This window comes from Musa acuminata, chromosome BXJ2-5, assembly GCF_036884655.1.
Source record: "Musa acuminata AAA Group cultivar baxijiao chromosome BXJ2-5, Cavendish_Baxijiao_AAA, whole genome shotgun sequence".
In the NCBI taxonomy this organism is placed as follows: Eukaryota; Viridiplantae; Streptophyta; class Magnoliopsida; order Zingiberales; family Musaceae; genus Musa; species Musa acuminata.
The window spans coordinates 13,525,166-13,597,254 of NC_088342.1; the positions used below are offsets into that span (position 1 = coordinate 13,525,166).

Sequence of the window (72,089 nt, forward strand, 5' to 3'; positions counted from 1 at the left end):
TGAATTGGAGACTATTCAATGATTCACTAACTTAAATGTCCTTCCTATTATTCAAATTAGTGAACTTATCTGAATATTTTACAATAATTTATATATAAATAAAAATGATAAATTATCTATTTATGTTTTAGGATATTATATACCTATCAGAGATAACATAATTTATGACATCTTAGGTATCACTTAAAAAGGATCAAGGTTTTTTTTTCCTAGGATAATGGGATATCTAGTCCACTAGTGTCACCTATCATGAGATTATTATCATTATTTTTTTAAATTTCAATATATCTATTATCCCTAAGAGTTATGAATATCTTTTACTATTTAATGTAAAATTACTTATATCATATTCCAAGTAGTATTTTACTTCATAAATAATTATCATCTTAATAAAGCTAATGCTTTAAAAATGAGATTATGACAATGTGTTTATTTCTTTAGTTATCTCATACGTAAAATATGATTGATATATCTTAGAAGGATATGATGATGCTATATAAGATTTGATTACTAAACTTTTACATATATATATATATATATATATATATATATATATATATATATATATATATATGACATAATTATCTTATAAGATAAAAAATTATAAAACTAGATAGATTTAATATCATTAATAAAAACTTATTAAGAAGATTGAGGTACACGGTGATTAATAAAATATAGATTAGATTACTTAGAAAAATTAACCCTTTACTCGAGCCTATTTTAGATACATATATATATATATATGTGTGTATATATATATATATGTGTATATATATATATGTATATGTATATATATATATGTATATATATATATATATGTATATGTATATATATATGTATATGTATATATATATATCTATGTATATATATATATCTATGTATATATATATATACATATATATACATATACATATATATATATATATATACATATATATATATGGGTCAACGGATCCAATATTTTATATCAGTTTAATTGAATTATCTTGAGTTTTATCGGGATCCGATTTTAATTAAATTATAATATATTCCTTAACGTCTTGGATACTTGTTGATATATTTTTACTAATGCTCATTGCATTGTCGTATTTAACACGTCATCGATACGTGGGACACAACACTATTCATTGCATCCATTGATGGTCGCAGGCAAAAAAGTTGCATGGCTACTTCGTTCGTCCTTGTAAGAAGAGTACAAACTAAAATTGGGTTTATCGGTCACCGGCTCATTCACAAGAGTGTCTCACCTGTACCTGCCTTTGGTGGACGTTGTGGCCTTATATTTGCCTCCTCTCATGGCCAAGTGTTACGACAAAGCGATCGAGTGGGTGAGAAAGAAACCCGGAGAGATGAGGTCGAACAGGGCGGGCTTATGGACGTGGGGACTTGTTTACCTTGTTTGGTTCGTCCAAAGATTGAATGACCGCTTCGCTTCGCTTCGCTTCGTTCGTCCTTGTAAGAAGAGTACAAACCAAAAGCAACGGGGTTTATTTGCCTCCACCCCTCACTCTCTCAGAGAGGCCGAAGGAAAGGACTAATCCCGATCAAACCCCAACTTTAACATTCAACCAGAGAATTAATTGGTAGCCAAATCTTATTTCAATTGAGCTTGTTGTTATGCTAATAATGAGCTTGTTGTTATGCCAAACCATCCACAGGCCAATTAAATAAGCCTTTTAAGATTCGACTCGACCCAATCAAACCAAAGTTAAAAATTAATTCAATAATCTTCTTTTTTTTTTAAGTCAAAAGCAGTTTGCAAACTATTATTAAGAAAAAAAATTAAAAGTAAAGACAACATCAACAAATACATGACATAGAATTACAACATCAACTTCCATAATGTATTTAAATGTACTTAGTATGATACAATCGTCAGTTTTTGGGAAAACTTCTTATACATTATTCATACAAAAGTTTGCATAATGTATCCAGATGCATTTGATATGAAATATGGCATAATTACCGGTCTCTTTTGGATCCATCACAACTCTCTCTCTCTCTCTCTCTCTCTCTCTCATCTTTGACCATAAGAAACCAGTTTTACATGCTTGGTTTAACACTGAGACGAGTTGCCAGCTTCTGACTAAGAGACTTGTCACACTGTACTCCACAGGGAATAACGAGGATGTTAGCATGAAGAAGAAGAAGAAGAAGAACAAAAAGTAGGTCTCGACAAGAAAAGAACACGAGTGGGAAGCTAATCTGACCTGAGACCAATAAGAGATCCAGATACTGCGTATCTCATGGGTGACCTTGGGGTCAGATAGAGCCTCCACCCATCTGCGGATGAAGCGCTCTTGCCTGCCATGAACATTGGAATTCCACTCACGTAAAAATCCAGTGCATACTATATGCATCCTGCAAAACTGTAGTCTGGGGTACAGACCTGTCAGGAGAGAAAGAGCGGTATCTCTCTCCAGGCTGCTTGAAGTTGTTCTCCTTGCTAATCATGCACTGAATTCACCAAGCACAAAGAACATTAGATCTTAAGCTCCATCGGAACCTAGATGATTAGGATCACACTACTGACTCACTACACAATGTGTTGATTCTCTAGAGAGAGATGCAACTCACAAATATAGTAGAATTCATAACGATGCTTACACCACAAAAACTAGTTGCTATTATTACAGAAGCACGAGGTCTAGATCAAAGAGACTCACTTTCTCACGTTTGCCGGTAAGAACACGGGTTGGAATTGGGAACCTCTCGGCATGTCGAACAGGATCGTACCTTGATGGGAAGTAATCCACCTGAAAGAAACAGATATATGTTAATGAATGTCCCAAAAGTCAGAGATGAAGGTTGGAGCAATATGACACTACCTCTTCGTCCCTGTGCATGAAGTTCATGAACCCATCATAGTGGTTGTTGTGATGAGCACACTTGGGAGCATTCACCGGAAGCATCAGATAGTTGGGTCCGAGACGGTGCCTCTGGGTATCAGAGTAGGAGAAGATTCTGGTCTGAAGAAGCTTATCATCCGAGTAATAGACTCCAGGAACCACAAGTGCGGGGCAGAAGGCAAGCTGCTCGTTTTCTCCGAAGAAGTTGTCGATGTTCTTATTCAGGACCATGCGCCCAACCGGCTGAAGAGGAAAGATGTCTTCCGGCCATGTCTTGGTGACATCAAGTGGGTCAAAATCGAACCTATCCTCGTGATCAGGGTCCATGGTCTGGATGAATAGCTTCCACTCTGGATAGTTCCCAGCAGCGATGGAGTCATAGAGATCCTGGGTGGCATGGCTGTGGTTATTGCCTCCTACAATCACAGCCTCTTCCTCCAGCAAACTCTTGACTCCACATGTAGGTCTCCAGTGGAACTTAACGTAGGTAGCTTTCCCTTCCCTGCTGATGAGCGTGAAAGTATGGACACCAGAGCCATCCATGTGACGGTAGTTCAAAGGAACACCAATGTCATCAAAGAGAAAAGTGAACATGTGCAAGCTCTCCGGGTGGTGCGAGAAGAAGTCAAGGATCCTCCAGTTCTCCTGAATGTGGGACTTGGGGTTGGGTTTGAGAGCATGGACCATGTCAGGGAACTTCATCCCATCACGGACAAAAAACACTGGGAAATTGTTTCCCACCATATCGAAGTTACCCTGGAGCAAAGTAAATTTACAATAGTAAGCATTAGCATGATTCTAACTTCTGCATAGATTCATCCTACGAGTCCGCAGTCTGATATGAATGCCTGGTTTGTTACTTCAATATTGTATGTTAATGCATTTTGCATAAATTACTGGTTAAAGAGCAATGAATAATACTGCTACTGCCAAACTAGAATCATCTTAAGTCAGCTGGCAATCGAAGAACAAAGAATGCCAATCAGTAATCATATTAAGAAAAAAAAGGGTCTGGATCTTTAAAGAGTCAATTCTCATACCACCTATGAATGCCTTGAAAAAATGGAGCAACAGATGATTATATAAAATTGAACTAACATGCCAAGGAAAATTGGTTTATTCACTGTAGAAAACTGATAACATAAAACGATTAGAGGCATACTGGTCGGGTTTACCTCTCTAGTGTAGAATTTCACTGCAAAACCTCGGGGATCTCTCAATGTTTCAGGACTCCCACGCTCATGAATGACAGTTGAAAAGCGAACAATGACTGGGGTCTGCACCCCTGGAGCACGAAGGAAATCAGCACATGTTAGGCGAGAGACATCGTGAGTGACCTCAAAGAAGCCTTTGGCGCTAGCTCCTCTGGCATGGACAACACGTTCCGGAATGCGCTCTCGGTCAAACTGAGCAATCTTTTCCACGAGATGATAGTCTTCGAGGAGAATAGGTCCTTTTCAACAAGAAGACGACACAGTTGAGTCAAATATTACCAGCAATCACTGTATTTTGAGACTGATTTATGACAATAAAAATCTTGCTACTACTATGTGTGCAGAAAGCAAACAATTGTAAACAGTACATATCTAGACATCAGCTAATCCGCTAAAAAATTTACTTTGGATTCCACAACCATTCCAAGCACCAGACTCCATTAGATTCGATTGGCACCACTACATACATAGTTGCTGCAGGCTACTTATTATTACAGAGCGACCTTGCCGTCATATTAAATTTATTGTGAAATAACTTACGTCAAGCTTAACATATTGCGAGCCTTAAGAATGTTCAGATAAGCATTGATCTTGTCGGTCAGTCATGAGCTGATGATGCATTCAAATCACATAATGTTGAAATAAACTACACTGTATACAGTGTCAGGATGTCCTACAGGTTAAGCGCATCAGCAAACCTTCTTAACAGTGGATATCTAAATATCCTAATTTTATTTAAAAAAGAGTTGGGTAATTTTCTCCCTCATTCCATTAGACATCAAAATTTTCTTCCTGTCCATGTGGAACAATGTATAATTTGCTCCTTTTTTTGGGGGATGTTACATAACCAAGATATCATCGAGCTATAGTCAATAACCTCATCGATAAAACTGATATACTTATTAAAACTAAACAAACAGATTCATATTTTATATGCAGTATGCCATATGAATTTTAATAAATATCAAGAATAAAAGAGAATTATAGAAATCCTTGCATGCAATAGATGCCATTTATCTAAACAGAAAATAATCAGTTAATATGTAAATTAATAAATAGAATAATATATTCACACAAATTCAATCCTTGGTTGCTATGAGTTTTGAATTAGTTTTATTATTGCTTGGATGCCACAAACAATGATAACATAATATTAGAGAAAAGCTTTTAGCAGATGATCATGTTTATTTGTGGAAATAAAAGTTCCTAATATTACTGATATAAAATAATTTTCCAAATTTCAAAACATGAAATATGACTGGCAACAGAAATATTTGTCAAAGGATTAGCTCTACAAAAAAAATTATAATATTACTCCAAGAAACATGAACAATCAGCTGATTGTTAGAATTGCAATTATGACATCCTATACTAAGGTCCCTTGCATTTCCAAGACTGGTGGACTGTTCAGAAACAAATAACATATTTTCCATTGGTGATAACCACAAATCCATCACTGCATGAAGTTTCTTCATCGACTAACAAATTTCGGAAACACCATGTCTTCGAACTTGACAAACAAGTGGAACAGAGACCAACCAGATATAGTGGAAGGCTAACGGAGGCAACAAATGCAATCAATCAGGCAAGCAAAAGAACTCTTCAATTACCTCGGGATCCAACGGTGATAGAGGCGTTGTTGTTCCAAACGGGTGCCCCAGAGTTGGTGGTCCAGAAGGGCGAGTTGTAGTTGCTCGAGGGGCGGAACTGCAGCATATGAAACGCCGATTACGAGTGGGGCACGACAGAACCATCCAAATGTCAATTGAATCAAACAGGACAAAAACACAAGCTTTCGAAGCCGCAAGATCAAACAACAGAGACGAGGGCAAAAGAAACAACTTGGCGACAAGAAAAAGGAACCAAAATTTTCTATGGCATGAAGCGCAAAATCCAATCTTGAACAAAAGGAATCACGAAACAAGAGTAGAAATCAGGTGAAGGGTCGAAACCTCAGCGTCATCAGCATCGAATAAAGGGCAGGATAACTCCGGAATCGCGCCCGCAAATCAAGAAAATTGAAGAGTATTATCAGAGGAATCGGCTTGAGAGGCAAAAGGAATGCAAGACCAAACAATCCATCAACAAGAAGCAAAACAAGAGGGCCATGAAAAGAAACCCGTTCAACATCCAATCTTTCATCATCGACGGACAGAAAGAAAAACGCACCTTGTAGGGATCCATGCGAGAACACTCGATCGCTCTCTCTCGCTCTGTATCAGATTAGACCAACGAGACGGGCGAAAGCGTAGGCCACACGACTACCTTCGCCGGTGCTGGGGAAAGGCATGTATATATAGGCCACCGGTTGGCGCGTTTCATGTGGCCCTACTTGTCGACACGCGTCCCCACTTGACGGGAAAAGATTGCGTGTACTGTGTTCGCTTCTTGGAACATGAGATACCACAAAGCAAGTTACGGGCCTTGATTTCTTCTTGGACTGTTCTTATATGTTGCGTGCAGGATTGATCACTTGTGAGCAAACATATCGCCCCGTTTCTTCTACTCTAATCGTTAGATCGAGAGCTAAACCATCAATGATATATGCCGTAATGTTGGCTGTAAGAGGGCCGGCAGCTCAAGAGCCACAAAAGGCTTGAAGGATGAGGTATCCACCTCAACATTTTCCCTACTAATCCGTGCGTATTTTTTATGAACAGGAGTCACCGGTGGAGTCTTATCTCTTTAGGGCATTTCTACGACCATCTCTGTGCCACCGGTGAGTGTCTGACGCGTTGCATTCCAAGTGTCTCGTTAACCCTTGGATTGATTGTGTGCTCTTCGTTAAAGGGCACGTCGGTTTGTGGAGCAGATTCGAGGGATTTGGAGCCAACGATGGAGGGATGGGGGCAGTGTGGACGGCGTGCGTAGAGGGAAGAAGACAACACTTTCCGAAATGGTAAACCACAACAAGGTTAGCTTGAAGAGTTGTGGACGCCATTAATACTTCAAGAAATCAGCGAAAAAGAAAGAAAGAAAAAAAAAATCTTCTCGCTTCTACTGAAACAATCTTAAGCGTTTGATATATTTAGTTTCACCATGTGAAATGTTCGTGGCATCAAAGACTATGTCTCCTATATTAAAGCTTCATAAACACTTAATAGCGACTGATAGCCACAGAATTAAGTGTTCCATGAATTCTTTGTTCTTTTATATCCATAAAATCGCATTCTCCTTTCTCACTCTGTTCATTTTGCATCTTGGGTATGAATGGATGAGTTAACCAGAGTTATGCTACCTTACCTTAATTTGATCACCGCTTCTGGATTGCTGCATGATTGATTATAGTGACTGGTTGTCATTTTCCCACGTTTTTTTTCTTTTTCATAACTAAATAAGAAAAAGAGATAGGATAAAAATAAAATCTTTTTTCATGAGGGTTGTATAGTCCTCGATATATTATATAAATTATATTCAGAATGAATCACTCTTTTTCAAAAAATCTTCCAAGAATCAGTTTGGTTTTTTTTTTTTTTTTGTGTTTCTCTTGTAATGAACTTCTTATGTTTTTCTTATGAATCTCTTTATAATACTTTAATAAGTTTAATTCTAACATTCTTTCCAAACTTATTTCATTTAACATATCATGTTTCTTTTGAAGTTATTAAAATATTTTAAATTTGAGAGATTTTATAAATATATCGACCACTTATTCATTTGTGAAGTAGTTCTACTTTTTTGTTTTTGACATGATCTCTTATAAAATAAAATCTTGTATCAATATGCTTCAATCTTTCATGATAGACTGGATTCTTGGTTAAGACAATAAAATTTGTTATCAACATAAATCTTGGTTAACCTCTCCTATAACATATAAAGTTCCTAAAGTAATCTTCAAAGCGTAATATGACAAACATAAAAAGATTCTACTATATATTTTACTTCACAATTTGATAGAGCAACGATATATTATTTTTTTGAAGACAATGTGAATATAGTTTCACAAAAATAAAATACAAATCTAGTTATACTCTTCCTGTTTCCGGTCCAATTATTATCACTATATCTAAGCTCCATGATGAATAGTATATTTTATACTCAATTATCTCTTTAGTATATCATAAAATTCTTTTAGCGATATTTAAATGAGATATCTTAGGAGCTTCCATGTATCTACTTATTAAACTAACTCCAAATAATATATTAGGAGCTTCCAACTAAGCTTTTATAATAAGTTATTTAAGCTTCCAACTAAGCTTATATAAGATATTTAAATGAGATATCTTAGGAGCTTCCAACTAAGCTTTTATAATAAGTTGAATTAATGTATTTATCTTTATCTTCCTTTGTTAACATGGTGCCATATTCCATGAAAAATTCTTTAAGGTGTATTTGTAAGGTGATAATCTTCCATGAAAAATTCTTTAGAATATCCTTTGCATAATTTTCTTATGAGATAAAAAATTTCTTCATTATCTTGTATAACTTGAATATAAAGAAATAAGTCATTAGGATCAAGTCGATCATCTCAAACTCCTTATTCATAGAGTAATTAAAATATTTAATCATAGAACTATTATTGCTTATAAAAGTTAAATCATCTATATGCAGGCATATAAACAAGATATCTCTATCAGAGTTAAATTTCCTACCGAGAGTATATTCATATGGACATTTAAAAAAACTTGTTTGGATACAATAAGCATCTATTCGAGAATTTCATGCTTACAGAGCTTGTTTAAGCCCATAAAGATCTCTCTTTAATTTGTATCTGTTAGGATCGAGAGCACTAAGAGGGGGGGGGAGGGGGTGAATTAGTGCAGCGGAAATCTTTCAGCGATTAAAAACGAAAGCTGCGTTCGTTCGATAAAAACTATTTTGATGCAAAAGCCGATTCTAAGATTACTTATGATTAAGTGCAGTTTATGTCTAAACACAGTTTGCGTCTAAGCGCAGTTTACGAAGTTTGCGTTTAAATGCAGTTTGCGTCTAAATATAAATTGCGTCTAAGCGCAGTTTGCATCTAAGCGCAGTTTGCGTCTAAGCTCAGATTGCGTCTAAGCGTAGTTTGCGTCTAAATGCAGTTTGCGTCTAAATGCAGATTGCGTCTAAGCGCAGTTTGCATCTAAGCGCAGTTTGCGTCTAAGCTCAGATTGCGTCTAAGCACAGTTTGCGTCTAAGCGCAGATTGCGTCTAAGCGTAGTTTGCGTCTAAACACAGATTCAGAAAGATCTGAACTTAGACACTCGTTCGTAAAAGCGCAGAAGGCAGTTTGCAGTTATAAATGGAATCAAAACGTAAACGTAAACTGCAAAGAAACTCGTTCGTAAAAGCGCAGAAGACAGTTTGCAGTTATAAATAGAATCAAAACGTAAATGTAAACTGCAATGTAAAGATCGTACGAAAACACCGATTTACGTCTGAATGCAGATTCGGAAAGATCAAAACTTAGATACTTGTTCGTAAAAGCGCAGAGAGCAGTAGCTATGTAGGAGGTTTGCAGTAATGATAAAGTGCTCAAAATAAAAGCAAACCAGAGATTTAGAGTGGTTCGGTCAGTCTTGACCTACTCCACTTTTGGCTTCCTCCACCGACGAGGTCACCGACGTCAACTAGAGGCCTTCCTTCAATAGGTGAAGGCCAACTGCCCTTTTACAGTTTCACTCCTTTTGACGGGCTCAGGAGACAACCCTTACAGAACCTTTCTCTCCTCTCTTTACAACTCAAGACTTGAAGAACAGAAAGAGGAGAACTTTTGAACTTTACACAAATTTGAGCTCTTAGAATCACAGAAAAGATCAAGAATTCGGTGTAGTTCTGTCTCTTTTCAGTGCTGAATGGGTGGGGTATTTATAGGCCCCAACCCAGTTCAAATTTGGAGCTCAAAACGATCAAATCCCGGAATTTCGGGATCAGGCGGTTGCACCTCCTGACTGGGGCAGTTGCACCGCCTGGGAGAGCTCGAAGACTGAGCCTCTGGGTGGTGCCACCTCTGTCAGGGGCAGTTGCACCTCTCTGCCAGAGCTCGAAGACTGAGCTCAGGCGGTTGCACCGCCTGACTGGGGAGGTTGCACCGCCTGGCAGAGCTCGAAACTTGAGCTCTGGCGGTGCTACCTCTTGACAGAGGAGGTTGCACCGCCCAGTCTCGCTCGAAGACTGAGCCTTGGGCGGTTGCACCTCTTGGCTGGGGCTGTTGCACCGCCCAGTCTCGCTGGGAGACATAGCTTGGGCGGTTGCACCTCCCACAGCAACTTGGGTCCGAATGGGTTGAACCATTCGACCCAATTTGGGTTCTTCAGGGGCCCAATTGCCCCAGGATTAAGCTAATGGGATCACCTCCAATTTCTAACTTAATTAAAGTGCTAACTATGATTATTTCCTAAGACATATTATGCAGCTTGCTTCGGTGCGTCACTCGCTTCTTCCGGCGAGTTTCCGGCGAACTTCCGTCGATCATCCGATGAACCCTCGGTGATGCTCCTGCGGACTTCCGGCAAACTCCTGGACTGCGACGATCCACTTGGCAAGTTCCGACGAGCTCCTTTGGCAAGCTTTTGGACTTCTCGGATTTGTTCCCGCAGAACCTCCGACGATTGTCCGAACTTCCGTCGAGCTCTCGAACTCCCAACGTGATCATTGTCATGACTCCGGCGCAACTCCTGCTGCATGTCTTTCTTCCATCGTAGTTAATCCTGCACACTGAAAACAAAAACTTCGATCGAGACAATTAATCCTAAGCAATTAACCAAGTTGTCCGGCATGTCATTGGTCCCTCGACGCTTCGTCCGATTCTTCGGTGCATCGTCCTTTCCTGCAGCCTATTGCCCAATCGGCCTATTGACTCCGCAACTCCGATATCCTTGGCACAATACCCGCTCTTCGTGGCCCGATGCCCGAGTCCACGACCCGAAGCCTTCTGTCGATACGTCGACCGATCTACCGGCCCGACGTCCAATCTTCTGACATGTTTTTCCGGCACAACATGATTTTCCTGCTTTAATTGTATCATCCAGATCGAAGCATCCTGCGTCACTCAAAACGCAGATTAAATCATAAACATATATCAAGTAGTTTCATCATCAAAATACAAGATTCAACAATCTCCCCCTTTTTGATGATGACAACTACTTGATGACGGAGTTAACCTTAACTCCCGGAGTTTAAACAAACTCCCCCTATCAATATGCCATATTGATAGAAACTCTTAGATTCAAAAATCTAAGCAACATGTCATCATAATCGGAGTTAACCTTAACTCCCAGAGTTTAAACAAAACTCCCCCTATCAATATGCCATATTGATAGAAACTCTTGGATTCAAAAATCCAAGCAACATGTCATCATAAACTTATGCATAACATGTCATGTCATCAACATACTTCTCCCCCTTTGTCATCAACAAAAAGGAGAAGTACCGCAATCAAGTGTTTGTAATATAAGTTTAACTCATTGCATGAAAACATAATATCTATTGTTATCATCATGCAAGTTTGCTATCATTAAATGGTAAGATATCAACATGTAAAATTGCGATTCAAGTTCTTGATATCTTAACATGATATGACATTCATAGTACCTATTCATATGAATGCTGCTTTTGATATCTCATCATAATATGACATTCATAACATCTATTCATATTCTTCAAATATGACACTCATAGTATCAATTTATATATTTCTCCCCCTTTGTTATCAACAACAAGGAGAACGATATAAGCAAATTTTAAATATAAGTGCGATGCCATAAGTTGGTTCATGTCATTTTTCAACAGTGAGTGATAGGATACCAATTATGCAAACATCTCGAGGAAAACATGACATGGAGATAGCTTTTATTGCTTCTTCCTTTTTATTTGTTATCTTTTTTCATGAAGGAGGAAAGCCATATGTGAAGTTCAAATCGATAAGATATTAAAGCACACTTCATTTTTGCAAGGATTAAGATATGTAAGTGAGTCAAATCCTTGTATGTAAAAATATCTTCTTTTATAAGAGGGAATCATCAAATATGTTTCTCGAAAAATATTTTTCACATGATAAGTGCATTTGCTAGATGATTCCATATGTCAAAAATCAATGATGTGAATTAAACTTGATATGACATATGTTTGTTAAGTTTGGAAGAGGATAATGTATCAAGAAAATCCAATTTTAGGATCAAGAAAATCCGAAAATGAAATTTGACACTTTCATACATTCGAACAGGGTTTTACTAGAGATATTCAATTACAATCATGAAGGTAAAACATGCTTATTATCATGGAAATTTTTGTATTCAAGCACATAATTTCCAACATGTAATCATGGCAAGTAATTGTGTAAAATCATTATGGCAATCAAGTGATTTGATCATTCAATCAAAAAAGTCCGAAAAATAATTTTAACACGTTTAATCATTCGGACATATTTTTGCCATAGTTTTTCAAATATAATCATGAAGATAAGGCATGCTCATCATCATGGTAGTATGATAGCAAGTTTACTATATACAAGCTAGTAAAAAATTTTAAGGCCCGCAAGCTAGCAATTTTGAGATGTTCAAGAAGGCAACTCTTGCTTCTTGAGATAGGCAAGATATCATTCCTTGGTGATGTTCAATATAGCTAAGTTCTACATCATGCAAGCTAGTGAATTTTATAACATTTTAGAACATGCATAATCACCAAAGCATCATAAATTTTAATGATATGCAAAATTACAAATTTTGCATGATTGCATTTGTGTGTCTTGAGATTTGCAAGATAGCACTTCTTGGTGATGTTCAAGATAGCAATTTCTTCTCTTTTGAGAAGTGCAATTTTTGCTTTCTTCTTGAATTGTGCAAGCTAGCTATCTCCCCTTTTGTCATTGTCAAAAAGAAGGGAAAAACCCTTTACATCAATTTTTAAATCATGACAAAGGTTAGTAATCATTCTTATTTGTGCATCATTATAGTTTCAATGCACAAATTCATTAACATTACATTTCATTTTTTTATGCATGATACCGAAAAATCAATCATTATCATGAGCATATAAAACATGATATTCAAGCATTCATGATATATCATTTTGGCAACATGATCATAGATATTCAAACGATGGTATCTAAATGTCAGAATTCATTAAATCCTATTATGCATGATCATTAACTCCTCATTTGTATTTCATGCATTATTTCATTTCATCTCATAAGGAATATCAAGAAGAGTTATTGGATGATGAGATAAATATTTTATGAATACACGGAATTGTATAAAAATTATATCATAAGTGTTTCATGTATTCATATTATCACAGGAAGCATATTATCATTTTTAAGATTCATAACATGAATAACGTTATTACTATTTCATCAAAATCAATTTCGAGATTCACACAATATCATGAAATCATTAATCTCGATAAGATGGGAAAAGCATTTTCTTTTTAAGTGATTCTTTTAACACATCATGAAAAACTCATTCATAATTCAAGTGACTTACAAGATATCATAAATGAATTTATCACTTGTATTTCATCAAAATCGAGAACTCTAGAGATAGAAAATGATTGAAGCATTTAACATGATTGAAGCATGATTCATATTTAAAGTGTATCTTATGTCGTAAATATGAATCAAGCATATGTCAAATCTGAAATCATCCTCAAAATTACACTCAATAAATTCATATATGACAAGCATAGATTTATTGAAAAATCAATAAGATAGAGGATTACATTTCAAGTGTTCATCAATTGTAGCATTTCATCACATGGTAAGATATCAATGTGTAAAATTACGATACAAGTTCTTGACATCTTAACGCATGATGCAAACATGGCATAATGCAAATTTGGCAATCATAGCATCAATTCATATAAGCATTCCAAATATGGTAATCATTTCAATTCATATATCTCTTGATGATGCAAGCATGGGATAATCATAGCATAGTATTTATAGCATGATTTCATAAGGTATTTTTAATCAAAATCATTTTGTTTATCATAAACGTGCAATTTTTATGATTATTTTCAAAATTACTAGAATGATAAGCATGATTCCTAATTGTTTGTATTTTCATTAAACATGCAATTTTCAAGAAAAATAAATAAAAAAGAAAAATACTTTATGAAAAGCATCATGTAATTTCAAAGTAAATTAAAGGCATTTTGATTACCTCATCGTCGAAAGGCGTAAAGGCGTAGTTTGCCACCTCGCCTTTGTTGATTTTCTCCTCGTCTTCGGAGGAGCTCGATTCATCCCAAATTTTGTTCTTCTTCTTGTGTTCAAAGCAAGTAGTTCCTTCTTTTTACTTTTTAATTTTTGTTTCATTTGTAGTTTAAGTTCACAATCACTTGAGCTTATGCTCGAGTGGTCTTCAAATGTTCTATGTCCCAAATCCTTCCTGTTCTTTGGAAGGTGGTTCTCAAGTTCTTCACGTGCATTGCACGTCATTTCATATGTGATCAATGAACCAATTAGTTCTTCAAGTGGAAAAATATTTAAATCTTTTGATTCTTGTAAAGCCGTTACTTTTGAATCCCACTTCTTAGAAAGAGAACGCAAAATCTTGTTTACGAGTTCAAAATCCGAAAAACATTTTCCAAGAGCTCTTAAACTATTGACGACATCCGTGAAACGGGTGTACATGTCGCCTATAGTCTCGCTTGGTTGCATTCGAAAAAGCTCAAAATCATGCAATAAAATGTGAACTTTCGAGTCTTTGACTCTACTAGTTCCCTCGTGCGTGATTTCAAGTGTTCGCCAAATGTCAAAAGCTGTTTCGCACGTAGAAATCCGATTGAACTCATTTTTGTCTAAAGCGCAAAATAAGGCATTTATAGCCTTTGCGTTTAAAGAAAAATAATTCTTCTCCAAATCCGACCATTCGTTAATCGGTTTAGAGGGAAGTTGAAAATCGTTTTCAACGATATTCCATAAATCCAAATTCATAGAAATCAAGAAAACTCTCATTCGAGTTTTCCAATAAGTGTATTCCAATCCGTTAAACAACGGTGGACGAAAGACCGATAAGCCCTCTTGAAAGCCATGAAGAGCCATTTCTCTTGGGTGTAAATCCGAAATGAGAAATACTGGGCTCTGATACCAATTGTTAGGATCGAGAGCACTAAGAGGGGGGGGGGGGTGAATTAGTGCAGCGGAAATCTTTCAGCGATTAAAAACGAAAGCTGCGTTCGTTCGATAAAAACTATTTTGATGCAAAAGCCAATTCTAAGATTACTTATGATTAAGTGCAGTTTATGTCTAAACACAGTTTGTGTCTAAGCGCAGTTTGCATCTAAGCGCAGTTTGCATCTAAGCTCAGATTGCGTCTAAGCGCAGTTTGCGTCTAAAAGCAGTTTGCGTCTAAATGCAGATTGCATCTAAGCGCAGTTTGCATCTAAGCGCAGTTTGCGTCTAAGCTCAGATTGCGTCTACACGCAAACAAGCGCAGTTTGCGTCTAAGCGCAGATTGCGTCTAAGCGCAGTTTGCGTCTAAACACAGATTCAGAAAGATATGAACTTAGACACTCATTGGTAAAAGCACAGAAGGCAGTTTGCAGTTATAAATGGAATCAAAACGTAAACGTAAACTGCAAAGAAACTCGTTCGTAAAAGCGCAGAAGACAGTTTGCAGTTATAAATAGAATCAAAACGTAAATGTAAACTGCAATGTAAAGATCGTACGAAAACACCGATTTACGTCTGAATGCAGATTCGGAAAGATAAGAACTTAGATACTTGTTCGTAAAAGCGCAGAGAGCAATAGCTATGTAGGAGGTTTGCAGTAATGATAAAATGCTCAAAATAAAAGCAAACTAGAGATTTAGAGTGGTTCGGTCAGTCTTGACCTACTCCACTTTTGGCTTCCTCCACCGATGAGGTCACCGACGTCAACTAGAGGCCTTCCTTCAATAGGCGAAGGCCAATTGCCCTTTTATAGTTTCACTCCTTTTGACGGGCTCAGGAGACAACCCTTACAGAACCTTTCTCTCCTCTCTTTACAACTCAAGACTTGAAGAACAGAAAGAGGAGAACTTTTGAACTTTACACAAATTTGAGCTCTTAGAATCACAGAAAAGATCAAGAATTCGGTGTAGGTCTGTCTCTTTTCAGTGCTGAATGGGTGGGGTATTTATAGGCCCCAACCCAGTTCAAATTTGGAGCTCAAAACGATCAAATCCCGGAATTCCGGGATCAGGCGGTTGCACCTCCTGACTGGGGCGGTTGCACCGCCTGGCAGAGCTCGAAGACTGAGCCTCTGGGCGGTGCCACCTCTGTCAGGGGCGGTTGCGCCTCTCTGCCAGAGCTCGAAGACTGAGCTCAGGCAGTTGCACCGCCTGACTGGGGAGGTTGCACCACTTGGCAAAGCTCGAAACTTGAGCTCTGGCGATGCTACCTCCTGACAGAGGAGGTTGCACCGCCCAGTCTCGCTCGAAGACTGAGCCCTGGGCGGTTGCACCTCTTGGTTGGGGCGGTTGCACCGCCCAGTCTCGCTGGGAGACATAGCCTGGGCGGTGCTACCTCCCTGCCTGGGCGGTTGCACCTCCCACAGCAACCTGGGTCCGAATGGGTTGAACCATTCGACCCAATTTGGGGTCTTCAGGGGCCCAATTGCCCCAGGATTAAGCTAATGGGATCACCTCCCATTTCTAACTTAATCAAAGTGCTAACTACGATTATTTCCTAAGACATATTCTGCAGCTTGCTTCGGTGCGTCACTCGCTTCTTCCGGCGAGTTTCCGGCGAACTTCCATCGATCATCCGATGAACCCTCGGTGATGCTCCTGCGGACTTCTGGCAAACTCCTGGACTGCGACGATCCACTTGGCAAGTTCCGACGAGCTCCTTTGGCAAGCTTCTGGACTTCTCGGATTTGTTCCCGCAGAACCTCCGACGATTGTCCGAACTTCCGTCGAGCTCTCGAACTCCCAACGTGATCATTGTCATGACTCCGGCGCAACTCCTGCTGCATGTCTTTCTTCCATCGTAGTTAATCCTGCACACTGAAAACAAAAACTTCGATCGAGACAATTAATCCTAAGCAATTAACCAAGTTGTCCGGCATGTCATTGGTCCCTCGACGCTTCGTCTGATTCTTCGGCGCATCGTCCTTTCCTGCAGCCTATTGCCCAATCGGCCTGTTGACTCCACAACTCCGATATCCTTGGCACAATACCCGCTCTTCTTGGCCCGATGCCCGAGTCCACGACCCGAAGCCTTCTGTCGATACGTCGACCGATCCACCGGCCTGACGTCCAATCTTCTGACATGTTCTTCCGGCACAATATGATTTTCCTGCTTTAATTGTCTCATCCAGATCGAAACATCCTGCGTCACTCAAAACGCGGATTAAATCATAAACATATATCAAGTAGTTTCATCATCAAAATACGAGATTCAACAGTATCCTTTGTCTTTTTATTCATGAAAATAAAACAAAGGGGTAGTTGAACATATACCTCTTTTTTAAGAACTCTATTAAGAAATACTGATTTGACATCCATTTGTAAAATTTTTCATTTCACATGAGCTGCTAAGAAAATAAGTAATCTTATTTTCTCTAATCAAACAACTAGTGTGAATACTTTTTTATAGTCGATCTTGTATTGCTATTTATATCCCTTTACAACTAATCATGTCTTATATTTCTCCACCTCCCTTTATGTATTTTTTTTTTGAAGATATGCTTAACACCGATCGCTTGGTGGTCTTCTAGAAGTGTAGTAAGCTCACATGTATGATTTTTGTTAATAGCATGAATCTCCTCGTTTATAGCTTGTCACCATTTTTTTTTCTCTAGAAGCTTCTTTGAAGATTAATAGATCATATCATGTAAAAAGATAAAAAAAAAAGATCCTTCGAGTCATATCATATAGCTCTTGAATCATTCTTGTCTTTATTACAATTGGACTCTTTGAATCATATGACTTAGCCGATCTAGGTGATGATTCAAGCAAAGACTTTTTAGTGCTTGCTCATATTATATCATCTTATTTTGAAGCCATAGCTTTCTTATGCTACTCATCACTTTTCCAATTTCAAATCTGTTGTTAATCAAACTCAACATCTCTTAACGACATAACTTTATTTATGATAGGATTATAGAGATTGTAACTACTAAAATTCTTAGCATAACCTAACAAGATACATTTTTTGACTTTTATCCTCAAGTTTTGTTCTCTTTTCTTCTGGTATCTTGGCAAATATAATACTTTTAAAGATTCTCAAATGATCGACTCTTGGTTTCTGTAAGCTCCATACTTCTTCTAGTATAACATTACTAATTCGTCTTGTTGGAAACCTGTTAAGAAAATAAACTGCATAAGTAACAATATCTCCTCAAAATTCTTTAGGAATTCTTCTTTCCTTTAACATGTATCAGACCATATTAAATATTGTCATATTTTTTCTTTCTAAGATACTATTTTGTTGAGGTATGTATGTCATAGTAAATTGATGTAAAATTTTATTATTTTTAGAAAAAAAATTAAATTCATTTGATATATATTCACCACTCCTATCTCCTATCTATTCTTAAATATTTAATCTTATAATCACTTTGTCTTCAACTAAATCCTTAAATTTTTTGAATTTGATTAAAACTTCTTTCTTCTTCTTTAACATATAAGCCTAATTTTTGGCACTATGATTATTAGTAAAGATAAGAAAATACTTGCTTTATACAAGTGATACTAGATTGATAGGGCCATAAACATATGAGTGCACTAGATAAGTCGCTCTTTTTGTTCTTCTTAATTTGAAATACTTTTTTTCTTGCTTGCTTATGACACATATTTCACATAACTTTGATGGATGATTAATTCCTGGCATTCCTATCACCATATTAAACTTCTCTAGAAGTTTTAAAACTTCAAAATTTAAGTAAGTATATAGAAACATCCTCAATATCAATCATAAAATAATTTAACTGATAAAAAAATATATAAATGCAAAGAAAATATTTTGTTCTTCACCATTTTCACATATGAGATTAATGTTTTCACCATTTTTACATATGAGATTAATATTTTATTCGAATTGAAAGAATTATATCTTTAATCTCAATATCATAACCTTTTTCAAGTAACTATCCTAAGCTCAGAATATTATTTTTCATATTATGAATATAATAAACATATGAAATGTATAATTCTTTGCTATTATTAAGTTCAAGAAAATTTTTTATCTTTGCCTCTTATTGGTATTTGAGACAGATCACCAAATGTAATGTTCTCGGAATAATTTATATCTAAGAAAATAGTTCTTTGATGCTACACATGTGATTTGAAGCTCCCGTATCTAGATATCATGTCATAAACAGATCTCTCTTTAAATTATCATAAGTCATTAGCAAAACTTGATTTTTTTTTCTTTCTCAACAAAATTTGCCTTATCATCTTGATTGTTAGGATTATAATTGTTAGGATCAAGAGCGCACTAAGAGGGTGGGGTGAATTAGTGCAGCGGAAAACTTTTGCTAGTTCAAAAACTTATTTCGATTAAAGTCAATTCAACAAGAATGGTTTCAACTTAATCCCTTTTTAGAATAACTTTAAACTTGAAACCTTTCATGAAATACCAAGAGAAGACTAAGGTGATTTGCAGCAACTGAAAAACATCAGCAACTGAAAAACCTTTCAGTTGTGTGATTTGCAGCAAATCACACAACTGAAAAATGTCAGTTTCGTAAAGCTTTCGTACAAGTAAAACAGATTTCAAAAAATGTTTACGTCAAAGTGTAAGTAGACGTAGTTAAGCATAGTAAAGAGGAGAGACAATTTGCTTATAAAGGAAAGATGATCAAAGTAAATGTAAACCGAGATTTTAGAGTGGTTCGATCAACGTGATCTACATCCACTATTGGCTTCCTCCTCCGACGAGATCACCGGCGTCCACTAGAGGCCTTCCTTCAATAGGCGAAGGCCAACCACCATTTTATAGTTTTTCTCCTTTTGACGGGCTTAGGAGACAACCCTTACTTTTTATTCCTCTCTTGAATGATCTCAACACTTAGAAGAAAGGAGGAGAACTCTAGCTTTTACAATACTTTAAGGCCTCAAAGACTCAAGATTAAAGCAAGTTTTTTGTTGCCCTTTCATGCAGGAAAGGGTGGGGTTTATATAGGCCTTAATGAGTTTGAAAATGAAGCCTAAAAGTGTTTATTCCCAGATTTTCGGGGTCATAACGGTACTATCGCTATTACTGGGCAGTACTACCGCCTGTCATTGGACACTGAGCGATACTACTACTTAGTCTGGGCGGTACTACCGCCTAACAACGCTCGAAGACTAAGCGCAGGCGGTACCACCGCTGACAGCAATAACTGCCGACGATACCACCACTTGACAAGGGCAGTACTACCGCCTATAATCCCTGGGAGATCGAGTCTCTTGGGCGGTGCCATCGCCGGCCATGAATTATGGATTTGAATGAGCTGTTTCATTCGGCCCAATTTGGGTCTATTAAAGGCCCAATTGGCCTCTAATTAAGTTTGTGGGATTACCTCCCAATCCTAACTTAATCTAAACTCTAACTACGATAATTAAGACATCATTACTGCAATTTATGTTCCGGTGCGTTAATCGCTCTTCCGGCGAGCTTCCGGTGAACTTCCGACAAACATCCGATGAACCTTCGGTGATGCTCCGGCAAACTCCCGGCAAGCTCTTGGACTTCGCGACGATCTTCTTGGCGAGTTCCGACGAGCTTCTTTGGCAAGCTCCTAGACTTCTCGGATGGTTCCCGTAGAACTTCCGACAAATGTCCAGACTTCCGACGAACTCTCGAACTCCCAACATGATCTTGGTCTTGACTCCGGCTCAACACCTGCTGTATGTCTTGCTGCCATCGTAGTTAATCCTGCACACTTTTCTCAATATATAGATTAGATAAACAAATGACAATTGACTTCATCATTAAAATCCGAGATTCAACAATAATGATATTTAAATGAGTAGTGTCTGTACCTTTTGCAAACATAGTATTATAAGTCAGACTTTTTAAAATTTTTATCTTGTGCACAGCCTTGTCCACATTATCAACTATAACCTCGATCTCTTTGGCTAGAGTTTTTCCATCACCTTTATTGTTTTGAGATTCTTGATTGGTTCTATCACTCTTCCTCTTTAAGATTTTCATTAACCTTTGAAAATTTTAAAAAGTAAGCTTAGTTTGTAGTGCCTCTATAGATTTTTGTTATCATCTTTTTATAAGCTTTTGTTCATGAACTTGAAGAAAACCCATTATTTATTCTAAAAATATTTGTTTCAAATATTTAGACTCTTTAGTTACTATAGTAGTAAAATCAAACTTTGGATCTAGAGATTTTAGTATATTTTTATATTACTCTTTGATCACTTATTTGTTCACGATTTTATCTCATTTGATGAATAATAGAAATAATTTTTAAGAAGTAATCAGAAATAGATTCAGAAGTATCTTGTTGTAATTTTTTAAACTCATCTCTTAAAACTTATAAACAAAGGTTTTTTACTTTATCCATACTACCAAATACTTTTTAAAGTATTTTCCAAGCCTTTTAAAGTATTTACTAGAGCGATAATCTTGAATATTGTATCATTAAGCCTTTAATAGATTATGGATATAGCTTTTTTCTCTTTTTTCTCCTTCTGTTGGACTTAGGTTCAACAAATCTATTTTCTACAAACTTCTATATATCTTAGGAGCCTAAGATAATATTTATTTGGATGCTTCGTGTAGCATAATTTCTTTTATTAATATAAGGATTTGGAGTTAGGATGGTACTAGGAGAAGAGGCGATAGTTTCTATCACATAAATGAAGAGTATGATATGGACAAAATGTTTTATGTTTCTCTCAAAACTTTCTTTTATGTTTATCTCAAAACTTTCTATAATTTCAAAAACTCTATATGTTTTATGATCAAACATATGGGGTTTATATAGTCCCCGTAAATACATTATATTAATTATATTTAAAATAAATTATTTATTTTTTTTAAATTCTTTCGAGAATCAATAGTCAATTTGGTTTGTCTCTACGTGTTTCTCCTTGATATAATGAATCTCTTTTTTGATACAATATAATTTTTAATGATATCTTAATAAGTTTAATTCCTACCGTTCAATCTTTGCATCAGCTAACTTATTATCAATGGTTTGTATTGCAAAAGTGGAACTTTCTTGTGGCACCTAAGTCCACCTTTAAGTTTTATGTCCGACTTGCCTTGCTTATATCAGAAACTAACTTGGAAAGATTAGGAGGCAACAATCTTTACCTCAGGTTACCAAGTGACAATAATGTAGTTTCCTGTACTCGATACTGACTTTTGAGACTTGCATGAAATAGAAAGCTCATTTGGGGGGCCACCAAAAAAGAGTAGCTCTTTTTTCTTTGCTTTATCCAACTAGACTGAGCCAGAATCCTGATAAATGTTCAACTTGTACGATGATTCTGCAATTATATAGCACCATGCTTTTATTGATTTCCTATATAGGTAGTTTTCTGAATATTTCGAGTGGATCCACATCCACCATGAGCCTTCGCCAGCAAAGGTTTGATTGTGAGTTAGGGAGAGTGCCCGTCATGGACAGATCAAACAGTAATGTGTGCTTTACATGTTTGGAGGACAGAAAAACAATAGTTGGTGTTTGTGCTTTGGTTCTTTTGTATACTTATGGTATACACTTTTTTCTGTTTAGGTGACATGAAATATAACCTACAGAATGTTTATTATTAGTATGATTAATATTCCCCAACTCACCTGACTTCCTGCTCGTCCACCATTACAGAAAGGCTTTTGTGGTATCTTGAATGGAAAACCAAGGTTGAAAAGTAGCTACGCTATCAAATATCTGTAGCATGGGCCTTCTGGAGAAACATATTACCAAATAGAACCTAATCTTGGCAATAAAAGGTGGGATAATTACACCAAAATACATCATCTAATCTCATTAGTCAAGTGTGTCGTATAGCATCTCAATAAAAGGTGGGTTCTCTTGCTCACTTGTGTTGAAAGTCACAGATCTCATAACTGTGTTGTCAATGATAAATTATTCTGTATAAATATTTTACAATGCATGTTATCTTCACCTGCTGTGATGCAGATTTAACTCTCTCTAGTTCGGTAAAAGGAACATAATTGATTGTGCAGTCATAGAAAAATTGTTCTCCATCGGTATTATAATTGAGTCTCGGCTTGCACCACAACAGATGTTGAATCTGGACGAATCAGATAGCTACTACTTGATCTTTGTTGTCAAGTCCATGCACACCGTTGGTGTTTTTCGTGTTCCAGCAGTTGTCTAGCAATTATCAAGCAGCAGAGTTTTAAATATGGAGCATGCTTTTCCTGTATTTTTATTTCTTTAGAGGAAGCATCTGTTCAAAATATCAGGAAACATGAAGCATCTTCGGCACCTTCATTTATCAGCATTTTGGTACTTGATCTGGTAAGCTTTCCAAAACATAGCACCACATATTCCATATGCAACGCCAAAGTTTTAGAAATGCACTAGTTTTGCTGATTTTTCTTCCTAATATTCTCTCAGGTCATCGTCATGAACAAGATCTTGCCAACCATCAGCTGTAGCTGCATCTTATTCACAGACACAACTTCATAATCCTAGATCTTGCAGAACAATGATGCCTTATCATTACTATGTTTGTTACTATACAATATTTATAAGTGTACTCTGTCCGTATATACATACTTATTTAGTGATGGTTAAGTCAAAATTTGTCCATTATATCTTATGGGCAGTAAATATAAAAGCAATTCTTTCGAGTGGATCCAATTAAATCTTTCATTCACCTGCATCTGTTTGTTGATAATGTTTTCTAGCAAGTTTACCGTTCAGATAAGAAAAGGCCAACTTTCCTGGGTTTTAAGAATCACTACAAATGATTGTTTCCCTCGATTCCTTGCCTCATGTCTAAGGTATGCTTGGACACACAGCTAGGCAGTCCGCATGAGAAACAATTTAATAGTCTTTCTTTATCATTTAGCATACAATTACAGTGGCTGTAAGATAGCTGCAGTTCTTAGACATCCTTAATTGTTGGAACTTGTAAGGCCCTTTCATATCCAAAAGAAAGCTAGTAATGCAATAGCCCACCACCCATCAATCATGTTTTAAGCATGAATAGGAGTTATTTCTTACCTTTGGGCGCACAAACTTCAATTTTTTTTTATGTATACAATTACCATAACTATTCGATGTTTTTTTAGAAAGATATCCAACAACAAAAATGTGCAAGATGGCTTGTGATTAGCATCATTCTGTATGATAGAAATAAATTCTAGGAACCAGTTAGGATTGTGCAGTTTATATGATCTCCGAAAGGTATTATTATCTCATACAAAGTAAACATACATTTCAGATGAACATCTAGGGGATGAGAATGTTAATAAGTTGATGATACCCTGTTTCGGATTAGTCTCCAAAACAAGCATTCTAAACCACCCTCAACATCTCCAAAACCGATCTCAATTGTCTTTTGTTGATTCTGCACCACCAATACCTTCTGAGCATCTGCATCTTTAAGAGTTGCATGTAAGGGAGACGTCCACCTCCCATATTTCTCATGAGTCCTACATGCATGCCACTCTCATGCCCTTCGAGGCAAAAGACCACCAGCTAGCTTTTGACTTTTGCAAGAACACCGAAAGATCAGAGTGTTCAGAGGTCAGAGATACCGGTTGACATTTGCCATTTATTCGCTTCAAATCTTTACGACTCTTCCTTGAGCTCTGTGTAGTCCTGCACTTTTTCTCCAGTAGAGATGTCACATCTTCTTGGAAGTGCAAACTGGAGATCTTGAACATGCTCTTTCAGTGTGGTGGCTGCATCCTTCGTGGTACCACAAGGGTCCAACAACCTCATTAATCCATCCGCATCCTCTTCCAACCATCTCGTCTGGTCGGAGCAGAATAGTAGGCCTTGTCAGATGCCTGGAAGGCGAAGAAGATCCTCAATGTCGTCATACATATTAGCAAGATGAGAGTCTCAATCCATTGCAAATCATCTCCCTTGTCATGGAGGGCATGTTGAAACTGATGAATGATTCTACACGAGCTTCGAGTTTTTGCAGCTCTTCTATAACCCAGAGTGTAGCTGGATAAGCTTGGGATGTCACGCTGACCGAACAAATATGAAAGGCATTCTCCGTTACCGCAGTAGAACTGGCAATTGTTGTCTTCTTTTCTGCTAAGCTCTTCACAAATTCTATGGCCTGGACAAGGAGGATCATGGATTTGTTCTGGCCCTGCTGTTCTACCTCCTTATATATGGATCACAACACATACAAGGAGGCACCTGGAATAATAATAAATTAAGCCATCCATTTGACGACAACTTGAGTTTTGGTTTGCAGTGGAAGATATGTAGGACTTTCAGCAGACAGACAGACATGTCTGTCATATATTCCACATCATAGTTTTGATGTCTGATGCAGATCATCGTCCAAGTGCATCATATGAATTAGGATCCTTTTGGCCATTAAACATTGACGATCGCAGGTGCCTTGTTTTGATGCTTGTCCCAAGTTGTCTGCTAAATTATTAATCAGCATGTAGATAGATCCAAAGATAGCTTTATAACTAGTCTGACAGAGGACTTGCATATGTACCAAAGGCATTGAAAGAAAGCACATAGCTTCCATCTCATGGACTACATTTATTGACAATTCAGATGCCTACTTGGTCTTTGTTGTCATGTCCATGCACACCCTTGGTGGTGTTGTTGTTCCAGCAGTTGTCTAACAATTTTTTAGCAGCAGAGCTTTAAATATATGTGAATTGATCTGGAACACACTTTCTGTGTCTGTTATCTTTTCAGAGTAAGCATCATCTGCTCAAAGATGAGGAAACATGGAGCATCTTGGACACCTTTATCCATCAAAACTTTCAGACGATATATGGTAAGCAATTCAAAAGTAGCAGAACTGCAATAGTTTTGCTGGTTTTCTTCCTAATATTGGATCAGGTCATGGGCATGAAGATAATTGTCACCTATCTGCCTGTAGCTGTCCTTGTTATGATATAATCTTTTGAAGTTTACTTTGTCAGTATATACTTCTTTTTGTGATAGTTAAGCCCATAGAGTTGTGTTATTTGTAAGTGCAAAGTTGTCCATTATATCTCACAGCAGTAAATATAAGAACAACTCTTTCTAGTGGATCCAATTAAATCTTTTACCTTCATCTGTTAGAAAAATCGTTCGGATAAGCAAATGCCAGCTTTGCTGGGTTTACGAATCATTAGGAATTATTGTTTCTCTTGATTCCTTCCCTCGTAGTGCTCGGTTTACGTTATGCGTGGACAGACAGCCAGAACATTTAACAGCTAGGCAGTCCACAAGAGAACAAAAAAATTTGATTGTCCTTTATCATCTAGCACACTATTAAGGTAACTGTAAGATAGCTGCTGTTCCTAGTGATCCTCAATGCCACCATTGTTGAACTTGTAAGTCACTTTCATGTCCAAAAGTAAGCTAGCAATGTAATAGTGCACCACAATTAACCATGTTTTAAGCGTGAACAGGAGTTATTTCTTACCTTTGAGCACACACTTCAAATTTTTCTGTGATCTTTATATTGACAATAGCTGTTTTATATAGTCATATAAACAAAGTAAATGATGAATATGGTAGGCCAGGAAGATGAGTCTTCATAGAATAAGACATCCAAGAGTAATGCACAATACCGCTTGTGGTTACCATCAGATATATACAATGGATATAAATTCTAGTAAACAATTAGGATTCTGCTGTTCATATGTTCTCCAAAAGTCTTATTATCTCATACAAGGACAAATACGAATACACCAAGGAACCATACATTTCATATTTTCTATTAGCCATGGGAACGATTAGGTTCCTTCACCAAAGAGTAAACTAAATGAGGAATGAATGACGAAAGAAGACATGCACACAATAGAACACTAGAATTACATGCTTTGATCTAGGCCTACATTTGTAGCTAAGATCAAAAAAATAGGAAGAGCAACTTTTTTTGTTGTCTTTGATACTGTGTGAGTTCAGTTCTATATACTAGATTTGACTTCTACAAATGGACAGATCTCGACTCGCTGGATAGCAAGCAACAAATTGAAAGATGATATCTCAGGCCAGAAAAAAGTCAACAATTGAAAGCCAAGTAAAACTTGGATGTTTGAGTATTCCATTTCAGTAAATTCTTTTGTACATTTTTACATCTCAGATAAAACAAGCAGAATTATAACTCATTGGCTTATCCTTTAAAATGTGGATGCCAATGAGGTGTATCAGGCGCAGCCGCAGAGTGATTGATGAACATTCAAGAACTCATTGGCTTATTCTAAACCATTCTATATTCTCAAATATATACTATCTTACCATATTATTTATAAGACCTATATCAGCCGCAGAGTGATTGATGAACATTCAAATATATACCATATTATTTATAAGACCTAGTAGTAACTATCTCATCTTATCATTTCACCTATGATTAAGTTACGTGTAGAAATTACCCTAATAACTTTTAGATCATGAACCACTTAAATATAATATGATTATAATTACTTAGAACATAATAACTACCTTGATAACTATCTATGAATCAATTCTAAATACTCCCTCTTGATTTATAGTTACATACATTGATTTGATACATGAAATAAATATGTTTCTGAATTGAAAGTGATTTGGTGAGAATATCTACAACTTATTCATTTATACTACAAAACTTCATTATTATGACTCCACTTGTTAAAAGATCCCAAATAAAATGACAGTGCATCTCTATATGCTTCATTTTTTTATGAACAATTGAATTCTTCACCATTGCAATTATGGATTTGTTATCATAAAATATTTCAGTTACTTTTTTTTATTCTTGATAAAGATCTTTAAGAAGTCTTCTAAGTAATATTGCTTGATAAGTTGCTAATATTGTAACTATATATTCTACTTTCGATGTCGATAACATAGTTGTTGTTTACTTCATTAAACTCCAAGATATATCTCTTGATTTGAGGATAAAAATATTGCTTGAAGTACTCTTTCTATCATCCAAAGTTCTTACCCAATCACTATCCGTAAAACCAAATAATGTATATTTAAAATTATGAGAATACAAAATGCCATAATTTGTAGTTCCAATAATATAACATAGAATTCTTTTAACAACTCTGAGATGATGTTTTGCTTGTGTTGTGGATAACCTGGATACTACAGCATTTTCCAAACATGTTCTTTCTTTAAGTTTTAATTTCTTATTTACATTCATAGGTATTGTTGTAGTTTTATAATTAATCATATTAGATTTTTTGAGTAGATTAATTATATATTTTTTTTGTGAAATAAAAATTTCATATGATCCTTACGTCACCTCTAACCCAAGAAAATAGTGCAGTAGACCCAGATTTAATATTTCAAACTTATTCATCATGTATTTTTTAAATTTTATCATAAAATTAGTTAGATGAACCCATGTATATAATATTATCAAAATAAAGATAAACTATAAGAATATTATATTTACCTTCATTCTTTAGATAAAGAGTAGGTTTGCTCCTCTTAAATCCATTTTGATGAAAATAATAATCAATTTTGTTATACTATACCCTTAAAGCTTGTTTAATCCCATAAAGAGTTTTATTTAGCTTATACACATTTTCTTCATATCATTTAACTAAAAATTTTTGGGTTGAGTAACAAAACTTATAAATTTTTATTTAAAAATATAGATTTCATATCAAATTGATAAACAAGCTAACTTAAGTGAGCAACTAAAGCCAAGAAAGTTCTCACGATTTTGAATGTAGCAAGTGGAGAAAAAGTATTATCAAAATTAATACATTGTTGTTGTGAATATCCTTTTGCTATAAGCCGAGCCTTGTGTTTTGGATACTTCCATTTGTATTATATTTTATTTTGAATACTCATTTCAATTCAATAGTTTTCTTTTCTTTTGATAGATCCATTAGCTCCAAGGTTTTATTTTTCTTAATTGACTTGATTTCATCCTTCATTACCTTTCGTCATTTCTCTTTTTGTTTCCTTAAAAGTTATAAGATCTAAAATAAACAAAGAAAATGTTGAATCATAAATTGCTATCAGTGATCTGAATTTTTTGAAAGGAGTTTAATCTAAGAAATCATTTGATGAATTGAACTGCTACTAGGTGAGGTTGATGATAAACTTGTTGGAGTAGGATTTATTACTTGATTATGGAGTGTCTAGTTTTATTGGAATCTGAATTTTTTTTTCACCTTCATTGGTCTCCCAATTCCAACTTGTGCTTTCATCAGACATAATATTTTTATTAATAATAACTTTACCATTAACATGATTATACAATCGATATATCTTGGATTATAAAGAATAACCAATTAAGATGTGTTTTTTAGATTTTTCATCAAGATTATAATAGCTTTATAAATTTACTAAAATATAAGTAGTACAACTAAAAAATTTTAGATGACTTATACTTGGCTTTGTACCATATTAAGCCTCAAAAGGAGTTCGATTCATAATAGTCTTTATTGGTAAAATATTCAACAAATAAACTGTTGTTGTAACTTCTTATGCCTAAAAATTATTTGGAAGATGCTCTCATTTAAGCAAACTTCTTATCATTTCAATGACAATTTGATTCTTACGTTCAACTATACCATTTTGCTCTGGTGTATGTTATGCTATTAATTCTCTATAAATACTATTTTTTTCATAAAAAATAAAATTATTAGATAAAAATTTATCACTTTTATCTATCCGAAATATCTTTATACTGTTGAGGATGGAGGAGCAAGGAAACAATAAAAACATAATACTATGATGCAAGTAAAAAGAATCCTTTCGATCAAGAAAATCGATGTAGTATTTAAAATAAGAAGATTGACATAGAACACTTACAAGATATTTCTAAGTATATTCTGCTTCTCTCTTGCTTTATGAACTACGATCTTATTTATAGGACCTAGTGGTAACTATCTCACTCTACCATATCACCCATGATTGAGATAGTTATAGGAACTACCTTATAACTTCTAAATCATGGGTCACTTCTTGAAACATACCTATAACTACCTAGAACATAGTAACTACTTAAATAACTACCATGAATCAATTCTCAACACTTCCTCTTAATTCATAGTTACATACACCGATTTGCGACATGAAATAAACATGCTTTTGAACTGAAAGCAACTTAGTGAGGATATCTGTAACTTATTCATCTGTTTCACAATGCTTCATCACTATGGCTTTACTTGCTACAAGATCTGGGATGAAATGATAACATATCTCTATATGCTTCGTTCTTCCATAAAATATTGGATTCTTCGTCATTGCAATAGTGGATTTGTTGTCACAAAATATTTTCGTTGCTTCTTTTTGTTCTTGATGAATATCTTCAAGAAGTCTTCTAAACCATATTGCTTGACAAGCTATTGATGTTACGGCTACATATTGCTTGCTTTTATGAACTCCAAAATATAGCTCTTGATCCGAGACTAAAAATATTACATGAAGTACTCTTTCTATTATCTAAAGCTCTTGTCTAATCACTATCAGTGAAACCAAATAATTTATATTTAAAATTATGAGAATACCAAATACCATAATCTGTAGTTCCAGCAATATAATATAAAATTCTTTTAACAACTCCGAGATGATGTTTGCTTGAGCTATTTATAAACTTAGATACTATACCAACAGAGAAGATAATATTTGGTCGAGTATGAGTTAGTTAAATCAAATCTCCAACCAAACTTCTATAGTATCTTGCATTTGTCAAACATATACCATCTTCAAGTTTCAATTTCTCATTTACATTCATGGGTGTTGCTATAGCTTTGCAATTAATCATATTACATTTTTTGAGTAGATCCATTGCATACTTTCTTTGTGAAATAAAAATTTCATCTGATCTTTGCTTGACTTCCAACCTAAGAAAATAATACAGTAAACCTAGATCTAACATTTCAAACTTATTCATCATATATTTTTTAAATTCTACCATAAAAAAGTTAGATGAACCTATTTATATAATATCATCAATATAGAGGCAAACCATTAGAATATTATGTTCACCTTCCTTCTTTAGTTAAAGAGTAGGTTCATTATTGTTCATCTTAAATCTATTTTAAAGAAAATAGTAATCAATTTTACTATATTATGCTCTTGGAGCTTGTTTAAGCTCATAAAGAACTTTCTTTAGCTTATACACCTTTTCTTCATGTCATTTAACCAAAAAAACCTTGAGTAACAAAAACCTCTTCATGTAAATCACTATTTAAAAATACAGATTTCACATCAAATTGATAAACATGCCAACTCAAGTGAGTAGCTAAAGCCAAGAAAATTCTCATAGTTTCGAATCTAGCAATTGGAGAAAATGTATCATCAAAATCAATATCTTATTGCTGTGAATATCCTTTTGCTACGAGCCGAGCCTTATGCTTTTGGATACTTCCATTTGCATTAAACTTTGTTTTGAACACCCATTTTAATTCAATAGTTTTATTTTCTTTCAGTAGATTCATTAGCTCCCAAGTTTCATTCTTCTCAATTGACTTGATTTTCTCCTTCATTGCTTTTCGCCATTCCTTTTTTTCAACTGCTTCCTCAAAAGTTATAGGATCTAAAATAAACAAAACAAATGTTGAGTTATAAATTTTTGTTAGTAATATGAAATTTCTTGGAGGGGTTTCATTTGAGGAATCAGAATTTGAACTGCTACTAGGTGAGGTTGACGATGAACTTGTTGGAGTAGGATCTATCATTTGATTTTGCGGAGTGTCTAGTTTTACTGGAATCTGAATTTGTTTTCTATTTTTATTGATCTTCCGATTCCAACTTACTCTTTCATTAAACATAATATTTCTGTTAATAATAACTATATCACTAACGGGATTATATAATCGATATACTTTGGATGATAAGGAATAACCAATTAAGTTATATTTTTTATATTTTTTATCAAGCTTATGATGATTTTGTGAATTCACCAAGTTTCATACTATAGCCTCAAAGCATAAGCAATTAACCATGTTTTAAGCATGAATAAGAGTTATTTTCTGACCTTTGGGCACACAAAGTTTACACTTACCATAACTGTTTGATATAGGCAAAAAGTAAATGGTGAATTTGGTAGGCCAGGAAGATGAGACTTTTCAGAATAAAACATCTAACAGTAATTTATAATATGGCTTGTGGTTAGCATCAAATATATACCGTAGAAGTAAATTCTAGTAACTAATTAGAATTGTGCAGTTTATATGATCTCCAAAAGTATTTTTATCTCATACAAGTACATTTATCAATACAGAAAGCAACCATACATTTCTTATTTACTAGGTCCTAATAAAATCCTCTGTTTTCTGGTAGTCATGGATTCCAAGTTCCTTCTCCAAAGAGAAAGGCAAATAAGGAAAGAAAGATGAAAGGAGAGCATCCACGCAATACAACACTATAATTACTTGTTTTGATCTACTCCTACCTTTTTAGGGTAAGGTATTCAAGAACACCTTTTCTTGATCTTTTCTATATACTCGGTCTAAGTTCTTTAAATAGACAGAAACCAACTTAGTGGATAATAAACAACAAATTGAAAGATGATATCTCAGGGCAGTAAAAGGTCCAACAAATGAAGGCCAAGTAAAACTTCGACGTTTGAGTATTCCATTTCCATTTAAACCTGTGTTTCTTTTGTACAATTTTACATCACACATACAACAAGCAAAATTGGAACTCATTAGCTTATCCTTTGAAATGCGGATGCCAATGAGGTGTCTGAGGTGCAGAGTGATTGATGAGCATCAAGGGGCTGAGAATGTTAAGAAGTGATACCCGGTTTTGGATTAGTCTCCGAAACAAGCATCCTAAACCATTCTCAACATCTCCAAAACTGATCTCAATTGTCTTTAGCTGATTCTGCACCATCATTATCTTCTCAGCATCTGCATCTTTAAGAGCTGCACGCAGTGAGACATCTACATCCCACATTTCACATAAATCCTCCTTGCAAGCCACTCTCATGGTCTTTGAGGCAAAAGACCACCTGCTAGTTTTTGCCTTTGGCAAGAACATCAAAGACAATATTGAGCAAAGAAGAGATATAGTAATCTCTCTTGCCTCATTCAACACATTTAAGACCACCGAGAGATTCAGGTCTTGCGATCAGAGAGGCTGGTTGACATCTGCCATCCATTTGCTTCAAATCTTTATAGCTTTTCTTAATGATCTTCTGTATCTCCTTCCTCGTGCGAACGTAATCCTGCACCCTTTGTCCAGTAGAGTAGTCACCTCTTCTTCCAAGTGCAAACCGAAGATCGTGAACATACTCTTTCAATGTGGTGGTTGCATCCTTCATGGTACCACAGAGGTCCAGTAACCTCATTAATTCCTCCACATCCTCCTTCAACCATTTCCTCTGGTCAGAGTAGAATAGGCCTTGTTGGATGCTTGGCAGGCGAAGAAGATCCTCAATGCCATCATGCATATTAGCAAGCTGCCTCAATCCATTGGAAATCATCTCCCTTGTCATGGAGGGCACTGTCGAAACTGATGATTCTACAAAAGTATTGAGTTTTTGCAGCTCTCCTACGATCCATAGCGTTGTTGGTTGAACTTGGGATGGCAGACTGACTGAACGAACATGAAAGGAAGTCTCTGCTGCTGTAGTAGAACTGGCCATTGTTGCCTTCTCTTCGCTATGCTCTTCTCAAATTCAATGGATTAGACGAGGATGCTGATAGAGTTGTTCTGGTCCTGCTGCACTACCTCCTTATATATGGATCACAACACATACAAGGAGACAACTGGATTCAAGGTTAACCAGGTCATCGATGTGATGACAACTTAAGTTAGTGGAAGGAAGACATGTAGCAGTTCGGCAGACAGGTCGCCCTTCTTAGTTCCACATGACTGGTTCGGAGTCTGATACAAATCTTCATCCAAGTGTATGCTATCGGTTGGTATTCTTCTGGTGATTAAACATTTATATATGTTAGTTCGATGCTTGTCTCTATGTTGTCTGCTTAATTATTAATTAATCTGCTGGTAGATCCGAAGCTAGCCTTCTACAAAGTTGTTGTTTAAGCACCCAAGGCATGAAAAAGAGAACACATACTTTCGATCTTTCTCATGGATTACAAAGACTTATGGGGCTATCTATTATTGCTGTTTTCTTAAAGTTCAAGATGATAGATTAACATGCTCATAAAAAAAGGCAAAAAAGAAGAAATAAAAAAAAAAACAAAATGTAGATGTTTGATTGGATAGGCATTTGAAATATCAGGTATTGCTGTACCTGAATAGGACATGCAACTCTCTGTCGAAATCCCACCTCAGCGCGGCCTGCCCGCCTGAGCGGTGTACCTCGGTCGCAGCCTGCCTGCACCGAGCACCTCGGCAACTCTCTGTCGAAATCCCACCTCAGCGCGGCCTACCCGCCTGAGCGGTGTCCCTCGGTCGCAGCCTGCCTGCACCGAGCACCTCGGCCAATCTCTGCCGAGAAACACCTTGGCGCGGCCCGACCGTCTGTCGTGCTCCTCGGCCGCGTGGTGCCCGAGGCCACGTCCTCGCGTCCTGCTCGCCTGATCGTGCTACTCGGCCGCATGGCCCTCGCGACCACGCCTGCGCGGTCTACTCGCCTGCATCGTGCTCCTCGGCAGCATGATGACCGAGATCACACCTGCGCGGCCTGCCCGCCTGCGTCGTGCTCCTCGCTTCCATCATCCCCGAGACACACCTGCCCGACCAGACCGCCTGCGTCGTGCTCCTTGGCTCCATGTTCCCGAGACAGACCAGCGCCGCCAGTACGCCCGCGTCGTGCCCCTCGGCTCCAAAAAACCCGAGACACGTCTGCACGGCCAGTCTGCCCGCGCCAAACTCCACGGCCCTATCCACCTGGTTCACGCCCCTCGGCCGCGGCTTGCCTGCACCAGCTCCATGCTTGCCAAGCCCACCACCTCGGTCACAGCCTGCCTGCACCGAGCACCTCGGCAACTCTCTGCCGAAATCCCGCCTCAGCACGGCCCGTCCGCCTAAGCGGTGTCCCTCGGTCGCAGCCTGCCTGCACCGAGCACCTCGGCCAATCGCTGCCGAGATCTACCTCGGCGCGGCCTGTCCGCCTCTATCGTGTACCTCGGCTGCATGGTGCCCGAGTCCACGTCCTCGCGTCCTGCCCGCCTGCGCCGAGCTACTCGGCCATATTCACTGCCGAATCTGTCTCAGGGCGACTTACCGACCAGGGTCTCGCCCCTCGGTTGCAGCTTGCCTGCGCCGAGCCTACCTCAGCGCGGCCTACCCCCTTGAGCGGTGTACCTCGGTCGCAGCCTGCCTGCACCGAGCACCTCGGCAACTCTCTGCCGAAATCCCACCTCAGCGCGGCTTGCCCGCCTGAGCGGTGTCCCTCGATCGCAGCCTGCCTGCACCGAGCACCTCGGCCAATCGCTGCCGAGATCTACCTCGGCGCGGCCTGTCCGCCTCTATCGTGTACCTCGGTCGCATGGTGCCCGAGTCCACGTCCTCGCGTCCTGCTCGCCTGATCGTGCTACTCGGCCGCATGGCCCTCGCGACCACGCCTGCGCGGTCTACTCGCCTGCGTCGTGCTCCTCGGCAGCATGATGACCGAGATCACACCTGCGCGGCCTGCCCGCCTGCGTCGTGCTCCTCGCTTCCATCATCCCCGAGACACACCTGCCCGACCAGACCGCCTGCGTCGTGCTCCTTGGCTCCATGTTCCCGAGACAGACCAGTGCCGCCAGTACGCCCGCGTCGTGCCCCTCGGCTCCATAAACCCCGAGACACGTCTGCACGGCCAGTCTGCCCGCGCCGAACTCCACGGCCCTATCCACCTGGTTCACGCCCCTCGGCCGCGGCTTGCCTGCACCAGCTCCATGCTTGCCAAGCCCACCACCTCGGTCACAGCCTGCCTGCACCGAGCACCTCGGCAACTCTCTGCCGAAATCCTACCTCAGCGCGGCCTGTCCGCCTAAGCGGTGTCCCTCGGTTGCAGCCTGCCTGCACCGAGCACCTCGGCCAATCGCTGCCGAGATCTACCTCGGCGCGGCCTGTCCGCCTCTATCATGTACCTCGGCTGCATGGTGCCCGAGTCCACGTCCTCGCGTCCTGCCCGCCTGCGTCGTGCTACTCGGTCGCATGGCCCTTGCGACCACGCCTGCGCGGTCTGCCCGCCTGCGTCGTGCTCCTCGGTCGCGCAATGCCCGAGACCACACCTGCGCCGCCAGCCGCCTGCGTCGTGCTCCTTGGCTCCATGTTCCCGAGACAGACCAGTGCCGCCAGCCGCCTGCGTCGTGCTCCTTGGCTCCTCGGCTCTTCGGCTTTACGCCACCCGAGACCACGCCTACGCGGCCAGCCCGCCCGCGTCGTGCTCCTCGGCTCTTCGGCTTTATGCCACCCGAGACCACGCCTGCGCGGCCAGCCAGCCCGCCCGCGTCGTGCTCCTCGGCTCTTCGGCTTTACGCCACCCGAGACCACGCCTGCGCGGCCAGTCCGCCCGCGTCGTGCTCCTCGGCTCTTCGGCTTTACGCCACCCGAGACCACGCCTGCGCGGCCAGTCCGCCCGCGTCGTGCTCCTCGGCTCTTCGGCTTTACGCCACCCGAGACCACGCTTGCGCGGCCAGCCCGCTTGCGTCGTGCTCCTCGGCTCTTCAGCTCTACGCCATCCCGAGACCACATCTGCGTGGTCACCCCGCCTACGCTGTGCTCCTCGGCTCTTCGGCTTTACGCCACCCGAGACCACGCCTGCGTGGCCAGCCCGCCCGCGTCGTGCTCCTCGGCTCTTCGGCTTTACGCCACCCGAGACCACGCCTGCGCGGCCAGCCAGCCCGCCCGCGTCGTGCTCCTCGGCTCTTCGGCTTTACGCCACCCGTGACACACCTGCGTGGCCTACCCGCCTGCGTTGTGCTCCTCGGCCCCTCGGCTCCATTCTCCCCAAAACTGCGTTTGTACGGCCAGCCCACCTGAAGACAGAAGCCATGCATCGGACTCCCCTTGCGTGACAACCGACGCATAGCTCCTTTCGGGGGGGGCATATGATAGGGATAAAAGTGGCCGGATGACGCGCCATGACGACATCCCCCCAGGAAAGCAATAACGCTGACAACTCCCACTGTCGTGCGACGACCTCCGACCTCGCACAGTTGACCACGGCAAAGCAGGACAACGACTTGCCCCCGCCCATGCCCTGCTGCAAGCTGCCCCGCCACGCGACCCCAGCGGCCGCGTCAGACGCCATCAGAGGCACCATCTCACTCCAGCAGGTGGCCACGTCAGGTAAACGCTAAACCTATCTATAAATACCCCCGAACTCTCAAGAGAACGGGGGGGGGGGAACTCTTCTTCATCCACAATCCCCTCCACATCTTTCTCTAACTTGATCGTCGGAGGGGTCGGGCCGAGCTCCCGGCCCGACCTGTGTGCAGGTGCGAGACGGTGTCGTCTCTTCCCGAAGCTACCGAACCGACCTCCCGACCCGAACCACCGAGCTCGGCCGCCGGGAGACCTCGAGGAGCGCCCCCACGGAGATCACCGCCTTCCGGACCCGAACCAAGCCGCGACGGCCCCGAGGCCACGGCTAAAAAGGTTACTTACCGTAACATAAATGATAGTGTCTTTGCTTGCAAAGATTTGTTTCACGTACATATCTCCTATGATTCATGTGCAGAAAAAGAATTTATAAATCATAATATAATGAGATTTCTTATGCAAAAATAAAGTGCTTTTGTGATTCTTTGCTAAAGAGAATAATTATTAAAATCATGATCTTGCAAAATTGAAATCACAAATAATATCTTTTGGTATTCATGAATTGATACTCACAATATGAAAGTATTGGTATTCATGACTTGATTTTGTAATATGGCCTGTATAATAATTAAAAAAATTTTGGCCATTGATTTCTCCCTTCTTTTCGACAAAAACAAAGGGGAGAAAGCTTTTGCTAGTTAGAACATGCAAAGAAAAGCAAGTGCAATCCTGCACATGAAGCAAGTGTTGAATTGCCATGATTGAACCTAAGAATCTTGCTATGCTTTTGTGCATATATGTTGTGATGAAAATATAGCTTCATGTTATAAAAACTTACATATCTTTTAAAATAGCTAAAGCTACTTCTCCTTTTGTTGATGATAAAGGGGGAGAAATATATGAATTTTCATCATGTTAAGATACTATAAGTGCCATATTTGAATTTTCATCATGTTAAGATATCAAGAACTTGCATCGTAATTCTACTTGATGATATCTTGCCATGTGATGAAATGCTACGATTTGTTGCTAAAATGATGCATGCAATACTTATGCTTTCTACGTAATGTATTGCATATGATATGAACCTTGATTAAAATTGCCTTGATTTGAATTCAAGGTTTATCTCAATTATGGAATTTTGAAATAAAAATGATTACTCACCTTTGTCATGATTTAGAAATTGACAGAAAGGGTTTGCCCTTCTTTTTGACAATGACTAAGGAGGAGATAACTTGCATGCACAATTCAAGAAGAAAGCAAATTTTCACTTCTCAAAAGAGAAGAAATTGCTATCTTGAACATCTTAAGAAACAAAAAGAACAAAGGTGCTATCTTGCCTATCTCAAGAAGCAAAACATGCTAACTTGCGCATCTAGCAAAGTGGACAAAATTTTCATACTTCAAGAAGCAAGAGTTGCCTTCTTGAACATATCTAATTTGCTAGCTTGCATAATGTAGAACTTGCTATCTTGAACATCTCTAATTTTCATACCAAGTGCTATCTTGTATGCTATAAAACTTGCATATCTAAAACTTGATAGCTTGAATATTCTAAGCATGATTCAACACTTGCTATATTTTCTAGCAAAATTGCATGATGATAAAACTTGATATTATGTTTTTCATGCAATGAGTTGAACCAATATCACAAACACTTGATTGTGATACTTCTCCTTTTTGTTGATGACAAAGGGGGAGAAGTATGTTGATGAAAGTATGTCGATGACATGACATGTGATGCATAAGTTTATGCATATGTTCATGTTGACGTGTTGCAAGTATTCATGATGAATATTGCAATAACTTGAATTCAGTTTGAATTCAAGGTTCTATCAATATGGCATATTGATAGGGGGAGTTTGTTTAAACTCTGGGAGTTAAGATTAGCTCCGTCATCAAGTAGTTGTCATCATCAAAAAGGGGGAGATTGTTGAATCTCGTATTTTAATGATGAAACTACTTGATATATGTTTATGATTTAATCTGCGTTTTGAGTGACGTAGGGTGCTTCGATCAGGATGAGACAATTAAAGCAGGAACATCATGTTGTGCCGAAGGAACATGTCAGAAGATTGGACGTTGGGCCGGTGGATCGGTCGACGTATCGACAGAAGGCTTCGGGCCGTGGACTCGGGCATCGGGCCAAGAAGAGCGGGTATTGTGCCAAGGATATCGGAGTTGCGGAGTCAACTGGCCGATTGGGCAATAGGCTGCAGGAAAGGACGATGCGCCGAAGAATCGGACGAAGCGTCGAGGGACCAATGACATGCCGGACAACTTAGTTAATTGCTTAGGATTAATTGTCTCAATCGAAGTTTTGCTTTAATTGTGCAGGATTAACAATGATAACGATGAAGACATAAAGCGAAACAAAGTGTCGGAGTCAAGCGCGAAGGATTTGTTACGAGTTCGAGAGTTCGACGGAAGTCCGAAGGTTCGTCGGGAATGCTACCGGAACTAGCCGAGAATGAGTTGGGAGCTTGCCGAAGGGTTTTTCGGAAGCTCGCCGGAAGGTTCGTTGGGAGTTCGCGGAGCTCGCCGAGAAAGATCGGAGCTTGCCGAAGAAGCTCGTTGGAACTCGCTAAGAACAAATCGTGAAGTTTAGGAGCTTGCCGGGAGTCCGCAGAATGGTTTTCGAGAGTTCATCGGAAGACCGCCGGAAGTTTGCTGAAAGCTCGCCAGAAGAAGTCTTGACTTGCAGACTTTGTAATAGCTTGTAAAATGTCTTTAAAATCATAGTTAGCACATTAATTAGGGTTAGGATTAGGTGTTAATCCTATAACCCAAGTAGGGGCCAATTAGGCCCAAGTTCGGACTGGTTTGGGCCAAGTTTGGAGCCAAACCAAGTGAGCTGAAATAGTGAAAGAGGTGGCACCGCCCCAGCCAGGAGGTAGCAACGCCCAGGCTATGTCTCCCAGCGAGACTGGGAGGTGCAATCGCCCCAGCCAGGAGGTGGCACCGCTTGGGGCTCAGTCTCCGAGCGAGACTGGGCGGTGCAACCTCCCTGATAGAGAGGTGGCACCGCCTGAGCTCGGTCTTCGAGCTCTGGTAGAGAGGTGCAACCGCCTCAGTCAAGAGGTGGCACCGCTTGGGGCTCAGTCTCCGAGCCAGACTCAGGAGGTGCAACCGCCCTGACAGAGAGGTGCAACCGCCTGGGCTCAGTCTTCGAGCTCTGCCAGGCGGTGCAACCTCTCCAGTCATGAGGTGCAACCGCCTGATCCCGAAATTCCGGGATTTGATCGTTTTGAGCTCCAAATTTGAATTGGGTTGGGGCCTATAAATACCCCACCCATTCAGCACTGAAAAGATACAGACCTACACCGAAATCTTGATCTTTTCTGTGATTCTAAGAGCTCAAAAGTGTTGTAAATCCTTTAAGTCTCCTCCTTTTGTTCTTCAAGTTTTGAGTTGTAAAGTGAGGAGAGAAAGGTCTGTAAAGGTTGTCTCCTGAGCCTGTCAAAAGGAGAGAAACTGTAAAAGGGCAGTTGGCCTTCGCCTATTGAAGGAAGGCCTCTAGTTGACGTCGGTGACCTCGTCGGTGGAGGAAGCCAAAAGTGGAGTAGGTCAAGACTGACCGAACCACTCTAAATCTCTGGTTTGCGTTTATTTTGAGCACTTTATCATTACTGCAAACCTCCTTCATAACTACTGCTCTCTGCGCTTTTACGAACAAGTTTCTAAGTGCTATTCCTTCCGAATCTGCATTCAGACGTAAATCGGTGTTTTCGTACATTACAGTTTACGTTTACGTTTTGATTCTGCAAAACTGTCTTCTGCGTCTTCACGAACAAGTTTCTAAGTGCTGATCTTTCCGAATCTGCTTTCAGACGTAAACCAGTGTTTTCGTACGATATTTACATTGCAGTTTACGTTTACGCCTTGATTCTGCAAAACTGTCTTCTGCGCTTTTACGAACGAGTTTCTAAGTTCAGATCCCTTTGAAACTGCGTCTAGACATAAAATTGCGTTTAGACGTAAAACTGTCCAAACTGTGTTTAGACGTTTTAGACGTAAACTAAGTTTAGACGTAAATCTGCGTTTAGACGTAAATCTGCGTTTAGACGTAAATCTGCGTTTAGACGTAAAACTACGTTTAGACGTAAACTACGTTTAAACGTAAAACTATGTTTTAGACGTAAACTGAGTTTAGACGTAAATCTGCGTTTAGACGTAAATCTGCGTTTAGACGTAAAACTACGTTTAGACGCAAACTGCATTTAGACATAAATTGTGTTTAGATGCAAACTGCGTTTAGATGTAAACTGCGCTTAGACGCAAACTGGGTTTAGACGTAAACTGCGTTTAGAAGTAAAACTGAGCTTAATCTTAAGTAATCTTAAAATCGGCTTTTACATCGAAATCGTTTTTATCGAACGAACGCAGCTTTCATTTTTAATCGCTGAAAGATTTCCGCTACACTAATTCACCCCCCCCTCTTAGTGCTCTCGATCCTAACACACTTTTGGCTTCCTTCACTGACGAGGTCACCGACGTCAACTAGAGGCCTTCCTTCAATAGGCGAAGGCCAATCACCCTTTTACAGTTTCACTCCTTTTGACGGGCTTAGGAGACAACCCTTACATAATTTTCTCTCCTCTCTTTACAACTCAGAACTTGGAAGAACAGAGGGAGAAAAACTTTTGGCTTTTACAACAGTTTTGAGCTCTAAGAATCACAGAAAAGGATCAAGATTTCAGTGTAAGTTCATTGCCTTTTGTTGAATCTCGGATTTTGATGATGAAACTAATTGATTGTGTTTAAATGTTTGACTACATTTTGAGTGATACAGGTCTACTCGATCAGGATTAGACAATTAACGCAGGAGGAATTGACGTTGCGTCGGAGGAGATCACGTCAGGATATTGGATGGCAGAAGGCTTCGGGCGTCGGGCATCGGGCCAAGGAGAGCGAAATTGCGCCAAGGATATCGGGGTTGCGGAGGTCAACCGCCGATTGGGCAACAAGCTGCAAGAGAGGACGATGCACCGAAGAATCGGATGAAGCGCCAACCAATGACGTGCCGGGCAACAGAATGTCAATTTGCGTTATAATAATTGTCTAGATCGGAGTAGAGTGTTTGCTTGTGTGTGCAGGATTAACTACGATAACCAAAAAACACAAAGCGAGAATACCGGAGTCAAGTTCGATGGACGTTTAAGAGTTCGAAGAATCGTCGGAGATGCTGCCAGAACCAACCGAGAAGAAATCGGGAACCTGTCGGAATTTTCGGAAGTTCGCCGAAGAGATCGTCGGAGGTTCACGGAGATCACCGAGAAGGCTCGGCTACTCATTAAAGTCATCACAAGTTCGGGAGCTTGCTAGAAGCCCGTCGGAAGAGTTCGTCGGAAAAGCTCGCCGGAACAAGACTCGACGTTCGCGGTTAAAAAACTTGCTTAGGATGTTTTTTTTATGTAGTTCACCTGTAATTAGGATTAGGATTAAGAGATAATCCTATATCCTGGTTAGGGGCCAACTGGGGCCAAAATCAGATTTGGTTTGGGCGAAAAATAAGCCAAACCAATGAATCGGAAAGTCAGGCGGTGGAACCGCCTGGCTGGGCGGTGGCACCGCCCAGCACCCGAGTGCTGGGCGGTGACACCTCCTTGGCTGGGCGGTGGCACCGCCCAGCACCCGAACGCTGGGCGGTGGCACCGCCCAGCACCCGAACGCTGGGCGGTGGCACCGCCTGGCTGGGCGGTGGAACCGCCAGCACCGGGAACCCTAAGAGAATTCAAATTTTGGAGCCCAAAATTTGAATCCTCTTGAGGCCTATAAATACCCCTCAAATCTCAGCTGAGGTTACAACTTTTGAGAAGCATTTTGATTGAGAGAAAAGTCTTAGAAAGTCTTAGCAAGTCTTGTTTTCAATTTGCTAGAGAGTTCTCCTCCTTCTTTCTTATTGAAAATTTGTAAGAGGTTGAGCTGCTTGTAAAAGGTTGTAAGAGGGGTGTTTACCCTTCCATTTCAAGAGACTTGCTAGTGGAAGGTGGGAGCCTCATCGAAGAGGGGCCTCGCAAGTGGAGTAGGTCATTTGACCGAACCACTCTAAAAATCGGCGTAATCTCTGGTTTGCTTTTTATTATTGTCATTTACATTATTGCAAATCTTCTTACTGCTTTAGTTCCTTATTACTCTTGCTGCGCAACTTTAAGAATACGCCTTCAAGTTAAATTTCTCAAGTTTCATTCTTAACGTACGAAAGATTTTGTTAAAATCGAAGTTTTAATCCGCTGCACTAATTCACCCCCCCCTCTTAGTGCCACTCCGATCCTAACAAGTGGTATCAGAGCCACGGTTTTCTACTTTGGTTTAACACCCAAATAGAAATGGCTCTTTATGGCTTTCAAGAGGGTCACTCTCTCATTCGTCCTCCCTTTTTCAATGGGACGGACTACACTTGTTGGAAAACTCGAATGAGAGTTTTCTTACTTTCTTTGGATTTGAATTTATGGGACATAGTCGAAAATGGATTTGAAATGTCTTCTCTCCCAATGAACCATTGGAATGATTTGGAGAAGAAGATGTTTTCTTTAAATGCAAAGGCTATGAATGCCTTATATTGTGCACTTGACAAAAGTGAATTTAATCGCGTTTCGATGTGTGACTCGGCTTTTGATATTTGGAGAACTCTAGAGGTCACTCATGAAGGCACTAGCCGAGTGAAAGAGTCCAAAATCAATATTCTTGTGCATTCTTATGAACTTTTCCGGATGAAACCAAGTGAGTCCATCGGAGACATGTACACCCGGTTCACGGATGTCATCAATGGACTCAAAGCTCTTGGTAAAAGTTTTTCTAATTTTGAACTAGTCACTAAAATCTTAAGATCCCTTCCAAAAAGTTGGGATCCAAAAGTTACGGCCATTCAAGAGGCCAAGGACCTTAAAACATTCCCTCTCGAAGAACTTATTGGGTCTCTAATGACCTACGAAATGAACAATGTGGAAAAAAAGAAACTCGAGAACAACCTTCCAAATGATAGGAAGGATTTGGGACATAGAACACATGAATACCACTCGAGCATAAGCTCAAGTGATGGTGAACTTAAACTACAAATGAAACAAAAATTAAAAAGCAAAAAGAATGGAACTACTTGCTTTGAACGCAAGAAGAACAAAAGTTGGGATGAATTGAGCTCTTCCGAAGACGAGGAGAAAATCAAGAAAGGCGAGGTGGCAAACTATGCCTCACCCTCTTTCAACAATGAGGTAATCAAAATCCCACTAATTCATTTCGAAATTACATAATACTTTCTTGAGTTATTTTTAATTTAGTTTAGGATTAATTTTCTTGAAAATTGCTTGTGTTATGTTAATGCAATAAAATGTTAGATATAAATATAATGCTTATACACCTAGTAAGATTAATCTTATATATGTGCTTGAGAAGCAAGAATTTGTACTTTGACGATTTCCATATTGATTTTCAATGTCGATGCATGACTTTTGAATGGAAGGTTTTATGATTTTTTTTATGAACCTTATCTTTGGTTTTCAAACATGATGTATAGTTTTGACATAAGAACAAAAATTTGAAGCATGCTAATATAAAGTCAATCATATAAAGTAAAACTAAAGAAATTTTAAATATCTATAAGAATCATTCAAAATTATGTTCAATAAAACCTTACTTGATGTTGTAATGAAACTATTGAAAGTTTTGATGCTATGATTTGATGATTTTATGCATGAGATTGTAAAGTTATACATGATGATTTTTTGGTCTTGATGGTTTTTATGACAAAATTCATTTTTCGATCCTAAATGTTGATGCACATTTTTATCTAGCATAAATGACATGAATTTAAATAACTAAAAAGAGAAAAGCATTGTTCTTGAAAATTATTTTTCTCTATCTTGTTGATTTATATGAATCCCTTGAAAATGATTTTGGTTTGATGATTTGAATTACAAATGAGTTATATCAAAATCATGATATTGATTTGACTTGAAGTAATGAGTTGAAATCATTTTTTTTTTTTTGGAATTATGTGTTGCACTTTTTTATCTTGATGATCTTTGATTTTTTTTGTTTTAAAACGATGATGCATGGATTTGAAAGAAAAGGAGATGCATGCATGGAATCAATCAATAAGTTGAAACAAAAGGAGGAAAGATTTTTTATTGAAAATTTTCTTTTTCTCTATCTTATTGATTTATACCTAAGAGACCAATAAAATTATTTATGTCATTTTGAATCTCTTGAAAGAAATGTTGAGATTTTGATGATTTAGACGATTTGAATTTGAATGAGTTTTATCTAAAATCATGATCTTGATTCCGTGATATTTACAAATGAAGATTTATTATGAATCAAGATTTTTCATTAATCGATCTCCTAAGATTTTCTTTTGATTATTAATGAGTAGGTTTTTCAAAAAGAAATCATGTCTTCTAGTATTCACATGTTCTAATCCTTCATGATAAAATTTTTATGTAATTCCTTAAATTCATGAAATGTTTATCGCATCACCAATTATTTTCTTCTTGATATTCCTTTTTTGGTGATATAAAATCATGCATGAAATACTCTTGAGATTATTTTGATGCATACAAATGAAAAGTTATGATCATGCATGGTAGGATGCAATTTGACAAATTAATACCATTATGATTTGAAATATTTATAATTTGGAATGATGCATGCAATACTTATGCCTTTTATTATGATAATATATGTGATGTATTGCATATGATGTGAATCATGAATGCTTTAAATGATAAATGTCTTGATATCATGATTGATGATTTTGTTCTATGCATAAGATTTTTAAAATTATGCATAATGAATCTTGTAATTTACAGATTATCGATTTTCTTTTTACCATAATGAAAGTGCCTTATTGATCCTTGTCATAATAAATCTAGCACTTTCGGTTTTAAACATGATACATGTTTTTATTTGACATAAAAAAAAAGGGAGGCATGCTTGAATGAAATAAATTACATGAATTGAAGCAACTAAAAGAGAAGAACATTTTTCTTCTTGAAAATTATTTTTTTCTATATTATTGATTTTGATGAATCTATTTGTATTATTTTTATGAATCTCATAGATTATGAAAATGATTTGAATTTAATGGATTTTATTGAAATCATGATCTTGATTTCTCACAATTTTCTATTGAATGAATCAAGTTTGTTTTCTATTTAAAAGGATATTTATCAAAATTTTCATGGTCTTTTAGTATTCATGATATTGATAATTATATTTTGAAACTCTATGTAAATCAAGATTCTTCATCATGATTCTCTCGTTTTATAAAAGAGGAGATGTTCTATGTGAATCATAAGATTTTATATGCATGAATTGAGATTCTTTTTGCTATTAACTAGCAAGAAACTTGTTTTTGTAAACCATGACATGCTACTTGACATCTTGATAATTTATAACTTGAGTTTTCTTTTTGAATCAAGATTGTTTCCTATCATGTTTTCTATCTACAAAAGAAGAAATTTGTCAAAAATGTTATATGTCTTTTGACATTCATTTTTCATCTTTATTATTTACCCTTATCATGATTTGAATATTATAGTAAAGAGAAATGAATTACATGATTGTATTGTTATTCCCTTCTATTTGACACTGACAAAGGGGGAGCAAAACTTGCTAGATAGCAAATTTGCTAGCTTGCACAATTTGAAAAGAGGCAAAATAGTCCATCTTGCACATCTCAAAAGATGTAAAATTTTGCTAACTTTTTATGTGCAAAAGTTGATAGCTTGTATACTATAAATTTGCATACCAAAAATACAATCTTGTTTATCTCAAGATGCAAAACATACTAACTTGCACTTTGCAACGGAAGCAAAATTGCTAGCTCAAACATTGCAAAGGAAGCAAAAATTTGCTAGCTTACAATTTGCATATTTCAAGAAGCAAGAGTTGCTTTCTTGAACATCTCAATATTGCTAGCTTGCATGATGTAGAACTTGCTATCTTGAACATTACCAAAAGTGCTATCTTATATGCTGTAAAACTTGTATATCTAAAACTTGATAGCTTGAATGTCCCAAGCATGATGCATTACTTGCTAAATTTTCTATCTTCAAAATTGCATGATGATAAAAATTTAATATTATGTTTTTCATGCAATGGTTTGAACCCATATAATAAACACATAAGAGTAGCTACTTCTCCTTTTTGTTGATGACATAGGGGGAGAAGTATATTGATGACTTCATGCATTGAATTAAATATTTTATATATTTGCATGATAGTTTAAATGTTTTTCATAACATGTGATGAATGTTACTTGGATTTGGGATAATCCAAGTGTTCTATCAATGGCATATTGATAGGGGGAGTTTAGTTAAACTCCGGGGAGTTAAGGTTAACTCCGTTAGTCATCAATTAGTTGTCATCATCAAAAAGGGGGAGATTGTTGAATCTCGGATTTTGATGATGAAACTAATTGATTGTGTTTAAATGTTTGACTACATTTTGAGTGATACAGGTCTACTCGATCAGGATTAGACAATTAACGCAGGAGGAATTGACGTTGCGTCGGAGGAGATCACGTCAGGATATTGGATGGCAGAAGGCTTCGGGCGTCGGGCATCGGGCCAAGGAGAGCGAAATTGCGCCAAGGATATCGGGGTTGCGGAGGTCAACCGCCGATTGGGCAACAAGCTGCAAGAGAGGACGATGCACCGAAGAATCGGATGAAGCGCCAACCAATGACGTGCCGGGCAACAGAATGTCAATTTGCGTTATAATAATTGTCTAGATCGGAGTAGAGTGTTTGCTTGTGTGTGCAGGATTAACTACGATAACCAAAAAACACAAAGCGAGAATACCGGAGTCAAGTTCGATGGACGTTTAAGAGTTCGAAGAATCGTCGGAGATGCTGCCAGAACCAACCGAGAAGAAATCGGGAACCTGTCGGAATTTTCGGAAGTTCGCCGAAGAGATCGTCGGAGGTTCACGGAGATCACCGAGAAGGCTCGGCTACTCATTAAAGTCATCACAAGTTCGGGAGCTTGCTAGAAGCCCGTCGGAAGAGTTCGTCGGAAAAGCTCGCCGGAACAAGACTCGACGTTCGCGGTTAAAAAACTTGCTTAGGATGTTTTTTTTATGTAGTTCACCTGTAATTAGGATTAGGATTAAGAGATAATCCTATATCCTGGTTAGGGGCCAACTGGGGCCAAAATCAGATTTGGTTTGGGCGAAAAATAAGCCAAACCAATGAATCGGAAAGTCAGGCGGTGGAACCGCCTGGCTGGGCGGTGGCACCGCCCAGCACCCGAGTGCTGGGCGGTGACACCTCCTTGGCTGGGCGGTGGCACCGCCCAGCACCCGAACGCTGGGCGGTGGCACCGCCTGGCTGGGCGGTGGAACCGCCAGCACCGGGAACCCTAAGAGAATTCAAATTTTGGAGCCCAAAATTTGAATCCTCTTGAGGCCTATAAATACCCCTCAAATCTCAGCTGAGGTTACAACTTTTGAGAAGCATTTTGATTGAGAGAAAAGTCTTAGAAAGTCTTAGCAAGTCTTGTTTTCAATTTGCTAGAGAGTTCTCCTCCTTCTTTCTTATTGAAAATTTGTAAGAGGTTGAGCTGCTTGTAAAAGGTTGTAAGAGGGGTGTTTACCCTTCCATTTCAAGAGACTTGCTAGTGGAAGGTGGGAGCCTCATCGAAGAGGGGCCTCGCAAGTGGAGTAGGTCATTTGACCGAACCACTCTAAAAATCGGCGTAATCTCTGGTTTGCTTTTTATTATTGTCATTTACATTATTGCAAATCTTCTTACTGCTTTAGTTCCTTATTACTCTTGCTGCGCAACTTTAAGAATACGCCTTCAAGTTAAATTTCTCAAGTTTCATTCTTAACGTACGAAAGATTTTGTTAAAATCGAAGTTTTAATCCGCTGCACTAATTCACCCCCCCCTCTTAGTGCCGCTCCGATCCTAACACCTTTCAGTGCTGAATGGGTGGGGTATTTATAGGCCCCAACCCAATTCAAATTTGGAGCTCAAACCTGTCAATTCCCGGAATTTCGGGATCAGGCGGTTGCACCTCCTGACTGGAGCGGTTGCACCGCCTGGCAGAGCTCGAAGACTAAGCCTCTGGGCGGTGCTACCTCTTGTCAGGGGCGGTTGCACCTCCTGACAGAGCTCGAAGACCGAGCTCAGGTGGTTGCACCTCCTGATTAAGGTGGTTGCACCGCCTGGCAGAGCTCGAAGACTGAGCTCAAGCGATGCCACCTCCTGTCAAGGGAGGTTGCACCGCCCAGTCTCGCTCGGAGACTGAGCCCCAGGCAGTGCCTCCGCCTAGCTGGAGCGGCTGCACCTCCCAGTCTCGCTCGGAGACTAAGCCCAAGCGGTGCAACCTCCTGCCTTGGGCGGTTCAACCGCGTGGCAGAAATCAGGGTCCGAATGGGTTGATCCATTCGGCCCAATTTGGGTTTTTCAGGGGCCTAATTGCCCCAAGATTAAGTTAATGAGATCACCTCCCATTTCCAACTTAATCAATGTGCTAACTACGAGTTTTCATAAGATATTTACTGCAGCTTGCTTCGGTGCGTCAATCGCTTCTTCCGGCGAGCTTCCAGCGAACTTCCGTCGATCATCCGATGAACCCTCGGTGATGCTCCTGCGGACTTCTGGCAAACTCCTGGACTTGCGACAATTCACTTGGCGAGTTCCGACAAGCTTCTTTGGCAAGCTTATGGACTTCTCGGATCTGTTCCCGCAGAACTTCCGACGACTGTCCGAGCTTCCGTCGAACTCTCGAACTCCCAACGTGATCATTGTCTTGACTCCGGCGCAACTCCTGCTGCATGTCTCACTTTCATCGTAGTTAATCCTGCACACTTATCTCAACATATAGATTAGATAACAAATGATAATTGACTTCATCATCAAAATCCGAGATTCAACAATCTCCCCCTTTTTAATGATGACAATCAATTGATAATGGAGTTAACCTTAACTCCCCCTGTCTATATGCCATACTTGAGATAAGTCATTCTTAAATTCAAAACCTAAGAATTCAAGAGACATATTGATAAGTTAAAATCATTTGAACTTATCAATACTCCCATCATGATTCCCATCATGATGTATCTCTCTGAAGATGATGTTAAGGCTTAACATTCATTTTCAAATATATCAAGTTTGAATGATGGTAATAGTAGTAATTCATCATATCAACATGTAAAGCTGTGAAGTAAGATTTTGATATCATTACATGATGTACACATTTCAAATATTTTAACAAGTATTGCATTTCTTCACATGGTAAGATATCAACTCAAGGCATAATGCATGGCATCTGTTCATTTATCTCTTGGTGATGCAAGCATGGCATAATCATAGCATAGTGTTTATAGCATCAATTCATATATTTCTCCCCCTTTGTTATCAACAAAAAGCATGGTTGTTGTGATACCAGCAAATTATCAAGCATATAAAGGAAGGCCTGATACATAGATTGCGTTGAATACTTCTTCCTCTTTTTGTTATAATCCTTTTTGCATGAAGGAGGAAAGCCATTTGTGATACCAGCTATTTGTGAGTTTACTTTGAGTCAAGATATATGTGTGAAACAACTTTTTGCAAGTGAAAGTACTGTCATCCATATTTCAAGATGGAATTCATAAGCAGGAATCATCTCATCAAATCCATTTCAAAAAATATTTTTCATAAGAGTGTATGAGAAAATTCGATTTTTAGCATTCCAATTGTTAAGCGAATCCGAAAAATGAAATGAACTTTTTCATGCATTCGGACAAAACTATGCTACAGATTTTCAAATACAATCATGAAGACAAAACATTTTGTATTCAACACATAATTTTCAACATGTTATTTGTGCATGTAATGGCAATCAAGTGATTTGAGCATTTGATAAAGTCCGAAAAGTAATTTTAACTAGTTTATATATTCGGACACATCAACATTCCTAATTCTCTTCTCATAAAATCAAATTGCTCTTCACTTAGAGGTTTTGTAAAAATATCAGCTAGTTGATGTTTAGTATCAATGAACTTTATGATTACGTCATGATTGGTAACATGATCTCGTATAAAGTGATGTCTAATATCAATATGTTTTGTTCTTGAGTGTTGTATATGATTCTTAGTTAAGCATATTGGACTTGTGTTATCACATTTAATGGGAATATTTTTAAGATGAACTTTGTAATCTTCTAAGGTGTTTTTCATCCATACAACTTGTGCACAGCATGCACTCGCTGCAATATATTCAGTTTCGGTTGTTGATAGTGCAACCGAGTTTTGTTTCTTAGATGACCAGGAAACAAGGACATGTCCTAAAAATTGACATGATCCTGATGTGCTTTTTCTATCTAGTCTACAGCCAGCAAAGTCCGCATCGGCATAAGCAATTAACTCAAAATTCTCTGATTTTGGGTACCATAATCCTAGATTTGTGGTACCATTAAGATATCTAAGTATTCTTTTAACTGCTTTGAGATGAGATATCTTAGGGTTTGATTAAAATCTAGCACAAAGTCCTACACTGAACATGATATCTGGTCTGGTTGCAGTGAGGTAAAGTAAACTTCCTATCATACCCCTATAAGTTTTTTGATCAAAGCTTTCTCCACTTTCATCAATTTCTAACTTAGTGGAGGTGCTCATAGGAGTGTTAATAGCCTTTGAGTTATTCATATTAAATTTTTTTAATAAATTCATAGCATATTTAGTTTGACTAATAAAGATGCCATTACTTAGGTGTTTGATTTGTAAGCCTAAGAAGAATGTTAATTCTCTCATTAAGCTCATTTCGAATTCAAGACTCATAGTTTTAGCAAAAGATTCACAAAGAGATTCATTCGTAGAACCAAAGATAATATCATCAACATAAATATGAAGAATGAGAAAATTATTTTCAAAATTCTTGATGAATAATGTAGTATCAACCTTGCCTTTTGTGAAATTATTTTCGATAAAAAAAGAACTAAGTCTCTCATACCAAGCCCTTGGGACTTGTTTTAAACCATAGAGAGCTTTAGTTAATCTAAACACATGATTAGGGAGGCTATTATTTTCAAATTCAGGAGGTTGTTCAACATAAACTTATTCGGAAATAAAGCCATTAAGAAAAGTGCTTTAACATCCATTTGGACTAATTTTCTTGAATGGACAATAATGCGTTTTGTGTCCAAATTTGCACCAAAAGTTGCATTTGTTTTGGTGTCGAACATGTAAGATGGGGCCTTTTATGAAGGTGGTTGGATTTTGGTGAGGACTTCTCACAAATCCAATTCCACTTCTTTTGGTAACGTGACCCTTGTTTGCAAGGATCATGTTCAAAGACTTGCTACCAACCTCGAATTTCGTCAAGGTGTCCTTAAGTAGCAAGTTTTCCTTTTGGAGAGTTTCTAGATCATGGCATTTTATGCATGAACTTAAACTATCATGATATTCAATTTTTAACTTATCAAAATTACAAGTAAGACTATCATGCTCCTTTTTTAGCAATTTATATTTTCTATTAATGATCTTGCATTCATCAAATAAGTCATGGAAGGCATTTAATAATTCATCAAATGATAAATCTGCATCTATTAAATTTGTTACCTCCTCTCCGATGGCCATTAAGGCGTAGTGAGCAACTTGCTTGGTGTTGGACTCCTCTTCTTCGGACGCGCTCGAGTCATCCCACGTTGCTTTAAGCGCCTTCTTCTTTGATGTTCTCTTTTTGGCTTGGGGACAATCACTCTTGTAGTGTCCCGGCTTTTTGCATTCATAGCAAATAACTTGGTCCTTCTTGGGTTCAAGTTTATTTTTTGCGTCATTCTTAAACTTATTTCTTTTAATGAATTTTTTAAAGTTTCTTGTTAGAAGTGCCAAGTCATCATCACAGTCCTCATCACTTGAGTTTTCTCTCAAGTGGCATTCTGAAGTTTTAAGTGCCATATCCTTCCTGTTCTTTGGAAGGATGTCTTCTTGCTCTTCATGAGTTTTGCAAGTCATCTCGTAGGTCATTAATGACCCGATTAGTTCTTCAAGAGGGAAGTTACTCAGATCTTTCGCCTCTTGAATAGCAGTGACTTTAGGATCCCAACTCTTAGGAAGGGATCTTAGAATCTTATTTACAAGCTCAAAATCCGAAAAACTTTTTCCGAATCCTTTTAGACCGTTGACGACATCCGTGAAACGGGTAAACATGTCGCCAATGGTTTCACTCGGTTTCATCCGGAAAAGTTCGAAAGAATGTAACAGAAAATTGATTTTTGACTCTTTCACTCTACTTGTGCCTTCGTGAGTCACTTCGAGTGTGTGCCAAATATCAAATGCAGTTTCACAAGTCGAAACACGGTTAAACTCGTTTTTATCAAGTGCACAAAATAGGGCATTCATAGCATTTGCATTAAGAGCGAAAGCCTTTTTCTCCAGTTCATTCCAATCAATCACTGGAAGAGAAGGCTTTGAAAATCCAGTTTCAACAAGATTCCAAAGTTCAAAATCCATAGAAATAAGAAAGATCCTCATTCGGGTCTTCCAATAGGTGTAGTTCGTCCCATTGAACATGGGTGGACGTGTAATAGAATGGCCCTCTTGGTTTCCGGCGTATGCCATCTCTCTTGGGTTTTAATCTGTTAGAGAGTTAACCCCGCTCTGATACCAATTGTTAGGATCGAGAGCACTAAGAGGGGGGCGGGGTGAATTAGTGCAGCGGAAATCTTTCGACGATAAAAATGAAACTACGAAAAAAACGATTTTGGTGTGAAAGCTGATTCTAAGATTACTTTAACTTAAGATCAAGCGAGATGACATTAATGTCAATCTATGAAGGCAGTTTGCAGTTATGATGAAAACCAGAATACAAGCGCAAACTGAATATGACGTTCGTACGAAGAAACCGATTTACGTCTAAATGCTGATTCGTAAATCACTTGATTAGGCGAGATACATCTTAAGCAAGGGTATGAAAGCAGTTTGCAGTTAAGATAGAGATCAAAACGTAAACGCAAATTGAAATGTGATGATCGTACGAAAAAATAGATTTACGTCTAAATGCTGATTCGGAAAGTGCAAGGCTTGAAACCCGATCGTATATGCGCAGAAAGCAGTAAGCTTTAGAGGAGGTTTGCAGTAAAGATAATATGCTCAAAGTAAATGCAAACCGAGATTTAGAGTGGTTCGGTCAATCTTGACCTACTCCACTTTTGGCTTCCTCCACCGACGAGGTCACCGACGTCAACTAGAGGCCTTCCTTCAATAAGCGAAGGCCAATCACCCTTTTATAGTTTCACTCCTTTTGACGGGCTTAGGAGACAACCCTTACAGAATTTTCTCTCCTCTCTTTACAACTCAGAACTTGGAAGAACAGAGGGAGAAAAACTTTTGGCTTTTACAATAGTTTTGAGCTCTAAGAATCACAGAAAAGGATTAAGATTTCGGTGTAAGTTCATTGCCTTTCAGTGCTGAATGGGTGGGGTATTTATAGGCCCCAACCCAGTTCAAATTTGGAGCTTAAACCTGTCAATTCCCGGAATTCCAGGATCAGGCGGTTGCACCTCCTGACTGGAGCGTTTACACCGCCTGGCAGAGCTCGAAGACTGAGCCTCTGGGCGGTGCTACCTCCTATCAGGGGCGGTTGCACCTCCTGACAGAGCTCGAAGACCGAGCTCAGGCGATTGCACCTCCTGACTGAGGCGGTTGCACCGCCCGGCAGAACTCGAAGACAGAGCTCAGGTGGTGCCACCTCCTGTCAAGGGAGGTTGCACCGCCCAGTCTCGCTCGGAGACTGAGCCCCAAGCGGTGCCACTGCTTGGCTGGAGCGGTTGCACCTCCCAGTCTCGCTCGGAGACTAAGCCCAGGCAGTGCAACCTCCTGCCTTGGGCGGTTCAACCGCCCGGCAGAAATTAGGGTCCGAATTGGTTGATCAATTCGGCCCAATTTGGGTTTTTCAGGGGCCCAATTGCCCCAAGATTAAGTTAATGGGATCACCTCTCATTTCCAACTTAATCAATGTGCTAACTACGAGTTTTCCTAAGACATTTACTGCAGCTTGCTCCGGTGCGTCAATCGCTTCTTCCGGCGAGCTTCCGACGAACTTCCGTCGATCATCCGATGAACCCTCGGTGATGCTCCTACGGACTTCCGGCAAACTCCTGGACTTGCGACGATTCACTTGGCGAGTTCCAACGAGCTTCTTTGGCAAGCTTATGGACTTCTCGGATCTGTTCCCGTAGAACTTCCGACGACTGTCCGAGCTTCCGTCGAACTCTCGAACTCCCAACGTGATCATTGTCTTGACTCCGGCGCAACTCCTGCTGCATGTCTCACTTTCATCGTAGTTAATCATACACACTTATCTCAACATATAGATTAGATAACAAATGACAATTGACTTCATCATCAAAATCCGAGATTCAACAATTTTGTGCAGTTTTACAAAAAAAAAAAAGAGATCGGACCCTTATTTAAAATAATTTGAATGGGGTTATAATTTTTTTCGGTTCTATTAAAAAAATAGTGTAACATTATTTAGAAGAGTGTCATTGAAAATTTTAATCTAAAAATTATAGTTTTTCTATGATACCTTGGAAATGTCTAGGGAAGCTGTAAGTGATCACTTTTTCTATATTTGGATTATTAAATGACCAATTTTCAGTTGCTTTAATATTAAAAGCTAAAATTTCTATTTTCTGATTTTTGGCTAATTTAAGCTGAAATTATATCTTATTTATCAAAATTTTTATAGAACCTTGAAAATATCTGATGAAAACCTAAATGATTACTTTTCCTTCATCAAAAGTCTTCTTTTCAGTTAATTTAGCATTTAAAAATACTAAATTTTATATTTTTATTTTTGACCCATTTATAGCGAATCTAAAACAAATTTGGGTAAAAAATAGTTTAATATTATAAAAAATTATTTTACAAAATTTTAAAATAAATTTGAACTTTATGTTACACTATTTTTTAATGGGGTTACATTGTTTTCTAGTATTATTCAAAAATAGTATAACCCTATTAAAAAACAATTTAACTTAATTTTTCATCCAAAAATATCAAAATTTTTATGAACTCTTGAAAATTCATAGACAAACCCTAAAAAATCACTTTTCTATTTTTGGGCGAATCTATTTTTAATTTTGACCAATTTATATTGAAATTGTATTGTTTTATGCTCAAATTTTCATGATTTCTTGTAAATATCTGATGAAGCCCTAAATAATTAATTTTCCAATTATCTATGATTTAAAAGTCTTATTTCAGTTAATTTATCCCTTAAAAAGTTGAATTTCTTATTTTTAATTCTTACCTAATTTTAAGTGAATTTAGAACCAATTTGCACCAAAAAATCACTTGAATATTATCTGTAATGATTTTGTGACGTTTTAAGGAAAATTTTAAATCTTGAGTTATATTACTTTTGAATGTGGTTATATAATTTTTGGGATTGTATTCATAAATAGTGTAACTATAATTAAAAATAGTTACATTGATCTCTTATTTTCTTAAAAAAAAAATCAACTTTTTAAAAAATCCTAGGACATGACTTGTAAGGTCCTAAATGTTTCTTTTTATATATAAGCATTTGAAATGAATATTTTTTTACTGATTTGAATCCTTAAATGATATAAATTCAAATATTGGTCATTTAGGCTTTTGAAAATTTAATATTTTATTATTATTTATTTAAAATATGTAAATAACAATATTGTAGATGCAGGAGTTCATATTTCAAGGCTTGGTCCCCAAGATGTCTGCTAAACTGTTGACTTGCTGCTGGTAGATCCAATATTCTTATATGTGGTTATTCCTATATGTTTTCTTACTTAACCACTTAACATGTCAACATGTACTAGGAGAATCCACAACCTCGGCATCTCTGTTGTCTGATCTGAAGCTATCCGACATCGAATCCAGCAGACGAACAAACGCGGCCGGAAACTAGGAATCCACACGCAGATCGCATCTAGATTTGTCTTCTTGTTGGTGAGAGATCCCCATCATTGCAGCAGGCTATAGAACACCAAAAGCTCTCTTGTTCCCCACTGAATTGGATACATGAATGAACAAAGATTACAACTGGTTTAGCTGAGTGTTTTAGATCTTCTAAAACAAGGACACGATCCATCACTTGCAGTCTTTTGCTGCGTCCCCTCGAGCAATGTCAGTGATCTGCACGCCCAAGTCGTAGACCGAACTGGTTCTCCAGTCGACCGGCAGAGCCTCACTCTGAGCATAAACCCACTTCCCGCCGTAGCCGCCTGTCACCACCATCCTGAGCTGTAGCGGTCCGGGAGGCGCCCGACTCGTGCTCCAGACGGGGCCGAAGACCCGGCTCATGAATCTCCAATCGGACGAACCCGCCTGTTAACCCAAGCATTCGCGTCACTACTGTAAGATATGGTGGCATTCCTGCTCCAACTTCAACAGGGAGCGAGAGAGAGAGAGAGAGAGAGAGAGAGAGAGAGAGGCCTACCTGTGCAACATCCACTGCTCCTATGTCAGTTTGACCTCCCTGGTACAGGAACTTGATGGCCAAAACATTGGGACTTCGGCTCTTCTCTTCCACTTTGATAGATAAGTTCTTCGTGTGTTCGCATGGAATCCTGCTCACAGGAAGTGTTACAATAAACAATGTGTGTCTAATGCCCAACTCTCACATCCATTCAGTACCTCTTGTATTCCACATCCACAGTGCCAAGTTTCTCCAGCTCTCCGACCGCCGAGTGCCGTGCCATGGCCACAAAAGCCGGTCTGCTTAGCACCAAATCGGTGTCATTGCTCTCGTTAAGGTCCGTGAGAATCACTTTGACCCCTCCTCCTCTACAGATCCTCGTGTTCCTACACCTCACCTGCTTAATTACAAGAAGCTCACATACCTGAGAGAGAGAGAGAGAGAGAGAGAGAGAGAAGTTTCAGTATCTGAAGCTAACCTGGAAGCATGCTCCACAGGCAACGCCACCTCTGAGAAGAGCGGAGCTTGCAGCAGCGACATAGCCTCCACTGAGTCCCAAAGTCATGGAACCATATCCACAAGTCCCAGCTAAACACAGGAGAAATCATTTGATCGAGCTCACACTGAAGGTCTAATTAAGAAGTACAACGATTGTCCAGGGATACAACATACCAGAAAGAGCAGAAAGAGAAGAGAAGTATCCAGCCTTGGATCGGTGGACGCACCTGCCACAGGCCATAGAAGAAAAGCCAAGAAGGAGGATAAGAAAGATTAAGCAGCCAGAAACACCACACATGGCGTCGAGAGCAAGGTGGGAAAAACGGTATAGCCTTCTACTGATCATATATGCGAGAGATCGATGTAGGAGGAGGTAAACTACAAAGTTGTGCAGTAGACTGCACGCCAAAGTAGCCTAATAAGACAAAGCGCACTACAAGAAGAACGCGGTTGTGGAATGCAATTGAAAGTGGCAGTGACAGCAACCACTGCACGCGCCAATCAAGGAGAAACTTCGTGGGTCGGATGAACATGAACCCAGATAATTGCAACTCATTAATTCATAATTCTCTGTGTGAAGTCAATCAGTAGTAATAAAAGTTTAACATCTCATTTCCAGTATTGCCGGAACTCTACCACGATGGCGTTGTTCTCCAATTAGCATTTTTTTGGTATAAACTAGTGCAGAACCTCAGGTTGATAACTCCATTGATCAAGCCAACTCGACTCATCGATATTGCAAGCCTGTGCCTGACTTAAATTGGTTGAAACTTGAAGTAAAACTCGAGTTCAATTTAAATTTGAGATGGTGTAATATTTTTAACGTAAATCGACAAATCGTAAGGTGGCTAAAAGTGCCGTGCGAAGAAGGGTGGAAGAATATTTGTGTGAGGACAATCAACTGCATGCCTTGAAGTCAAGCTCTGCTTTTTGCATCGGCGTGCAACAAGTTGCGTGGATGTAGCTCAAGTCACTTCTTGCATTAAAATGATCTGAAGTGATAGATCGGCTGCGGTTAAAAAGGTACATTTTTTTTTCTCTAACACCATATGTTAGTCCTTTGTCACGATTGGACAAAAGAGTCAAATTAACTTATAAAAATATAATACATATAAGATTGTTAACTTGAAATTAAGTATTTTGAACCATTAGCTTAGACTCAAAATAACTTGGACTTAAACATTTTGGATACGACTTAAGCTCAATAATTCAAGTATCTCATCACATCAAGTTGTGACTCTAAGCATGATAATTGGAATCATCTAATGCTATACCTCACATGCAAAGCCGTGATCAATTATCACTCACCAATAGGGATAACTATAAGAGTTAAACTTAAGCAAAAGCATCTTGGACCAAGATTTAAACTTGATGTATAGCATCTTGGACCAAAAAAGTTGTTGAATCTCGTATTTTGATGATAAAATTAATTGATAAGTGTTTATGATTTGATCTACGTTTTGAGTGATGCAAGATGCTTCGATCAGGGAGAGACAATTAAAGCAAGAAGAATCATGTTGGGCCGGAGAAAAAACATGTCAGAAGATTGGACGTCGCACCGAAAGATCGGTCGACGTATCGACAAAAGGCTTCGGGCCATGGTTTCGAGCATCGGGCCAAGAAGAACGGATATTGCCCCAAGGATATCGGGGTTGCGGAGGTCAACTGGTTGATTGGGCAATAGGCCACAAGAGAGGACGATGCGTCGAAGAATAGGTAGAAGCGTCGATGGACCAATGACATGCCGAACAACATGATTCATGCTTAGTAATAATTGTCTAAATCAAAGTGTGTTTTTATATGTGTAAGATTAACTATGATAACAAGGCATAAAGCAAAATGAAGTTCCGGAGTTAAGAATGCGATTTCGTTTGGAGTTCGAGAGTTCGTCGGAAGTCCGGACGTTCATCGAAAGTTCTACAGGAATTGACCGAGAAGTCCAGGAGCTTCTCAAAGAAGCTCATTAGAACTCACTAAGAAGATCGTTGTGAAGTCCAGAAGCTTACCGGGATCGTCGGAAGTTCGCTGGAAGATCACCGGAAGCTCGCTAGAAGAAACCTAGACTTACAAACTTTGTTTAGCTTATTAAATATCTTAAAATTCATAGTTAGCATATAATTAGGATTAGAATTGGGCCAACCCAATTAGGAGATAGTTGGGCCAAGTTTGGGCTGTGTTGGGCCAAGAGAAAGGCCTAAATAGTGACCAAACAAGTGAAACCGTTGTGGCACAGTCTCTGAGACTATGTCAAGCGATGGTACCGCCAGTCTGGGCGGTGGTACTGCCCAGACTCGGTCTTCAAGACTATTTGGGCCGTGGTACCGCCCAGTGTCAGGCTGCAGGCGGTGGTATCGCCCGTACCCTGAAATTTTAGGGGTTTGAATTTTGGGGCCTATAAATACCTCAGCTATTCCTGCATAGATAAGCAAGAAATATTGAGCAAAACTCTATAATTCTAAAGTTATAAACCTTAGAAAGTTTAGTTTCTTCCTCCCAAAGCTAAGGGAGGTGTGAGAGGGATTCCTTGTAAAAGAGGGTTGTAAAATGTTGTCTCCTAAACCCGTGAAAAGGAGAAGAGGGTATAAAAGGGTAGTTGGTCTTTGCCCATTGAAAGAAGACCAATAGTGGATGCCAATGGCCTCGATGGAAGAGGAATTGACAGAGTGGATGTAGGTCACGATGACTGAACCACTATAAAAATCTGGTTTGCGTTTTGTCTTGAGCAATTTACTTTAATTGCAAACCACTTTACTTACTTACTACTTTCAATACATTTATAAATGTATTTCAAGTTAAGATATTTATGAAATGATTTTCGTCGGAATCGGTTTTAATTAAAACGAAACGATTTGAATCCGTGATTTTACCACTGCACTAATTCAAACCCCACCCCCCCCTCTTAGTGTTGACTCGTTCCTAATATTTGGTATCAGAGCCACATTTTTCTCATTTTGTTTAATACCCAAAGAGAAATGACACTTTTCGACTTTCAAGGACGGACTACACCTATTGGAAAACTCGAATGAGAATTTTCTTGCTTTCTATTTATTTAAATTTATGAAATATGGTCAAAAATAGATTTCAAAGGTCTTCTCTTCCAATGGACGATTGGAATGATTTGGAGAAGAAGACGTTTTCTTTAAATGCAAAGGCTATGAATACCTTATTTTGCGCCTTAGACGAAAACAAATTCAATCATGTTTCTTTGTGCAAATGGCTTTCGATATTTGGCACATTCTTGAAACCACACATGAAGGCACTAGTAGATTAAAAGTTTCGAAGATTAATATTTTAATGTATGATTTTGAGTTATTTCATATGAAACCAAGCAAAACTATAGTTACTTAAGTACAGAGTTCACCCAGTTCCTCAAGGACCATGGGATTCTATCCCAATGGACATTTCTTTATACCGCTCAACTCAATGGTATATCTAAAAGGAAGAATCGTACATTATTAGACATATTGCGGTTCATGATGAGCTTTACCGATCTACCAATATCATTCTGGGGATACGCCCTAGAAACCACACCTTACATTCTAAATGGAGTTCCAACTAAATTGGTAGTATCTATTGTTGAATCTCAGATTTTGATGATGAAACTAATTGATAGTGTTTATGATTTGATTTGCATTTTGAGTGATATAGGAAGCTTCAATCTGGAAGAGACAATTAAAGCAGGAAGAATCATGTTGGGCCGGACAGAAACATATTAGAAGATTGGATGTCGAGCCAAAGGATCGATCGACGTATTGGCAGAAGGCTTCGGGCCATGGGTTCGAGCATCGAGCCAAGAAGAGCAGAAATTACGCTAAGGAAATCGGAGGTGTGGAGATCAACTAGCCGATTGAGCAATAGGCCGCAAGAGAGGACGATGCGCCGAAGAATCGGACGAAGCTTCGATGAACCAATGACATGCCGGACAACATGATTCAAGCTTTGTAATAATTATCTAGATCGAAGTAGGTTTTAATTATACAGGATTAACTACAATAGCGATCAAGGCATAAAGAAAAATGAAGTCCCGGATTAAAGAATGAGATTTCGTTGGGAGTTCGAGAGTTCGTAGGAAGTCCGAATGTTTATCGGAAGTTCTATTGGAATTGACTGAGAAGTCCAAGAGCTTGCCAAAGAAGCTTATCGGAACTTGCTAAGAAGATCATCGTGAAGTCCAGGAGCTTGCCCGAAGTCCGTTGGAACATTACCGAGAGAACGTCGGAAGTTCGTCGGAAGATCGTCGGAAGCTCGCCGGAAGAAACTATACTAACTAGACTAGATTTGCTTAGTGTATGCTTTAGAATTCGTAGTTAGCATATAATTGGGATTGGAATTCAGCTAACCCAATTAGGGGCCAGTTGGGCCCATGTAGGGATTGTATTGGGCTAAGTGAAAGGCCCAAACAGTGACCCAATAGGTGGAACCGTCGTGGCACAGTCTCCGAGACTGTGTTAGGTGGTGCTATCGCTAGACTGGGCAGTGGTACCACCTAGTATCAAAAAGCACTCACGATGGTACCACCAGCACTGGCGGTGGTACCGCTAGCACCCAAAAAATCGGGGATAAGATATTTTAAGGCTCTAAGTTTAAATCTACTTAAGGCCTATAAATACCCCTCTCATCCCTGGTTAACATACGCAAGAATTGAGAGCAAAAATGTAGAAAATATCGATTGTAATCTTGTGAGAACTCCTCTAAAAGCTCTAAGTGTTAGTATAGTCTTAGAGAAGAGTAAGTGGGGGAGTACAGGTTCTCTCCTGAACCAGTCAAAAGGAGAATTAAGTTGTAAGGGTAGTTGATCTTTGCCTATTAAAGGAAGATCGTTAGTAGATGTCGGTGGCCTCGATGGAAGAGGAATCAGTAGAGTGGATGTAGGTCACGATGACCGAACCACTATAAAATGGTTTACATTTCCATTCTTGTAATTTATCTTTACTACAAACTTCGTTACCTGCTTACTACTTTGACTACGCTTATGAACGAGATTTGAAGTTATCTTTCCAAGATCAATTTTATCGTACGAAGATTTTGGAACCAACATAATTTTATCTGCTGCACTAATTCACCCCCCCTCTTAGTGCCGACATAATCCTAACATCTATACCATATGAGATAGGGAAAGGGAAGAAGCCTGATCTTAGGGTTGTTAAGATTTGAGGCTGCCCTGCCCATGTTAAATGACACAATCTTGATAAGTTGGAATACAAAACAAAGTGGTCCAAGTTCGTGGGATACCCTAAAGAAACTTGTGGGTATTATTTCTATTACATCAATGACTAAAATGTCTTTGTAGCTAAGAGAGCGGTGTTCCTTGAGAAGGAACACATTCTTGACAAAGACAGTGGGAGCACGATAGAGTTGAGCGAGGTTGGAGAACCTAGCTCAAGCACCACTCCCTAGCCTGAGTCTATTCAGGTACCTAGCACATAAGTTTCGGCTTTAGGTAGGTTCGACAGAGTATCCCATCATCTTGAGAAATATATGTGATATATTAGAGGAGAAGATATTGAGGATATTGATCCTTAAACCTACAAGGAGGTTATTATGAGTATAGACTCCAAGAAGTGGCAAGAAGCCATGAATTCTGAGATGGATTCCATATACTCTAATAAGGTTTGGAACCTAGTTGAAGTACCCGAGGGTATTGTACCCATCGGTTGTAAGTGGATCTTTAAGAAAAAGATCGTAGTAGATAGAAAGATAGAGACCTATAAAGCAAGGCTAGTGGCTAAGGAGCATCATTAAAGACAAGGTGTTGATTATGACGAAACCCTCTCACCTATAGCCATGCTAAAATCCATCTGAATTATATTGGCTATTGCAGCACACTATGATTTTGAGATATGGTAGATGGATGTGAAAACCGTGTTCCTCAATGGTAACCTTGAGGAGGTAGTGTATATGATACAACCTAAGTGATTCGTATCCAAGTACTACCTAGATAAGATGTGTAGGTTACTTAGGTCCATTTATGGACTGAAGCAAGCTTCCTGAAGTTGAAACATAAGATTTAATGAGGCGATCATATCTTATGACTTTGTTAAGAACGAAGATGAGCCTTATGTGTATCGGAAAGTAAGTGGAAGCACTATCACCTTCTTGGTGTTATATATGGATGACATCATAATCATTGAGAATGATGTAAGAATACTATCTACAGTAAAAGCTTGGTTATCTAGACACTTCTCCATGAATGACTTAGGGGAAGCATCATATATCTTGTGGATTTAGATCTCTAGAGATAGATCCAAGAGGTTGCTTGGCTTGTCCCAGTCTAGGTACATATTAGGACTCTAGCTAGGAGAGTCCTAATTGAGAGGGGCATTCATGTAAAACCTACATAGCTGATCCCTATTAAAAAGGTGAAGAGGCCGGCTAGGGTTAGGAGGTTGGTTCTTAGAGAAGCATTAGGAGTTATAAAGGAATAGGAGTCTTGAGTAGGAGTCTTATTAGGAGTTGGTTAGAAATAGGAGTCTTGAGTAGGAGTCCTATTAGGAGTTGGGGTTTAGAAGCCATATAAATAGCCATATATTCATCCTCTTTTCTCAAGCAATAAATGAATCTTTTCTACCGCCTTTGAGTAGCAACTTGGAGGAAGGAACCCCTATAGAGTTCCCAGGAGGCCGATCCCCTAAAGAAATCAACCCCGAGCTTAGAATCCATAAGAGTTCTAACACTTGGTATCAGAGTAGAGCTCTTGGCATCTCACTGCCCTTCCATAACCATCCATCAGCCCCACACAGCTGCCCAAAGCAATTCCCACAATTGCTTAAAAGATTATCGTCAAATTTCGCCGTCATCTCCACCACCGCGGATCATCCTTTGATCTCCCCGTGAATTGCAATAGGTTTTGGTTTCCTACCTTACTACTGCTGTAATTTAGTTATCCTTATTCAAAAATCTAAAAAACAATTGTTCCTATATTACTGCATAAACTTTTCGTTACAAAGTTTTCATCTCTACGACGAAAGATGCACTACAGAATTCTAATTGCATAGCACAGTTTGTTTGATTTTGCTACTGTATTTTTTCTATCCAAATCTCTATAAATTTTTACAACAGCTTTGACACTTCCTAACAGCAGATTTTCCTTTAGTTTTATCAAAAAATTCTTAATATAAACCATTATTCTTTTACGTCCACTTTAGACGTAAAAATCTGCTGTAGTACCTTTCCGTGATCCTCAAATTTTCTGAACCTTCCACCACCCATGCTATTAAAGTAATGACAATTCAAGAATCAAAAAATTTAAATACCTTTTCGATTGAAGAACTAATAGGGTCTTTAATGACCTATGAAATGACATGTAATGTACATGAAGAACTTGAGAATCACCTTCCAAAGGACAGGAAGGATTTCGGACTAAGAACAATCGAAGACCGCTCGAGCATAAGCTCAAGTGATGGTTAACTTGAACTTCTCACTATGAAATTTAAAAAGTTCATTAAACAAAAATTAAAGAATAAAAAGAACGTAACTACTTGAACGCAAGAAAAAGAAAGTGACTTTGGATAAATCAAGCTCATCCGAAGACGAGGAGAAAATCAACAAATGTGAGATGGCTAACTATGCCTTAACGACATTCGATAATGAGGTAATCAAAATGCCTTTAATTTATTTCAAAATTACATGATGCTTTTCATGAGTTATTTTTAATTTAGTTTAGAATAATTATTTTTCTTGAGAATTGCATGTTTAATGAAAATACAAAAATAAAATTAGATCATGCTTATCATGCTAGTAATTTTGAAAATAATAATAAAAATTGCATGTTTTATGATAAACAAACAAAATGATTTTGATTAAAGATGCTCTATGATTAATGAAATCATGTTTGATTTGAAGTAATGATTTGATAATAATGCTTAATGAGTTGATCTTTCGAACTGATGCATGATGATTTTTGTGATTTATGCCTTATTGATCTTTGACATAATAAATCTTGCACTTTAGATTTTAAACGTTGATGTATTTTTTTATTTGGCATAAATAAAAAAGGCATGCTTCTATGAAATAAATCACATGAATTGAAATAACTAAAAAGAGAAAAACATTTTTCTTGAAAATTCTTTTTCTCTATCTTATTGACTTTGATGAATATATTTGATCAACTTTTTATGAATCTCTTGAAAATAATTTTGATTTTACGATTTGAATTTGAATGAGTTTTTATTCAAAACATGATCTTGATCTCTTGGAATTACTTGAGATTTGTTTTTTTCAAGTTCTGTTCTTTGTACTCCTATGATTTTTTCTTGGTATTTTACTAAAGAAGAGATTTTCTATGTGAATCATAATATTTTATATGCATGAATTGAGGTCTTGTTCTCCTACAAGATTAAATGAATTTTATCTATATCATGATCTCCTAAGAATTCTTTTCATTATTTATTTAAGAGGAGATTTGTTAAAATGAATCATGGTGTTTCTTGATATTCATAATGTCTTCATTATTTGTGTATCTCATCACCAAAATTCTCTTGATATTTTTCATGTGATGATATGAAATTATGCATGAAAACACTCTTAATATTATTTTGATGCATACAAATGAGAAGTTATGATCATGCATGGTAGGATGTAATTTGACAAATTGATACCATCATGATGTGGAATATTTATGATTTGGAATAATGCATGCAATACTTATGCTTTTTATTATGATGATGTATGTGATGTATTGCATATGATGTGAATCATAATTGAAATTACTTTGACTTGAATTCAAGGTTTATCTCAATATGACATTTTGAAATACGAATGAATACTTTACCTTTGTCATGATTTGGAAATCGTTGTAAAAGGAAAAAGAATTACAAAACTATATTCTTCCCTTCTTTTTGACAATAACAAAGGGAGAGAAATATTGCTAGCTCAAAATGTAAAATTCGAAAATTTGCACATTGCAAAAGAAGCAAACTTGCTAGCTTGCTCATATCAGAAGAGAAGTAAGAAGTGCTATCTTGCAAATCTCGAGACGAACAAATGCAAACTTTCAAAATTTATAATTTTATACATTATTAAAATTTATGATGATTTGGTGATTATGCATGTTCTAAAATGTTATAAGATTCACTAGCTTGCATGATGTAGAACTTGCTATCTTAAACATCACCAAGAAGTGCTATCTTGCCTATCTCAAGAAGTAAAAAAAAAAGTTAGCTTGCACATCTAGCGAAACTTATATTTCAAAAAGCAAGAGTTGCTTTATTGAACATCTCAAAATTGCTAGCTTGCATGATTTAAAATGTTATAAAATTTTTGCTAGCTTGTATGTTGTAAACTTACTATTTTATTACCTATCATATCTAAAACTTGATAGCATGCATGATGTATCACTTGCTAAATTTTCTAGCTCACAAATTGCATTATGATAAAACTTGATATTTTTCATGCAATGATTTGAACTTATGTCTCAAACACTTGATAGTTGGAATTTCTCCTTTTTGTTGATGACAAAGGGAGAGAAGTATAATAATGTTATGCATGATGACATGTTGCAAATATTCATGATGAAATTTGTAACGACTTGAATTCAGCTTTAATTCAAGATTCTATCAATATGGCATATTGATAGGGGGAGTTTGTTTAAACTCCGGGAGTTAAAGTTAACTCCGTCCTCAATTAGTTATCATCATAAAAAACGGGGAGATTATTGAATCTCATATTTTGATGATGAAACCAATTGATAAGTTTTTATGATTTAATCTGTGTTTTGAGTGACAAGGGATGCTTTGATCAGGGAGAGATAATTAAAGCAGGAAGAATCATGTTGGGTCGGCGGAAAACGTGTTAGAAGATTAGACGTCGGGTTGGAGGATTGGTCGACGTATTGACAGAAGGCTTCGGGCCAAGAAGAGCAGATATTGCGCTAAGGATATTAGAGTTGCAGAGGTCAACTGGTCGATTGGGCAATAGGCCACAAGAGAGAATGATGGGCCGAAGAATCGGACGAAGTGTCGATGGACCACTAACATGCCGGACAACATGATTCATGTTTAGTAATAATTGTCTAGATCAAAGTATATTTTTGTGTGTGCAGGATTAACTACGATAGCAAGGCATAAAGCAAAATAAAGTCCCAGAGTCAAGAACGCGATTTCGTTGGGAGTTCGAGAGTTCGTCGGAAGTCCGGACGTTCGTTGGAAGTTCTGCCGAAACCAACCGAGAAGTCTAGGAGCTTGCCAAAGAAGCTCATAGGAACTCACAAAGAAAATCATTGTGAAGTCCAGGAGCTTGCCGGAAGTCCGCCGGGATATTGCTGAGAGATCATCGGAAGTTCACCGAAAAGATCGACGAAAGCTCGCTGGAAGAAATCGGACTTATCTTGCTTAGAATATGTCTTAGGAATCGTAATTAGCACATAATTAGAGTTGGGATTGGGAGGTAATCCCATCAACTCTGTTAGGGGCTAACTAGGCTTGAAGTTGGACTGGTTTGGGTCGGATTCAAGGCCCAATCAGGATGCTGAAACCCTAGTCGGCGGTGGCACCGTCAGGGCCAGTGGTGGCACCGCTTGGGGAACAGCACCCCAGGATTCCTAGGCGATGGTACCGCCTAGGCTGGGCAGTGGTATTGCCGGCAGTAATGCTGCCAGTGGTGGTACCGCCCCTGTTCGATAATGGTACCATACAGTACCAGATCCTACGACGATAGTACCACCCAGGAATGACGGTGGTATTGCCGGTACCTAGGAAACCTGGGATGAGACCTTTTTAGGCTCTAAGTTTGAATCAACTTGAAGCCTATAAATATCCCTCTCATCCCTAGTTAACAAACACAAGCACAGAGAATTTAAAAAGGGAAAAACGCTGTAGAAATCTCTTATGAGAATCCTCCTCTAGTCTAAGTGTTAGAATAGTTTGAGAGAGGAGCGAGTGCTTGTAAGGGTTGTCTCCTAGACCCAGTAAAAGGAGAAGAGAGGTATAAGAAGGAAGTTGGTCTTCGCTTATTAAAGGAAGATCGATAGTAGATGCCGGTGGCCTCAACGGAAGAGGAATCGAAGGAGTGGATGTAGGTTACGACGACCGAACCACTATAAAATTGGCGTGTTCTTCTCTGGTTTGCATTTCCATATTTGAGCAATTTACATTACTACAAACTGAATCTTTACTTGCCTACTGCATTCACTTCATATACGAATGAGATTTCAAGCTATCTTTCCGAGTTCAGTTTTTAACGTACGAAAGAGTTTTATGAAACCGACGTAATTTACCGCTGCACTAATTTGCCCTCCCCTCTTAGTGCCAACTTGTTCCTAACACTCATATTATTTAAGAGGAGATTTTTTATGAATCATGATTTTTTTGAATTATAACTCGAGATCTTTCATTAATATATAAATCATGATATTGACAACTTGAGATTCTCATGATTCAAGATTGTTTAATATGTTTCTTCTTTTTAATTTGTCTCTTGATATTCATAATTTATCTTCATGAATTATATACCTCATCACCAAGTTAATTTTTCTTGATATATTTTATGTGATGATTTAAAAAATGATCTAATGGGAAAAGTTTTGCACATTATGGGAGATAGTTTTGCTAGCTTGGATAAATTGGTGTAAAACTTACTTGATATGCTTTCAAACACTTGCATTGTTGAATGATTCTCCTTTTTGCCTATAACATAGTGGGAGAAAATAAATGATGAATGTTTGGTACCAACAATCATGAAGTGATAAATGCTTAAAAAATGTTGATTTAATGTTTGGTATCATGAATGCTTTAGTATGATGTATGATATGCCCATAGTGTTGATTTATTTTTGGTATCATGCATAAAGTAAGGATGAAATGTAAGGTTTTTGAAATTATGCATGTTTTAATTTGAAACTATAATAATGCACAAACATATTGAATTAAGAATGATACTTTATCTTTATCATGATTTAGAAATTGATGTAAAGGGAAAAGAATTACAACATTGTATTCTTCCCTTCTATTTGACAAAGACAAAGGGGGAGTAAAATTTGCTAGCTTGCATGATCTAAAAAGATGTAAAACTTGCTAAATTTGCTAGCTTACAAATTGCAAGGAGAAAAACTTGCTAGGAAGTAAAATTGCTAGCTTATTCTAAAATGATGCATTGCTATCTTATATTTTCTTTCAAAAACTTGCTAGCCTTCATACTTCAAAGGAAGTAACACTTGCCATATTGCTAGTTTGCATGCTGTAAAATGATGTAAAATTTTGCTAGCTTGCACTTTGCAAAGAAAGCAAAAATTACACTTCTCAAAAGAGAAGAAAGAACTTGATATCTTGAACATCAACAAAAATTGCTAGCTTGCCGATCTTAAGAAGCAAAAATACAAACTTGCAAAATTTGCAATCTTGTATATCTTTAAAATTAATGATGATTTGGTGATTATGCATGTTGTAATGTGATGAAATGTAGCTTATATGTTGTAAAACTTCCATATCTAAAACACTTGATAGTTACACTTCTCCTTTTTGTTGATGACAAAGGAGAAGAAGTATGATGATGTTATGTATAATTTTATGATAACATATTACTTGGATTTTTGAATCCAAGAGTTCTATCAATATGACATATTGATAGGAGGAGTTAAGGTTAACTCTATCATCAATTGGCAGTCATCATAAAAAAGAGGAAGATTGTTGAATCTCGAATTTTGATGATGAAACTAATTGATAGTGTTTATGATTTGATCAACATTTTGAGTGACGCAGGAAGCTTCAATTAGGGAGAGATAATTAAAGCGGGAGCAATCATATTGGGTCGGAGACAAACATATTAGAAAATTGGATATCGAGCCGAAGGATCGGTCGACGTATCGGCAGAAGGCTTTGGGCCATGGGTTCGAGCATCAGGCCAAGAAGAGCTGAAATTGTGCCAAGGAAATCAGAGTTGCAGAGGTCAACTGACAAATTGGGCAATGGGCCACAAGAGAGGATGATGCGCCAAAGAATCAGACGAAGCGTCGATGAACCAATGACATGCCGGACAACATGATTCAAGCTTTGTAATAATTGTCTAGATCAAAGAAGGTTGTAATTGTATAGGATTAACTACGATAGTGATCAAGGTATAAAGCAAAATGAAGTCTCAGAGTCAAGAATGAGATTTTGTTGGGAGTTCGAGAGTTCATCGGAAGTCCGGACATTCATCGAAAGTTCTATCGGAATTGACCGAGAAGTCTAGGAGCTTGCCAAAGAAGCTCGTCAAAACTCGCCAAGAAGATTGTCATGAAATCTAGGAGCTTGTAGGGACTCCGCTGGAATATTGCCGAGAGATCATCGGAAGTTCGCCGGAAGATTGCCGAAAGCTCACCGAAAGAAACTTAGACTTACCAGACTTATTTAGCTTAGTGTATGCCTTAAAATTCTTAGTTAGCACATAATCAGGTTGGAATTAGGCTAACCCAATTATGGGTCACTTGGGCCCATGTATGGATTGTATTGGGTTAAGTGAAAGGCCCAAATAGTGACCCAATAGGTGGAACCGTCATGACACAGTCTTCGAGACTATGTTAGACGGTGGTATCGCCTAGACACAATCTTCGAGAGATTGTCAGGTGGTGGTACTGCCACTACCACCTAGTGGCAGGGTGTCAGATGATAGTACCGCCTAGTGTTAGTGCTGCAAGCGGTGGTACCGCCTAACACAGGCGGTGGTACTGCCCAACACAGGCAGTGGTACCGCCAGTACTCCAAAAACTAGCGATGAGATATTTTTAGACTCTTAAGTTTGAATCCACTTGAGGCTTATAAATACCCTCTCATCCCTAGTTAACATACACAACAATTGAGTACACAAATTAGGAAAAACATTATTGTAATCTTGAGGGTTCTCCTCCTCTAGCCTAAGTGTTTATAATTCTATTTAAGGAGGAGTAAGTGGAGGTATAAAGGTTCTCTCCCGAACTTGTCAAAATGAGAATCGAGTTGTAAGGGTAGTTGGTCTTCGCCCATTGAAGGAAGATCGTTAGTGGATCCTAGTGGCCTCGACGGAAGAGGAATCGGTG

The 72,089-nt window shown here is 38.4% G+C and overlaps 3 protein-coding genes and 1 long non-coding RNA gene across 4 annotated transcripts; 1 reads left to right on the forward strand and 3 right to left on the reverse strand.

Moving 5' to 3' along the window:
* Positions 1–1,820: 1,820 nt before the first annotated feature.
* On the reverse strand, positions 1,821–6,446 carry LOC103985111 (catalase isozyme 2). The gene is made up of 8 exons (XM_009402721.3): positions 6,236–6,446; positions 5,677–5,773; positions 4,028–4,305; positions 2,832–3,608; positions 2,670–2,759; positions 2,393–2,460; positions 2,214–2,307; positions 1,821–2,106 (listed from the first exon to the last, which is right to left on the reverse strand). Exons 1-8 carry the CDS (start codon positions 6,248–6,250, stop codon positions 2,047–2,049), a joined length of 1,479 nt encoding a protein of 492 aa, XP_009400996.1. The 5' UTR covers positions 6,251–6,446; the 3' UTR covers positions 1,821–2,046.
* Positions 6,447–6,536: 90 nt separating this feature from the next.
* Positions 6,537–23,631, forward strand: LOC135612536 (uncharacterized). Its single transcript, XR_010486992.1, has 4 exons — positions 6,537–6,785; positions 6,857–6,980; positions 23,168–23,406; positions 23,506–23,631. It is a non-coding gene; the product is annotated as an uncharacterized LOC135612536 (long non-coding RNA).
* Positions 23,632–32,700: 9,069 nt separating this feature from the next.
* LOC103985120 (uncharacterized) lies at positions 32,701–33,637 on the reverse strand. The gene is made up of 2 exons (XM_065107172.1): positions 33,212–33,637; positions 32,701–33,015 (listed from the first exon to the last, which is right to left on the reverse strand). The coding sequence occupies exons 1-2, from the start codon at positions 33,635–33,637 to the stop codon at positions 32,701–32,703; spliced, it is 741 nt and encodes a 246-aa protein (XP_064963244.1).
* A 23,531-nt stretch (positions 33,638–57,168) lies between these two features.
* LOC103975169 (expansin-like A2) lies at positions 57,169–58,459 on the reverse strand. The gene is made up of 5 exons (XM_065107369.1): positions 58,278–58,459; positions 58,084–58,193; positions 57,824–58,002; positions 57,627–57,756; positions 57,169–57,514 (listed from the first exon to the last, which is right to left on the reverse strand). The coding sequence occupies exons 1-5, from the start codon at positions 58,447–58,449 to the stop codon at positions 57,278–57,280; spliced, it is 828 nt and encodes a 275-aa protein (XP_064963441.1). The 5' UTR covers positions 58,450–58,459; the 3' UTR covers positions 57,169–57,277.
* Between the last annotated feature and the right edge of the window lie 13,630 nt (positions 58,460–72,089).

Coding starts and splice junctions, on each gene's coding strand:
- LOC103985111 (XM_009402721.3), bottom strand. Junction 2,461..2,669: donor TTACCGGCAAACGTGAGAAA/GTGAGTCTCTTT, acceptor TGGTGAATTCAG/TGCATGATTAGCAAGGAGAA. Junction 2,308..2,392: donor CGCTCTTTCTCTCCTGACAG/GTCTGTACCCCA, acceptor TGTTCATGGCAG/GCAAGAGCGCTTCATCCGCA.
- LOC103985120 (XM_065107172.1), bottom strand. CDS start 33,637: ATGGCCAGTTCTACTACAGCAGCAGAGACTTCCTTTCATGTTCGTTCA. Junction 33,016..33,211: donor GACAAAGGGTGCAGGATTAC/GTTCGCACGAGG, acceptor TTCTTGCCAAAG/GCAAAAACTAGCAGGTGGTC.
- LOC103975169 (XM_065107369.1), bottom strand. CDS start 58,449: ATGATCAGTAGAAGGCTATACCGTTTTTCCCACCTTGCTCTCGACGCC. Junction 58,003..58,083: donor CCTGTGGAGCATGCTTCCAG/GTTAGCTTCAGA, acceptor GTAATTAAGCAG/GTGAGGTGTAGGAACACGAG. Junction 57,515..57,626: donor GAGCAGTGGATGTTGCACAG/GTAGGCCTCTCT, acceptor TTGGGTTAACAG/GCGGGTTCGTCCGATTGGAG.